This window comes from Polypterus senegalus, chromosome 4 (genome assembly GCF_016835505.1).
Source record: "Polypterus senegalus isolate Bchr_013 chromosome 4, ASM1683550v1, whole genome shotgun sequence".
Lineage (NCBI taxonomy): Eukaryota > Metazoa > Chordata > Cladistia > Polypteriformes > Polypteridae > Polypterus > Polypterus senegalus.
Window position 1 is genome coordinate 170,897,181 of NC_053157.1, and position 72,089 is coordinate 170,969,269.

Below are 72,089 nucleotides of genomic sequence, written 5' to 3' on the forward strand. Positions count from 1 at the left end.
TAGAAATGCAGGATAACAACACAGAAACCTTACTTAATGCCTCAGCAATTCCGCAAAGTCTTATACGGCCATTAAATATGGGATCAGATGGCAGCCTAGTAAGCTGCACATGTGCTATATTAGAAAAAATTGCCATCAAGCTAAGCATAAAGATATAAAGGCAAAAAGCAAAACAAAGAACAATTTCAAAACCATACATCCATCCATCCTCCAAAGCCGCTAATCCTGAGCAGGGCCGTGAGGGAGCTGGAACCAAGCCCAGCAAGCATCAGGCAGAAAACAGGAGGTGAACTCACGAACTTCAACAAAAACATTTATTTATATAGCACACTTTCATACAGAGAATGTAGCTGAAAGTACTTTACAAGACGTCAAAGAGAAAGTTACAAGAAAAGAAAAACCAAACAAATTTTACTCATACACAGCATGCTATACATCAGTTAGAAGTAGAGTATTTTTTCTAGTTCAGTAAAAAATAGTATGGGTTGTGTGAATTGGTGTCTTACAATAATGCGTATTGCAGTTCAGGTCTGCTTCTATATTCTGCTTTGGCTCCACCAACTGTAGACTGTGAGGATTGGACAATGGATAATTAGATTAAAAGTTACCAAAAATGTTGAAAAAGCTTTGAAACTGTGTCTAAATAAAATCAAATATCTTTAAAACAGCAGTATATTTATTGTTTACCTTTCACTATATATTTTCATGCACCCTGCACAGTAGAAGTCAAGTCAAACCACAATCAAAACTGTGTTCTAATAGAAGTTCAATAATAATGTAGACTTAATTAAAGATTGGTGCAGAAGCTGCATTTGATTGAAATTATTAAAATGTGTAGCAGATTACCGTAAAGGAACCTCTCCAGCTCTCTGGAGGGGTGCTGCCTGAAGGAGTTTTTCTGTGAATTTAAAGCAATATTTCCTAAGAGACAATCAAGCAGGATTGTGAATTTTAAAAACCAAATGAAGGAGAATGAAAATAGGCAATGTCTTTGAAAATTGTCTGCCACAGAGCCTACAACATAAGGCATACTTACACCGCTAGTTAACCCTAAAACCTCAAAGGGTGACATGCACACTACTTTTTTCATGTTTCTTTTGTTTTTGTCTAAATTAATAAGGTACTTGAGAGTACTTATTGTTTTTGCGTTTAATTCCTACAGACAATGCCTATAATGTTGCATTAAATTGGAGTACATTTTTTCAAAATTGCATCCTATGAAGCATCTGAATTTGTAGAGCCAAGTAAGGCAGACTAACAACAAAGACATGGAGACATAAATGACAACAGAAGTAAAACAAGCAATGTTTGCAGTATCTTTCTGTACAAATTTGATAAGAAGCTTGTTACTTCTGTTATTTAACATATTTGTTTTCAATAACTGCCATCCCTTGAACTGTTGACAATTCTGGAGAGGTCATCATTTTTAAATGTACTTAAGAGTAAGTTGAAAAGCATGAAAATGAGACTTCATATAAAGAATGATTGGCACTGGTCTGGCCATTTAGGTGCTACTCATATTTGATCTAATCCAAGGGAATTTAAACCACATTTCAATGACTGCCTCTTCACAACAACATAATTGCATAATTTGGGTTTTGAAAAGCAAAAAATCTCTTCAGATTTGAATTTGACACACTCTTGGGTAAAAATTAGTAACCCTTGCAGACATAACAAGCTATCTCTGTAATCTACAAATAGATTTTTGGGTTGAGGTCAAGTCGTGGTATGATTCTAAAAATGTGCTCCATAAAATTAATAGATCAAGAGCACAAAACACCATAACAGCCAGTGAATCAATCAAAAAGCACCCAAGAGGTAGTACATATAAGTCTGTGACTGGCACAAAAACACAAGAAGAATGGAAATCACACTTTACTTTGCAAGGTTAGCTCTCTGAATTCCTCATGGTAATTAGACTGACTCTGAAATACATTTAGGTTTCTCTGCATCAGGGCCAAAAAGGAAATTATTGAGTCCCGTTTCCAGATGAGAACAATCATCTTCACATCTGTTCATCTTAATGTTTCCCCAACATGGAAGCAGAAGTAAAGTATATGACAACTATCAGGTAGTCACAAAAACCATTATATTCATCTTTAAATTCACCTTGCTTTGTTTTTAGTTTTTTTTTTTCTGTGTCCCATCTATTGCTTTATTTAAGTCACAATTGTATCTTTGTGATTCAGACCCTTTCACTTTCTCCCCACTTTATTGTGTTGTAAATTTAATTTTAAGTTGATTAATTTGCTATTTTTGCCCATCAATCTACACTTAAAAACTCATAATGAAAAAGTGAAAACATTTTTTCAGAAAGTTTTGCAAATATGTTAAAAATCAAAAACTGAAATCTCTCATTCATATAAACATTTAGACCCTTAAGTCAGTATGTGGCACAAGAACTTTTTGCAGCAATCACAGTTTTGATTCTTCTTGGGTCAGTCTCTAAATGCTTTGCACAGCTGGATTTGGCCCGTTTATGCTATTTTTTTCTAACAAAATGGGAAGGATCTGCAAGCTGCCATCTTCAACTCTCACAACAGATGTTCAATGGGGTTTAAGCTTAAAGAGAATCAGAGACTTGTTCCAAGCCACTTTAGCATTGTCTTGGCTATATGCTTTTAATCGTTGTTGTGCTGAAAGGTGAACCACTGCCCCGTCTAAAGTTGTATGAACTCTGGACCAGTGTTTTCTTCAAGGACCTCTCTTTATTTGACTGCATTTATCCTTACCTCATTTCTGACAAGCCTCCCTGTCCCTGCCATCTAAATGTTGTTTGGCAAACTCCAAACAGGAGTTAGCTACTCTACTATAAATACCTGATTGAAGGAGTTCTGCTGAGCTGGTGGTCCTTCCAACAGGTTCTCCTATCTGAGAAGAACACTGTTGAAGCTCTGCTAGAATGGGTATAAGGTTCTTGATCACCTTCCCGACCAAGGCCTTCCTTTGCCCAATTACTCAGTTTGGCCAGATGACCAAATGTAGGGAGACTCCTGGTAGTTGCAATCTTCTTCTATTTCCCAAATATTGATGCCACTGTGATCCTGGAAATAGGCAATGCTTTAAAAATGGTTTTATACCCTTGTCCTAAGCTATGCCTCCTCACAATTTGATCACAGAGATCTATAAAGAGTTTCATGGACTTCATGGCTTTGTTTTTGTCTTGACATGCAATGTTAATTATGGGACCTTATATACAGGTCCCATATATACAGGTCCCATTTTAATACAGAGGTGTGTTTCTTTCTAAACTATGTGTAATCTACTCAGTTTGACACAGGTGGACTCCAATCAAGATCTATCTGAAGGATAATTAAAGCAAACAGAATGCATCTGACCACGGCAAAGGGTCTGAATTCTTACATAGATGAGAGATTCTAATTCTTGATTTTTGATAAGTTTGCAAACCTTTATGAAAACATGTTTTCACATTGGGTTATTGAGTTTAAATTGATGAGGAAAATTTGCAAATATATCTATTTAAAATTAAATCTACAGCAAAACAAAGTATGCAGAAATTGAAGGGATCTGAATATTTTTGAACCCACTATATAAATCTCTGGGTGTTATATATCTCTTCAGCAGCCATAACACATGTACCTCAAAACAGGTAATCCAACTAAAGCTAATCACATTTGGGCCCGGCCTGTACTTGGATAGGAGACTAGCAAGTGAAAGCTTGGGTTGCCGCTGGAAGAGGTGTTGACGCAGCTAGCAGGGGCCAATTAAGATGTGGTCTTAATGTGGATCCCAATGCCCCAGTGCAATGACAGGGACGCTGTGCTGTACAAATGACATCATCCTTCGGATGATACATAAAATTCAGGCTCCGACCCCCTGTGGACATCTTTTGTAAAGACTCGGGTGACTCCCATTGTACCTGTTAAATTGCCCAAAATGTAATCTAGTCATTCTGGCCCCTAATAATCCCATGGCTATACTTGGTTAACTATCTCTTACACCTTCACCACCTAACAGCTAATGTGTAGTGAGCGTGCTGTCATCAACAACAAAAAAAAAAAAGATTGCCATTGCATCATCTGGGTGGATGCTGCACATTGGTGATGGTTGAAAAAGTGTAAAGCACTTTGTATAGTGAGAGAAGCGCTATATAAATATAAAGAATTATTATTATTATTATTATTTGTAATGGAGAAAGCATGGTACTTGATCACTGCTGCATACTGAATAATTTCTGTTTAGGCAAAACCAAAATTGAATATGACAGTAATGACATCCTGATCTTTTGTTTTTACTTTAGACCATCACAAGTATAGGGAATCCAAATTAGCAGCACATCCTTAATGGGAAATGGGGACAAGTGACTATCAGGATGGATAAACTATCCATCCATTACCCAATCCACTATATCCTAACTAGAGAGTCACAGGGGTCTGCTGCAGCCAATTCCAGCCAACACAAGGCGCAAGGCAGGAAACAAACCCTGGGCAGGGTGCCAGCTCACCGCAGGGCGCGCACACACACCCACACTAGGGACAATTTAGAATCGCCAATGCACCTAACCTGCATGCCTTTGGGAGGGAACCGGAGCACCCTGCAGACATGGGGAGAACATACAAACTCCACACAGGGAGGACCTGGGAAGCGAACCCGCGTCTCCTAACTGCGAGGCAGCAGCGCTACCCATTATGCCACCGTGCCGCCCATGGATAAACTAGTAATGTGTAAAATAGACTATTAACAAACTCTCATCCTATTAGAATTTTCTTATTCATTTTTTATAACTCGTTATGTTGTGTAAGTTAGTTCATCCATTGTCTGCTCTAATGTAGGATCAAAAAGAGAACTGAATCTATTCCAAAGGCAATTGTTGCAAGACAGGAGCTAACTTTGAATAGGATACAATCAGGCTGCAGGCTACCAGTGCTGTGGTACACAATTACAAAAAGCCGCAGGAAGTAAAGTGACAGGAAGTCTTTGGATTGTAGAATTATTCTGAAATCCCCATGAGAAATCAACACAAAAACAGAAATCATGCAAATTCCACACAAAAGGCATATCAGTTATTTAAATCAATATAACTTGCCAACATTCAGCCTACTAGCAGAGCTTGTGAATCCACTATTCGCCATTTAGGAAAGTTATGGGGCGCATGCTCTGGCCACTGAGAGGAAGGGTCATAGAAGTATGATAACAATGTCTTCGGTATGTATGCAAAGGGGTGCCATTTGTGTTTCTGAAAGTATGTGCACGCTCCAAAAATCATGATGTCAGCTGCATATATGAAACATTACAGAAGTAACATGTATTATGTGCACATAAAATTGTTACCTCAAAAAAGCCATAACAAGGATATGTTTTTATCCAGAATATTGTTTGGCAAACAATTACATTACACCTTTAGGACATGCTCCTTCTATATTAACACAATTTTTCCTTAGTAGCCTTTTTTTTCCTGTAATGGAATCTAAGGGAAAATAACAAAAGCAGACAATGATTATACTGACAAAGTACATTGTGGTATCTTAAATAGATCATTATACATTCTGTGTTCCGATAACATCACCTTTGTTTTTAAAAGGTTTGAAAACTATTTTAATCAATCAATAAACAAAGCTCATACATTATTGTTATCTGTTCAGCTATTGTAAGATAAAAAAAGAGCATCTGCATCATCAATACACTGAAAAAAGAAATGTTAGCCCGCTTATTGTAGGTTATGGATATTGCTGATAAAATTAACAAAAAGAACAAACACATTCTGAAGGTAAACGAAGCTGTAAAGATCTAATCACCTATTTAACGTAAATCTGTTTTTTCTTTCATGTAGATCTCCGTGGATCAGTTAGTTTACAAGGAAAGAATAACTTCAAGATAACAGTTTCAGTTTTTTCTTTTAAATGGGATTTGGCCACCATACCAAGCAGGTAATTACCTTAGTGATCACAGGCTGCAGTAGCCGATCTGGCAGCTAATTCACTCTCTTAAAGAAAAATCTTTTTTCAACAGAAAGAAACCCTAATTACTTTAGAGTGAAACACAATTTTCTGTTTGCTCAAGCACCAATATTATCCAATGAGGGAAAGAGTAGAAAAAGATAACAATTGCTTAAAATCAATGCCTGTGCAGTGAGATTGTGTAATACACTAAAATAAATATAAGAATTCTTGATCCCCATAGAATACAGTTATTTAATAATGCTTAATCTTTTTTGAGCTTGCTGCAGGACAGTTTTACATGGATTTCTTGATGGATGTTGTGGGGAAAAAAGTTTTAAAATATTGCACTGAAATATTTTACTATCCTTTCAAAGAACTGAGTGATTTTTCTGCAGCAACCACCTAAGACAAGGGCATTTACAGAAACATAATTGAAAACTGGGTTTTTAAAAGTCCACTTCCTGAATTGATGTTATGCCATACATTGGAGTCAATAGATAAATGTAATGCCCACCATGAAATTTTTAGTTTATACCTTCTGAGTACACATTACAAGTTCATCCATTTTGTCTGGATCAACACTTGTCTTCCTGCTTTCAATACTGTGAAAATTGTATGTGCACCAAAGGGGTCAATCTACTTCCATAGAAGTTCAAAATGATTTTCTCACCCAGCAGATTTCTGTGCAATTTATATCATATTTCATATGTGTTGTGAATGCAATTCACAATTATCCATCCATATTTCTTCTGATCTTACATTTTTTGGTCAAGGTTAGGCAGTTTTAAAGTGGTAGTATTCTGAGAGTAGATTCCATAAAATATCTAACAAAAATAATCTCAGTTTCCAGATAGGGCAATGAACAATACAATATAATGGCTGTCCTATTCACTGTGCTAGGGGAGAGGTGGAGTCTTTCCTGTGAACCACAAGAATAATATACAGTAAAAGTGGATACAAAAAACACGGCGTATGAAAGAGATTCAAGATGGGAAATTATAGATCTCTGCTCACTGTTATACTGAAGACTGTATGGAAATTAGAATTATAGGGCTGTTTTAGGCTGATTTGCCAGCCCTGCCAAATTCTTTGCCAGCTTTTATTGATATGGCGATTGCAGAATTTACTTGCCTGTACAATTGTTTGCACTGCCAAGATGATTTTTGAATCAGACAGTTCATACAATGTTTCTAAGTCAGGTGTCAGAATTTTTTTTTTCTTTCCATAATAAGATGTTGAGATTTCATGCCATTTTTGTATATTAATTTAAGTTTAAGGAGATGTCAAAGAGTGAAAGAGCCTTTGACATTCTTGGTTATAAAATAAGAATACAGTCATTACAGGTGATTTTATATTATCCCATCTTCATTATCTTTGCTAACAGCACTCATCTGCTAATGTATTCATTTGATTTTTACATGGATACATTTTTGTGTACATTTATACACAAAATGCACACAATGCCATCTGTTAGCTGTGTAAGTTTTAAAGGGCATTTAACTGACAACTTACTTATTTAGCAAAGTATTTTAACATCCCAAGGTGTGGCTGAGGAAGGACTAACAAAAGAGTTCCAGCAGTAGTCACTAGCCCTTGGAAGGAACATTTATGAACTCTTTTATGACAGGAAACCTTGACTCACTCCTGCTTCTGGTTTCATTTGACTCCCGTTAAAGTCTTGAGCTACCTCAGAGTAACTGCCATGTTCATGAGGTCTCCACCACATTTGTGCATCTTCTCTTTCTAATTTGCCCTGCTGTGCTGTTCAGTGCAGCTCTGTCTTGGCTACCCAAGCTTGCATGCCTCTGCACCCATTCACACTTAAACCTCCATATTTCCTCACAGGTCAGAGTCACTATAGTATCACTATCAAACTTTCAGTAGAAGCACCCATTGATCAGTTCTTATTTTTTAATCCTCCCATCTATTTATTCTTTTTCCTGAGTCTGCTTTGTTCATTAACAAGTCACAGAGAGCTGGACCATATTTGGCAGCACAATGGACAAGGAAAAAAACAGTGATGAACAGGATGCTGATCTAGAGCTACCACAATGTCATCCATTATCATTCTACTTGATCTTTCCTTTGCCTTTGACAAAACTAATGATCTTCTCTTGCCTAGGCATCAATGGGACTACTCTTAGATGGTATGAATTTTATCTCTCAGACAGATCCCACTGTTTATTCTGGAAAGAAAAGATGTCTAATTTACATCAGGCAAATACAGGAATCCCACAAGGACTGGTGCCAAGTCCTCTCCTCTTCTCTTTGTGTACACCACCACATTAGGCTCTATCAAGCAGACCCATAGATTCTCATGTCAGTGATATGAAGATAATACTCAGGCATAACTGTCATTCCCTTCAGAGTATGACACAATCTCCACAAATATCTTGGTGTGTCTCGATGATATCTCAGCTTGGGCGAAGGAACACCATCTAGTTTAAAGGAACAAATCTTCAGTTCAGTTCTTGTTATCCCAGCCAGTTTGACTATTCAAGACCCCATCTTTGTAAAGCTTAGCTCATTACAACTAAAACATTTCAAGCATTGGTCCTGTCTCATTTTGGATACTGCAACTCTCTGCTGGCAGGAGTACCTGCAATTGCTACCAAGCAAAGTCAAAGCAGATGCTTCAAAATACAGCACCATTTTTTGTATTTCACCAGTCAAGACAGGTACATGGCACTTCTCTTTTCAGGTCATCATACTGACTGCCTGTAGCAGCACATATTAAGCTCAAATCTTTGATGCTTGTCTCCAGACTGGTTAAAGGATCTGCACCCATGTATATGGAAGCACTCAGCTAGTGAGCGGTGTGGCATCAAATCTCAATCTAGACTCTTTTCATGTGTAGCTCTTAGCAGCCGTAATGAGCTGTCCTCCCTAATCTGAACCACTGACTTCTTCAAAGTATGTAAGAAGCAGTTAAAAACTCAGATCTTGCAGATATTAATATCTAACTAATTGATAATGGATTGATAGGTTCTTATTACTAAGGAAAAATTAGCTAGTTTTATTTTCTGTTTGTTTTACTGCTCTTGATTTGTGGTGCTCACATTGTTCTGTGCCACTGGTTTCAAACAGTCTGTAAGAAACAGAAAACGACATTCGCAGAAAGCTCTAAGAAATGGAACAAATTTATTGACACTACAGCAGCATGGCTGAAAGATACAAATAGTCTGTTAACCCGTTCATCGACGAAAAGTTCTTGGAAGAGTAGTTGGTGGACCATACAAAGAGACAAACGTGGTAAGCTGCCCAAACATTCAATCAAACGTGTGTCAATAACAGAGATTGAAGATATGTTGCTGCAACAATATAACACAGATTTTCCAGAGCGCAACTGTGAAGAAAAAGAAGAAATGTGCAAGAGGACATCAAGTTCATGCGCTTAGCCTCAGAATCTGCGAGACAAGGTAGGTGGCCACTATTGTTTAAATTTGCCTTTGAAGGATGAAACACTTAAAATGCCAAATAACCGCTGTATTGCTGAACAGCATGCTATGGGACTGAAAAGAAAACTGAGCAAAAATTCAGGTTTCCACGAATACTATAAAGCCTTCATGAAAGACATTATAGACTAAGGGTTACACTGTCAAGGTACCCAAAAAAAGCCTGAATTGCAGTGAAGGCAGAGTGTGGTACATTTCACATCACGGTGTGTATCATCCAAAGAAAAAAAAGATTTCAGAGATCTTTGACTGCACTGCCACCTACCAGGCGATTTCACTTAAAGAACAATTATTAAAAGGCCCTGACCTAACTAAGACACTCATTGGCGTCCCTACAAGGTTCAGAAAGGAGCCAGTAGCGCTAATGGCAGAGATTAAGTCAATGTTCTACCAAGTTAAGATACCAGACAAAGACACTGATCTTTAACGTTTTTTATGATGGCTTGAAGGTAATCTAATTAAAGACCTTGAAGAATTCAAAATGACAGTACATCTTTTTGGTGCTACTTCTTCACCCAGTTGTGCTTCTTATGCTTTGCGTAGAACAGCCGAAGATGCCAGAGATACATTTCCTGAGGAAGCTGTTAACACCATTCTCAATAACTTCTATGTGGACATTTGTCTAAAGTCGGTGGCAACAGAAGAACAAGCAATAAAGCTGGCAAAGTATCTCCAAGCTCTATGCCTCAAAGGGGGATTCCATTTGACTAAGTGGGTGAGTAACAACAGAGCAGTTTTATTGTCTATTCCTGAAGGAGACAGAGCTCATGAACAAAGGGACTTAGACTTGAGCCACAATCTCCTTCCCACAGAGCGTGCCCTGGGCGTCCAGTGGTGCACAGAAACTGACAGTTTCAAATTTCAGATTAAGTTGCAAAACAAGCCCACTACAAGGCGTGGTATTCTGTCTGTTGTTAGCTCAGTTTACGATCCACTAGGTTTTTTAGCACCCACCTTACTGCCAGCAAAGCTTATTCTAAGTGATTTATGCAAAGAGATATTTGGGTGGGATGAAGAAGTAGAAGTCAAACACATTCAGAAATGGAAAAAATGGATGAATGATTTGAAGTTACTTACAGACTATAAAGTGAACAGATGCTTCAAACCTACCGGGTTTGGAACCATAAAGACAGCACATATGCACCATTTTGCAGATGCTAGTGAAGATGGATATGGCACTGTCACTTACCTTGTCTTAACCAATGGAGAGGGTAAAAAGCATTGTTCATTCCTGATGGGCAAGTCAAGAGTTCCATCATTAAAGCAGGTCACGATTCCAAGATTGGGTGCTGACAGCAGCCGTTGCGGCAGTTAAAATGGACAAAATGCTTAAAGGAGAGCTTCAAATGTCCTTACAAGAATCTATGTTTTGGACTGACAGCACCACAGTGCTAAAATACATTTCAAATGAAAGCACTCAATTTAAGACTTTTGTTGCCAACAGAATATCCATGATCAGAGATAATTCACAACCTTCACAGTGGAGGTATGTCACATCTGCCCTTAACCCGGCTGATCAAGCATCCAGAGGGCTAAGCATAGAAAACTTTCTCAAAAACACTACATGGTCACAAGGCCCAAGTTTCTTATTGAAGTCAGAACGTAAGTGGCCAAAAAGACCAGATCAACTGAACGATTCACTCTTTGAAGATGATCCAGAAGTTAAAACTTGTGCAGTTAACATGACAAGAATAGAGGAGGCAACTGAACCCATCAACAAACTAATCACTTACTTTTCAGATTGGCATTGCTTGAAGAAAGCAGTGGCCTGGTTTCTCAAGTTTAAAGACATACTGCTGCGCTTAAGAAATGAAAGAAAAACATTCCAACTAGCAATCAATCAATCTAAAAGTAATCCAGAAGAACAAATATCACTCATCACAAAGCACATGAAAAAGTATAAACGGACTTTAAAACCAAGTTCAATCTCTCTAGAAGACTTGGCTAAAGCTGAAACAGAGCTTATCCGCCTAAGTCAACAGCAAGAATTTCCAGAAGAATTAAAGGCTCTAACGAAAAACACTTGTGTTAAAAAGAACAGTCAAATCTATAAACTTGACCTGATCATACAAGATGGAATACTGAGAGTTGGAGGAAGACTCTGCAAAGCTGCAATGCCCAAAGAAGCTAAACATCCTTCAGTTCTTCACAAGCATTCACATGTTGCTTCTCTCATATTGCAGCACATTCATAAACAAATTGGACATTGTGGGCACAACCATGTGCTTGCACAGTTACGCCAGAAATACTGGATACCTCAAGCAAACTCAGCTATTAGAAAAATAATTTCAAAGTGCACAACGTGCAGAAGATACAATGTGAAAGCAGGTAAGCACAAAATGTCAGATTTGCCAGAAGATCGCCTAGCACCCAACCAACCACCATTCACTAATGTTGGAGTGGAATATTTTGGCCCCTTTTTAGTCAAAAGAGGAAGAAGTCTAGTCAAGAGGTACGGAGTAATCTTCACATGTTTAACAACCAGAGCTGCGCACATAGAGATTGCACATAGCTTAGACACTGATTCTTGTATCCAAGCCATACTCCGATTTAAGAGTAGAAGAGGACAAGTTAAAATCATGCGCTCAGACAATGGAACAAATTTTGTTGGAGCAGAAAGAGAGCTAAGAGAAGCTACTAAAAACTTGGAACATGAAAAAATCGGCAATGCTATGAGGCAGAAAGAAATCAAATGGATTTTTAATCCACCATCAGCCTCTCATCAAGGTGGAGTGTGGGAAAGACAAATCAGAAGCGTAAGAAATCTTAAATTCAACACTAAACCAACAAACACTTGATGTTGAAAATTTTCATATTATGATGTGTAAAGTGGAATCAATACTCAATAACAGACCCCTTACAAAGACATTAGATGATCCAAATGATTTAGAACCACTCACACCCAATCACTTGTTATTAATGAAGACACAACCTGAAATGCCACCTAAACTCATTTCAGAAAACCATTCCCAAGAAGATGCTGGAAACAAATTCAATACATGGCTGATTTGTTTTGGAAAAGATGGACTAAAGAGTATTTGCCAATACTTCAAGAACGTCAAAAATGGCTTGCACCAAGAAGAAATTTTGAACCAGGGGACGTTGTTTTAATTGTAGATAAAGCTACATCTCACAATTCCTGGGTAACAGGTCGAGTCATGAAAACGATGCCAGATGCCAAAGGTGCAGTCAGAAGAGTTTGTGTGCAAACCAAAACCAGCTCACTGGACAGACCATTGAATAAACTGTGCCTGCTTCAAGAAACAGCCAATGTTTGATATATGACATTTTTAAAATGTATGTTTGCAGTGTTATTGCTAGAGATTTGAAAAGAATAGTTAATATAAAAGTACTTGGCTCATATTGAAGTAAAGTATAGTACAGTGGAACCTCGGTTCACGAACGTCTCGGTACACGTACAACTCGGTTCATGACCAAAAAGTTCGCCAAACTTTTGCCTCGGTTCACGACCACACAATCGGTATACGAACAAGCCAGATTCTCTTTCAGTTTGTGTTAGCCGATGATTTCCACACGTGTTGCATTGTTCTCGGTCAGACCTGTCTGCGCATGCGTGCCTGCCTGCCCGTGCGTGCCTGGCTGCAAAAGAAACCCAAGAATTCACAATAGAGAAAACATCTGAAGGAAAACATCCCTCCATCGCAGAGCCGGACTCTCCCTCAAAACTGTAACCTCCTCTCCACCCAGTTCCTCCTCACTTCATGCCAGAACTCGACTCATGCAAGGTTAGTTTTCTTGGGGGTTTATAGTTTTTGTATTACGGATTTTCAAAAGTTAATTTTTCAGTTAATTTTTCAGTTCGTAGCGTGAATTGTTGCAATGTTACTTTTCTGTTTTTTTAAATGTTCCTTTTTTTCCCTGTGCTTAAAACTCATTTTAAAAAAAGTGTTTACTGTACAGTACAGCGATCCGGCTGTAAGGCTATTAGCGTGAACTCCTTTTTTTAAATTAAAGTTCGGATTTGTTCAAATTTTCCTCTCTGTTCTGAGAGAGAGGAGCGAGCGAGCGCGTGCTGCTGAGAGAGAGAGAGAGAGAGCGAGTAAACCTGCTCATGCAGCTGAGCAGGAAGCCTGGGTGTTTTGTGTCAGTGTTATTCAATGTTTTTACATTAGTTTACTATTACACTGTGCCTTATATGTTGTAATTAACTATATTTGTGCTTAATCTTTAAAAAAATATATATTTACATACAGTTTGTACGGTCTGGAACGTAAGAATATAAATTTCTTCCATAGTCATAGCTTATGGTATAGTCCTTTCCCCCTATAGGTTAGTAAGAGATAGAACCTTCTTACTATAACTGAGGAACAGTGTGATAATAGATTCAGTTGTGTCTAGAACAGTTCCCAGTAAGCAGGGACTTGAAAAGCCCATTTTCAACTTAGAAATGGGATAAGTATACAGTGTTCTGGCTGTTTTCAAATTGTTCAGATATGTTAAGTAAATAGTAATGATTTGAGATGTAACAAGATTCAAGCTTTGAACAGAACTTTTCTTAACAAGAATTTTTCCCTTTTTTTTTGCTATTTTAATTTCTTTTTTTTGTGTGCACTGTTTTACTTTGAAACTTAACTAAACTTTTAAAAACTAAGATATTTTGTCTGTGGAATCATTTCTGTGCATCAGGCTTTTGTTGAATCCCATTTTTTGAGTTGAAATTGCTGAACTTTGGTAATTTTGGAACAGCTACACAATGTCTGGGCTGATGTTACTCAATTATGTTTGACCTTTTTAGTAAGTCCCTTTGGATAAAAGTTTCTGCTAAGTCTACAAAGGTAAAAGTAGATGTAACTGCACACCACAGTGTATTCTACAGAAATCAACACACACACACACACATACACATACACATACACTTCCATACTGGGGCTTATTTGATTCACAAATTTATTTAAATTGTATATCTTTTGTTCGGATTCAGCGGGTTGGAAAATGGATGGATGGATCTTTGAAATTCAGGAGTGGAAATCAGATCACCTGAAGAAAACTCCATGCAGACAAGTCCTTGAAAAACTATCAGTACTACCTACTGTGCCATTATGCAACCTTGCACACATGGGGTGAAAATGAAAACTCCATACAGTGAAAGATGAAGAATTGAAACCAGATACTTGGGAGCTGTGTGTACTCAGGGCACAGTCTCTTTTAAATCAGTACAAAAACAAAGAGAATAACCAAGCAGCACACAGTGAAAGGGAAACTGAAGTCCCTGAAGCTGTTGAAAAGCAGCACTAACCACCGAGCTCTTAAACATTTATTTTTAACTAGCCGAAGCCTGCCGTAGCATACTGCGGTGTAAGAATAGGAATGGAAAACTGTGAGAAAGGAATTCAGAAATCAAGAAGAAATAAATACTTCTTGAAAGACGGAGGTGTGAATAGTGTTTTGGTGGTGACAACAGATAATGAGTCGAAAGATCTAATCCTAGAAAAAACCACGTACAACTGACCATGGCTGAAGACTGGTTGTTAGAATTATTGTGAAGGGTAAACAGCATGTGGGATATCAGGTCTGTGCTCCGGTCTTTGGGTATCTGACAGTGCATGTAGAATTTCCAGCCAAGCAGGATTACATGTGAAAGTGATAAATAAATGAGGCTGTCCGAATTTACGCACTATGGCCATGGCATTCTGCTAGTTTTGTTGCATGTATCTTGGACTTCCTAGAAGTGTGGATGGTAATATGATCATTTTGTCTACACGTACGTTTTTATTTTCAGCGTTTGCTTGTAGCGCGTCTGACAGTCTTTTGTATTGTTCCACGCACAAATCTTGTTGTTGTAATCTGAGATAGTTGAGACTCACGCCCTCTGTTTTAACATACACATCTACTACGTACTGTTGGAATAGTTCGCCGCTGGAGTGCAAAATACTAAACATATTCCTCACTGCTAATCTGTACGTGTAAAACTGGCATTGAGTAAGCCTTCTTTGCTTGGTGGTTCTTTTATCTGGAACATGTTGTAAATCTTTGTGCCAGCCAATGTCTCTGTAAGGTAAGGTGAACATCTGTCCCCGTTTTCCAGGGACAGTCCCATTTTTCGGACAACTGTCCCCACTCAGAAACATGTCCCCATCTAAGATTTTGTCCCCGAGTTTCAGCTGGTCCACTTTTTTAAATGTATCTCATCACCACGATAATTTGAACTTGGCGAGTGTGCACAGTGTTTTGATGGAGGTTATGCTTTACCACATCCTGCAACTTTGGCGAGAAATCACGTGATAAGCTTTCGCTTTGTACTCTGTAGTATTTAGAGTCCCTACTCGTGATCTGTAGATTCTACGCTCCTCTAGCCTCCCGTCCCCCCAAGTCCCCGGATTGGCCCAAAAAATTCTGGTCAACTTATGTAAGGGAATAAAAGTGGGTAAACCATATCATTGCAATTCATATTGAGCGTGGAAATCTGTCTACAGGAGTTGCCTATAGGACAGATGCAAATGTTCCTTTCGGCAGGCAGTCTGCCATCTTCTCCAATGAAAATCGCTGCAACATTGTTGTGACATGTCGGGGCATTGTAGCATCGTAAATTCTGCCGAGGGTTTTCCTCGAAAAGCATTCGTACAGCTGCTGTTGGATTGGACTGAGCAATTTCATGCATGTGTTTGTATGATTTAGCGAAGGGTTTGATGGTTCTGAGCATGGAATCTTGCTGGAGAAGTAAATTTTCGCTGCATGTAGAGTTTGCTTTATTTTGTAAGCGTACTGCAGATGCTTGGCGAGAAATGCCGTGTCGGCTCCGTGTGGGTGGGACTGGTTTTGAAGGTGGACACGGGAGGAGAGTTAGAGTTGGCGGGCAGGGCTCTGTCGTGCGTATCCCATGACACGATAGGAGGGTTAGAGTTGGTAGGCGGGGCTCTGTTGTGCATATCCCATGACGCGGTAGGAGAGTTAGAGTTGGCGGGCAGGGCTCTGTCGATCGTATCCCATGGTCTTAGAGTTGGTGGGCGGGGCTCTGTGAGTTGGCAGGCGTGGCTCTGTCTTACTTGCTCACTGTCGTGTGCCCTTAGTGAATTTTATATATAGTTCTTAGGCAAATATGGGACAAATGAGAAAACTCTAAAGAGTGGGTGGGATTTAATCAAAGCCCCTTAAACTACAAGATAAGAGTCATAACCAGGCCATTCCATGGCCCAAAATTCGAAAAAGTTTAAGAAAATGGATCTGTCTTTTACCAATATTTATAAATAGGTTCAGTTAATTCTTAGAACAGTGACTTTCATACACACATCTCAATTTTTGACCCACTGTATATAGTCAAGCATTGTGACATAGGGGCATACTGTATGTTGTGGACTTTAATTTATAACATTTCCAGTTCAGTATCTCCTCGGACTCAGTGTGCCATTCTGACAGACTCACTTAACCAGCTAGTGCTCCAGACACATAACGTACAGAGAAACAATACATGGACTCTCAAACCAGTGTAATCCAAGTCAGGGTCATGGGGGACACTAGCCCAATATATAGTAGAGCTTCCTCATGCACATGCACATGCACACACGCAAACACACACACTCACTCACTCCGTCACAATGATTCGATGAAGAATTGGGGATGTGCAAGGAAAGAAATGCACCAGGATGGGCCCAGAAAAAAAGTGAGCACTGGAGTCTTGAGGCAAGCACACTATCCCTAGTGTCACCATACTGCCATTGTGTCACAAATTTCAAATTAAAATGTATGCAAACATTTACACTCAAGCACAGTAATTGTAAAATGATTCTAAACCAAAACCAGAGACAAAGTTTTCATTATAAAAGTAGCCTGTATAAAATAAGGTTTAATCACGCTTAGTACTATTTTCAGTTTACTTGTCTGAGTCTGAACAATGTTTTCAGTGGTCCAGAGTTATTGAACATTGTAGCATTAAAAGTCTGTAATCTGCCATTCCCTAAAAATCTAATTGTAAATTTCAGCTGCTATTGCATTTGTAGTCCATGTTTTTCTTGCCTGAGGATATTCTGCGCTTGACCTGTGCAGGTGGTCATTACTGAAATAACACACTGGGATTGGAACTGTGGAAATTAATCAATTTAATTGTCTTTTTCCTGCATACTGCTACTTTTACTGTGGTTCTGTAAGCAAACATATTATTCTTGCTTTGTGTATCTGCCTTTAAATTGTTATGTGTAGGTTTATATCATAAAGGTCAGTTTCCCCTATTTCGAGAAGACAGTATAATACCTTGCTTATAAATTTGTAATTCTGAAAAAGCATGTCCATTCCAACAGATTATTTTACCATAAAATCCATGACAAGCAATCTATATAAAGGTAAAGAACATCCCAAATAACTGGGGTGCACTTTCTCATTTCAGAGGAGCAATGACAAAGTTTGACACTGAAAATTGTAATAGTTATGCTAACCTTTTCAAATTTAGCTTGCAGCCTTCAGATCTATAGTTACATTTTCTTTAATTAAATTTCAATCCTCTGTTGACTATTTTTATGTATACTTTTCTTAGTCTTCCAGATATGTTAGTCAATTATGAGGTCACCAGGGGCTACCTGATTTTAATAAACCTAGCAAAGCTCCTAAGCTTGCCAAGAAAAACAGTCTCCATTGATCTTTTTTACGATTTGATGGAAATGCCAGACACACACTGGAGGAATCTTTTGAACACAGATGATACAACTTCTCTAGCTTGGAGACCTTTCTGTAAACCTATTTACAGAAAAAAGAATTGGTGACTTATAGTGGAGGATTGTGCATGTCGCAGTTGCCACTAACTCTTTTTTAAGAACAGTTGGTTTAAGTACTGTTAATAATTGCTCTTTCCATAATCAAATCATAATTTTTTATGATTTTTAAAGTACAATAGACTAAAACCGATATTCAGTTTTCTTTTTGTGTTAGTTTGGAAACTTGGAATTGCATTTTTTAGAGATCACTTTTTTTTGGGATAGACTTCTCTAAGAAAAACAAAAACAAATCTCTTTTGCTAGGCAAACCTAAGCTGGCGATATTGAAAACAAGACATGAGATAAAGTTGAACACACTAAGCACTAATTTAATGTGTAAAATTCTAATTCGTAGCAGACAGAAAGTGGGATTTCAGTAATATAAAATGACAAATGAACTTGAAGAATTTTAAAAAATAAGAAAAATGAATGATGTTTTATGTTCTCTTGAAGGTGAGCACTTGTAACTAGTAACATCTTTCTGAGAAACTTATAATCGTTTGCACGTAAGAAAAAACAGCTTATCTATTATGTAAGTGTAAATAAAAGTCTCTTTAAATGTTAAAATTATGATTCTGTCTTTTCTGTTGCAGTATTACGTAAAAACAGAGTCTTTTGCAGGTAGGAGCCGGGATACAAGTCCATTGCAAGACCTACTCATGTGTGCACTCACATGCACACTGACAATGGGCCAACTAAAAATCACTGATCAGGGATGGTGTAAGCCTGGAGTGCTTCCGGGTGCAAGGACAGCACTTCGCCACACTGGGGAGTGCTGCCGGAAGTTCATCATCAGGCACCTGGAGCACATCCAGGGCATTATAAAAGGGGCCGCCTCACTCCATTCGGGGAGCCGGAGTCAGGTGGAAGTGGACAGAGCTTGCAAGAGAGTAGTGGAGGCTCCTGAAGGACCAAGGACTGAGCAACCACTGTAAATAGTTATTGTAAATAGGAGAATAAATGTGTGTTTGTTTGGACATTGTGGTGTCATGTCTGTCTGTGGCAGGGCTAGTTTTTACAAAGTGTAAGGCAAAACTGCTAACATCTCATCAATCCACGATTACATTAAAATAAATGATTTTTAAGTGTTGCAATTGTTAAACTAAGAAATCATAATCTGTATTATTTTAATTAAAAGTAATTTTAAGAAAATATGAATAAAATCAAAAATATGATATATAAGGAAAATATGCAATATTGGAAAATAATGTTTTGTTTTAGGTTATGAAAGAGTGGAGCTCAATCTCAGCCATCCACCCTGTTCCTCAGCATTCCTTTTTCATTCCAGGGTCATGAGGGGCCAGAACATGTCCCATCAGCATTGTCCATCATAGGACACCCTCAAGAATAAACCTATTGGACCAGTTTAGAGACACACTTTTCAGCTAATATACATAGACAAAAGAAGAAGTTGTAAAATACACATGAAAAAGACTGAGTAGGAAATTAATTCAGATTTCTCTGACCTTAAGATAGAAATACTAACTATTCTATCATAGAAATAATAGCAACATTTATGACATCTAAATCAACTTGTTGTCTTTAACAAAGAAACAACCGAAGAAAGACTTCTGGGTTGATTGAACCAGTAGGTTTATAACACCCACTCATTTTATAATATAAATGAGTGGGTAAGAATACCTTATAATATATACTTATTTCAATATAGTGTCATGGCAGGCCAGAACCTGTCTCAGTTAGAACTAGATTTAGTCAGGGTATCAGTGTATGATATGATGGTAGGTGATAGTCCATCATAAAACCACACACTCAGTCTAGTTCAATTAGGAGTCTTCAAACAAGTTCAGCTACACATCTTTGGTTTGTGGGAGGAAACTGGAGAAACCAGAGAAAAAAGTCCTACAAACACAGGGAGAATGGTTAGACTCACTGGACAGTGACTAGGGTGGAATCAGGATTTTGGAAGAATGAGGTAGCAGAGGTAACTATGACATCACCCTCAGAAAATTACTTCAATATTAAACACATTTTAAAAAATGTAATGGAAAAATCTAAAACAGCATACTCTCAATAAAGAATAACAGGAGTACTCCTTTGTGTTTAGTATGAGTGTAGATCACTTTAAATTCTATTACATTTAATTCCTTCTCCTTATTCAGGAACAGTAATGAACAAAGACATCCATAAGTGTTTTCAAGGAAAACTTGATGTTAATAAACATTCACTGAGTCTAAGGAGGATGGACATTGCAGTTGTCCTTATTTTGAAATGATTGATTAATTGAATTGAATCAGTAAATCATTCATTTAAAGTGTGAATTATTCATACAGATTGTTAAATTGCTATACTTAAAGGGTAATTTGTTTTACTGAATTTTAATAAATAGCATTTACTGTATGAATTACTTAACAACCCACAGTAGAAAACTTTTACATAAATCTTTTAATGTTTTTTGCTGTTCCTGTCAGATTTTGAATCAGTCATTCCATGTAACACAACTGTCATTCCAAATTCTTCTTGCAGATCCTAATGTTTACAGTTTAGCTACAAGAATTTTTTTTCAGAGTTTAACGTTGGAGAACATTTGCTGTCATTTCATCCTTTCAATCTGTATAAATCAGAAGTTATTGCTTGCCATTCCAAATGTCTCTAGCACATTATGATATTTAAGAAGGATAGCTGTTTATTGTGTGTAGACTCCAGTTAGGAATTATAAAAATGACAGTTTTTTGGAGCATCCATTTAATGTTTTTTAGTGTATTGCCTTCATGTTTATTTGTCACGTCTTTTCATGTTTTTTCAAAGGGTTCAGCATTTACCCAGGGATATATGGTAAAGCAAAAAGTCAAAATAAATCCCAGCTGCCTCTCTTGGTCTACCTGCATAAGAATGCACACAGCCTGCAGAAATCGCACTTATTTGCCAAGCTAACAACACCCAAAATTATTTTGCAGTTCACTTCACTAATCTTTGCAGGATTCTTTTCAGTCATTGCATATTGATAAGCCTCAAACATATTTTAAAATCTGATGTTTGCTATTGAATTTGATTTTGTTAGAATCATGACAAAAATTGCTGCTATTCATAGCCTGACCTTCCGTCAAAACATTTTAAGTCCCAAACTGGTACAGTCTAGGATTCTATGCATGACAACCACTAGAATGTAAAGATACAGCTTAACAAAAGGCACACAAATGACTGACTGCCCCATTTGAGCATAAACAAAAGATGTTTCCTCTGACTTGGAGCTTTCCCCATGTCCTGAGTTTTCTTGATATCTTGATAATTGATAGCAAGCAGTCAACTACTATATACTGTTCCTACTTTTACTAAAACTCCTGCGATTACTATCACTTGGTGACACCTTAGAAAAGTACACTGTGACTAATTTTGTATGATTAGGATTCCCTGGCCCTAACTATACCTTGTGTAATGGAGAAACAGCTTTGAGAAGCTGTTATTTCAGGGCAGAAAACAGAAACTTGGCCTGAGACATATTTGCATTTTTTCCTGGAAAAGCTACTAATCTCATTGGCTTATCTCTACTTGGTGCCTTCTTCTGTCTCTACGCTCTGGTGATCTCCTCTGGACAGCATATCCAATGATATATTTCTGAAGCTGTAAATAAGAGTGGAAATTCAATGTCTGTTTTATATTAGCACTTTTAAAACATAAGAACAATTTGGCACAGCAGAAAGTGACATATTCAATAGGACTGTTCTTTTGGACAAATATTGCAGCAAAGGGCAAGATTTTACAACATTTTTCCCTTTCAGGCTAATCAAGACAATAATCAAGGTCATTGGTAGGGTTTTCAAGCTCTGAGTCTCTTGCGAGGGTCTTTACCTTGTCTGTTCATAGTAGAGACATTTCAGTGTGTGCAGCCTTCTTTAGCAGAGCAATCATGTCAACATCCCACATCCCCATCCTCAAGGTGCCAACACCCATAGCAAACCACAGACACAAAATGATGAGGTGATTCTATCATGGTCAAAAGAGTTTAAAAAGGGAAATAAAAAAGAGTACAAAACCATAGTGAGAAAGGTAACCAATAATTGCTTCCAGACAGAACCTCCTCCTAGTCATGGTATCCATCAAGTTTCATATGACATGTTTGATGAAATTTATGATACAGTTCTGGAGTATGTATACTGCAGAATATTTTTTTAGAATGCTTTAGCATTATAAGCTCTTAAATTTACATTTATAAAATGTTGAAGAAAGTAGAAAAAAACTTCAATCAATTTAGACACTCAATAAAAAATGGAACAGCAATCGCCAATAAGATGCTGCAGATGTTCTATCAGACGGTTGTGGTGAGCACCCTCTTCTACACAGTGGTGTGCTGGGGAGGCAACATAAAGAAGATGGACGCCTCAGGCCTGGAGAGTATCATCTCCACACAGAGGAGCAGCTTCAGCGACAGACTGCTGTCACTGTCCTGCTCCACTGACAGATTGAGGAGATCATTCCTCCCCCACACTATTTGACACTTCAGTTCCACCCAGGGAGTAAATGTTAACGTTATACAATGTTACTGACTGTTATACCTGCCTTGCACTCTCCACCCTGCATTTTTAACTTGCACTGCATTTTTATCATTCTTTAATTAATATTGTTTTTATCAGTATGCTGCTGCTGGAGTATGTGGCCCAACTTCTACTCAAACCTAGTTCTAAATTGATCTTTAACTCAGTTCCCCAACTCATTGGCTAAGTGGCTTGGATTGGAGAGCTGAGAGTCACGTGTGCTTTGCAAACGCTAGAGTCTGTTGAGAGTTGTTGGTTTGTTCTGTGGTGTGAGATTTAAATAAAAAAAATACATTTTGCTCTTAAAAACTTGGGTTTTGGTTGCCGCTAAGGAACCGTGTGGGAATTTTAAAGCTTTTTTCCCTTTAGAAGGGTTTTTGCTTTTTTCACCGCACAAGAGCAAAAGTAGCTGGGTGTTTGGAAGTGCGATTGGAAAAGTTATTTGTACTTGTACTTGTTCTTTTTCTTGTTATCTGTATTTGAATTAGCATCGAGGCGGCAGGGTAGAAAGCAGCAGTAACTGATATCGGCATTTGTAAATAAATAACCGCGTCGTCGTAACAGCGATTCCTTAGTTTAAAGGAAAAGAAAAAAGGCCGCGGCTGACTTCAAAGCAGTAAAAGGTGGAAACTCAGTAGTGCGCAGGTAAGCGGCCTGCGTTAAGACACCGATCAGGCACAAGGAGCAGTAGGAGCAAATAAGGTAGTAAAGTTTTATTTATTTGTTTATTTTAGATTAAACAGTCCTTAGCGGTCCAGAGGCAGAACAGTTAAGTGGGCGACAGTGTATTGGTTCATTAATACGGGGGAATACAAACAGTGCGAGTGAAGAGCTTATAAGTAAGAAGCGCAAAGTTAGAAGAGACAGAGAAAAGTAAAGTTAACCTCATAGAAAGGCAAATAGCAGGCAGCTGAGAGGGAGAACAGTACAGGAGCTTAAGGGGAAAAGGTGTAAAATATCTGTAGCAGATCTTAGTGTTACCATTTAAGTTAAGGAGCAGCTGAAAGAAGAAGAAATTTAATTTTAAGAAAAAAAAAAATAGTTAAGGCAGCTTAGTAATCCCAAGTCAAATTTTAATAATGAGGCCAGTGCAATGCAAGTCCTGTTGGATGTTGGACTTTTTAGATGATGGTTTGGAAGAGCCAGTTGTCTATGAGGGCTACATCTGCAAGAGATGCCAGCTGATCCAGCACCTCGAGCTCAGGGTCGCTGAACTGGAGGAGGAGTTGGCTGACCTGCGTTGTAATAGAGAATTGGCGGACTTGGCCCAGGTGTCTTTTAGAGATAGTGTGCACCCCTAAGGTGGCACGGGAGGAGATTCCAGACCAGACAGGTAGGAATAGGTGGGTCACAAGGCGTAAGGTAAAGGGTGCACACTGTCCGGGGGCATCAACCCCAGAATTAGAAGTGTCTAACCGTTATCATGTCCTGGCGGAGCTGGACGGTGACTCTGATAATTCTGAGGTGGTAGGCAGGGTTGAGGAGCCCCAACGGGCCACCTCAAAACCAGTTCCCAAAAAGAGAGGGTAGTGATAGTTGGGGACTCAATCATTAGGGGGATTGAAGCGCAGGTGTGCTCCAGAGAGAGAGAGTCTTGCACGGTGTGTTGCCTTCCGGGAGCACAGGTGGGAGACCTCCTGGAAGGGTGGATAGGCTCTTGGCCAGAGCGGGTGGATCCAGTTGTCATTGTCCACGTTGGAACAAATGACATACATAAGGGTAGTCTGTCAGTTCTGCGATCCAAATTCAAAGAGTTAGGTACCAAGCTGAGGAGCAGAACTGACAAGGTAGTCTTCTCCGAAGTTCTGCCTGTGCCACGCCAGTCCAGGTAAGATTGAGGAGATTAGAAGGCTTAACGTGGCTCAAATCTTGGTGCAGGGTAGAAGGGTATAGGTTTATGGGGCATTGGGACTCCTTTTGGAACAGATGGGACCTGTTCCGCCGTGACGGGTTACATCTGAACCGGAGGGGCACCAATGTATTGGGGAGGCGTATGTGTAGGCTAGTCGAGGATTGTTTAAACTAGGGAATGGGGGGCAGGGAGTTTAGGACAGGCCAGATTTAGATCTATACATGGAAGAACAAACAATGGTGTAGAAATAAAAATGCATAGTAATGTAAATTTTAAGCAAACACGTAAATCAAGAAGGATTAACACATTAAAAATAGCTTGCCTTAATGCTAGAAGTATCAAAAATAAGGTAAGTGAGTTGGAGTTGTATGTAGCAGAGCATAATTATGATATTATAGCAATAACGGAAACCTGGCTAAATAACAAAGATGGGGATGAGTGTAACATAGAGGGATACACATTTTTTAGGAAGGATAGACAGAACAGAAAAGGAGGTGGGGTTGCTGTTTATGCCAAACAGGAATTAAATGTAAGTCATCTTCAGTTGGATGATGAGCCCCATCTTAGTGAGGACATGTGGCTTCGCCTGGAAAATATTAGGGAAAAGGTCTCATTTTAGGAGTGTGTTATAGACCACCCAATTCAGACAGTAATTTCAACACACATCTTTTTAGTAATATCAAAAAGGCAAGTTTACAGGGGATATTATAGTCATGGGGACTTTAATTATCCAAATATTAACTGGGATAACCTTACAGATGGAGGAGCACAAGAGCAGGAGTTTTAGAAGTAATCAGCGACTGTTTTTTAACACAGCATGTTAAAGCACCAACAAGGGGTGAAGCCTGTCTGGATTTAGTATTCTGTAATAATCAGGATAGAATTGAGGGTGTAGAGGTGATTGAACCACTAGGGTCAAGTGACCATAATGTAATACAATTCTCAGTATTTTGTAAGAGTACAGATGCAAAGACTAAAATTGTTAAGTTGAACTTTAGTAGGGCTAATTTTGAGCAGATGCGACAAAGTCTAAGTAGGATAGACTGGGATAAGCTTTTAAATGTGGAGACAGTCGAGGAGCAGTGGAACAGGTTTAAAATGTTTTACATGTAATGCAGGACAGATACATACCTAAATTTGGAAGTAATAGGAAACTAAAAAACTCCACGATGGATTAATAAAGATTTAAAAAGAAGTTGCAAAGGAAAAACTGCTGTATAAGGCATATAAGACTAATGACTGCAAAGAGAATAGAGCGTATGAGAACATGAGGGCAACCATTAAGAAGGATATCAGAGAGGCTAAAAGACAGTTGGAGAGGAATATAGCAGATAAGGCGAAAGAAGACCCCAAGAGATTCTTTCAGTATTTTAGTAGTAAAAGAACAGTTAAGGAGGAGGTCAAGTTCATCAGGAATAGTAAAGGGAATTAAAAGATACAGACAATGAAATAGCAGATGCCCTAAACTTACATTTTTCTGAGGTGTTTACAAGTGAGCAAGTGGATAACCTCCCAGAGGTAAACGTAACTACTAAGGAGGTACTGAGGGATTTGGAAATTGTAGAGGGAGAAGTGCTGCTCAGATTAAATAAGATGAAATCAAACAAATCACCAGAGGCCTCATTTATAAACGGTGCGTACGCACAGAAATGTTGCGTAAGAACTTTTCCACGTTCAAATCGCGAGTTCTCCGCTCAGTTTTGCAGACTGGCGGCACCCAGCGTCAAAGCAATGGTACTGTTCCTGTGTGGTTACTCATTATTTTCCTGACGCGGCTTTATAAATACAGTACACTGAAACTAACCGCATATTGTTTATTAGTGTAATGCATCTGATTGTAATTAACTTGTATCAATATAATGGTCCAGGTAACAGCCATAGTATTCCAAATACCATAACTGCTTTAGTGTTGTTACTCTCACTTCTTCTTCTTCTTCTTTTTTCAGCTTCTCCCATTAGGAGTTGCCACAGCGGATAATCTTTTTCCATATTACTCTCACTGCACCACTCGGAGTATTTATATCACTGTATCTGAGTGTGAATCACAGCAGCAGCTGATTGGAAAGTGAATTATCGGTATACAGTTTCATGGACACGCTGTCTCAGCCACTGCAAAACATTTTAAAGCCTTTCCTGTACAGACCTCGCGGTTCAGAAACACTTTCATCCCAAGAACTTTAAATGCACTCAATCAATTGCACCTTGTAGAACTGTTTGTACTTATAAGTACAATCAATCCACTGCAAACTTGCACTATAGTTATAATATCGCACAACCTGAGCCACTTTATAAAGCGCGTATTTACATATAATAACGATATCATTTTTAAGGTGAAATGCAGCAAAATATGTTTATTAAATTATACAGATAAAACTTTAACTTCATTTAAATAATCTATATTCTTCACTCTGAGTGTCGTTAAGGGTAGAATAATTAAACATGTACTACGAAAATATTTCAATGTTCCTTAAACGTTTTGAAGAATCGGCGCTAAGCTTACAGATGGCTTAACTTCTATTACAGAGCTGATTGTGTGGCAATCGGTTACTTGGGGAAAGAAACGCACTGACTGCAGTGACGGCTACGCCAATATATATTGAATATAAAACAGAAAATGAAAATAACAACACAGCTAAAAACGCAGCAACAAATTTTGGCAAAAGTTAAATGCTTGTGTCATGAGCACGAAGCGGCTATGTAGTGTCTGCAACGGACGTGGCCATCCACCGTGCATAAGCTACCTTACTGACATTGGCGGGCAAAGGAGCCACCGATTCTTCCTCTGCCCAGTGCCACCACAAGCCTAGAGCTGCCCCTGAGTACTGCTGCAATAAATTATTTCATCGAAGTGAAACACATGATTAATAACTAGCTTTAACTCCTGTCATCATGAAAATGACAACACGTATACATCTCAGTTTTTTAGTTATTCAGAGGGCTGTAATATCACAAATGTAATGGATTCTGTGTACAGTCGGAGGAAGAGAGCCGGTTTAAGAAGCAAGTAGTGATTCACACACACAGGCACATAGAAGATCAAATACAAAACAAAGCATTTAACCTGCTACTTTAATTACGATGTGATTTGAGAAGCTGGTTAATTAAACGATTTTAAGATGAAGTTTATGATGTTCTAGTTTAATACTAGAATTACCAGAGCCTCTGAAAAACTTCGTAATTCCGTCCCACCTTAAACTGCTTCTTAAATCCCTCACACCTCTCCGCCAGCGTCCTTTGTTCTCTAAATGTGCTGATAAAGAGAAGCCGGCTATTCCATCCCCCACCAATTTAGAGCGTGCACGAACTTCTCTCAGCTCATGCCTTGATTGAGTATCTGGGAGTGAAGTGGAGTTTTAGAGGAAATAATAGATCGTTGTTTGGAACACACGCATTTCATGTCTGTTCCGTTTCTACAGTAATCTGTGTCAACACATTGTTAAAACAGAAACTTTTTTATATTCTAGTAGTAGATGACAAAATGTAGGCATAAACTATATAATGTATGAAGCCTGAAGTCCAAATAGCAAAGAAACATTTTCACAAGAATAACACAATTGCACTTTTATTCAAACATATAACTGCAGAAAGAAAAAGCCGCCTTAACATGCGACATTGACACCAGTTTACTATAACTGACTCCCTGGTTCAATAGATACAGCCCCGCTTGAATCAAGGGTCACGGGTTCGATCCTGCGCCCTCCCTTTTGAGAAGTAAACTGTTCTTAGTCTTACTGTTTTAGAATAAAAACATACATTTGATTTCAGTCTGTAACAGCCGGTGCAATTTATGATCTTTGTAAAGGTTAGCTTTTTTTTTTTATTCACTTTTCACTCTCTCAGTCGCGTTCAGAATCAATCCATACAACCCCATCTGACACGGCTGTTTTCACTAAAGACGCGCTATAGCTCTGCAGTGTACCACGATGCATACTAACGCCCCCGGTTCTGACACACAATCGCTGGCGAAGCTGCCTTCTTCATATCTCACCGTCACTTGCTTTTCGTTTTATTGAGTGTTCCTGCCAGTCCCGCATGTTGCTGTATGCTTTTTCTTTTGCACCCAGGACATGCAGAAGAAAGAATGGTAAAGACCAGTAACCGGCGCTATATGCAATCATCAGACACTCCCCATCTGCCCGTGTCGTTCAAACACAGGAACATATATTGGTGTAAAAGTATAACAAAAGTGCACTTTTATTCAAGTGCACTTTTTCCATCGCTTTTCCTGTAAGAAGCAGTGTACACACTTCTCTCTATGCTGTGGTTTCTATTACACACCTGAAAGAAAGAGACAATACATATGAACATATCCAGCATACAGCAACATGCGGGACTGGCAGGAACACTCAATAAAACTGAATAAAAAGAAAATCAAGTGACGGTGAGATACGAAGAAGACAGCTTCGCCAGCGTCTGTGTGTCAGAACCGGGGGCGTTAGTATGCATCGTGGTACAGCACAGAGCTATAGCGCGTCTGTATTCTGTTTCTTTTGTACTCCAGGGCACGCAGAGGAGAGAATAGTAAAGAGCAGTAAGTTCGGCGCTATATGCAATCATCAGACACTCTCCATCTGCCCGTTGTTTTGTTATACTTTTTATACTGCTCAAACGGGCATGCTCAAAAAATACACGTGTAATGCCACGAAAAGTGCACGAGACACTTCATTTCGCAAACAAAACAAGTGCACTTTTATTCAAAACTACCTGTATAACCGAAGAAAAAGAAAGCAAGATACAGTAGGCGATTGATACGACATCTTGCATGGTGCAATGCTAAGAAGTGCAGATTTTCATTCCGTGCTATATAAAATCATCACATTCAAATATTAACAGTTCCCACACACCCAAGGACCGTCCTTCCTACATTTACGACACGTGTACTTGTTGCCGTGTACACACCTCTCTGTGCTATGGTTTCTATTACACTGAATGAGCACCTGACACTGTACTTTCTTCCCTGGGGGAAGGTCCGCATCAGAGAATTTCCAGTTCCTGCATAAATTCACACCCGATCTGACGCTGTTCGTTTTCAAATAATATTGCATTAGTGCGATTATATTTTCACATATATTGTCTTTCTTTCAGGTGTGTAATAGAAACCACAGCATAGAGAGAAGTGTGTACACTGCTTCTTACAGGAAAAGGCGATGGAAAAAGTGCACTTGAATAAAAGTGCACTTTTGTTATACTTTTACACCAATATATGTTCCTGTGTTTGAGCGACACGGGCAGATGGGGAGTGTCTGATGATTGCATATAGCGCCGAAGTTGGTCTTTACCATTCTTTCTTCTGCATGTCCTGGGGTGCAAAAGAAAAAGCATACAGCAACATGCGGGGACTGGCAGGAACACTCAATAAAACTGAAAAAAGCAAGTGGCGGTGAGATCTGAAGAAGGCAGCTTCGCCAGCGTTTGTGTGTCAGAACCGGGGCGTTAGTATGCATCGTGGTACACTGCAGAGCTATAGCGCGTCTTTAGTGAAAACAGCCGTGTCAGATGGGGTTGTATGGATTGATTCTGAACGCGACTGAGAGAGTGAAAAGTGAATAAAAAAAAAGCTAACCTTTACAAAGATCATAAATTGCACGGCTGTTACAGACTGAAATCAAATGTATGTTTTATTCTAAAACAGTAAGACTAAGAACAGTTTACTTCTCAAAAGGGAGGCGCAGGATCGAACCCGTCACCCTTGATTCAAGCGGGGCTGTATCTATTGAACCACGGAGTCAGTTATAGTAAACTGGTGTCAATGTCGCATGTTAAGGCGGCTTTTCTTTCTGCAGTTATATGTTTGAATAAAAGTGCAATTGTGTTATTCTTGTGAAAATGTTTCTTTGCTATTTGGACTTCAGGCTTCATACATTATATAGTTTATGCCTACATTTTGTCATCTACTACTAGAATATAAAAAAAGTTTCTGTTTTAACAATGTGTTGACACAGATTACTGTAGAAACGGAACAGACATGAAATGCGTGTGTTCCAAACATCAATCTATTATTTCCACTCTAAAACTCCACTTCACTCCCAGATACTCAATCAAGGCATGAGCTGAGAGAGTTCGTGCACGTTCTAAATTGGTGGGGGATGGAATAGCCGGCTGCTCCTAGCTTCTCTTTATCAGCACATTTAGAGAACAAAGGACGCTGGCGGAGAGGTGTGAAGGGATTTAAGAAGCAGTTTAAGGTGGGACGGAATTACGAGTTTTTTCGTAGGCTCTGGTAATTCTAGTGTTAATGACAAAATAAACTACGTGATTAAAGTGGAAATGTCGAGATTGAAGTTGATATTTTGTGCTGTTACCCCACCGTGTGCCTTTTTTTCTCTGTACCCTAAGAAGCTTTCATATGACACTCAGACAGTGGGCTACAACTCGGCTTTTCACGGCGACTTTGATATGTGACTTCTTTTTTATTTCCGGCACAGTGCGATTTTTGTGAACATGAGCTTTCAAGTTTCTCCAACACGCTATGTCACTCGATCAGCTTCCTTTTGTTGATTATACCACGGTTTATTTGAACAAATAGTATGTTTTTCCTTTGCCTCCACTTGATATTTGCTGAAATTCTTATATTTTCCCCCGTGCTTTTCCCAGAAGGCAGAGCTTAAGGGCGATTTATATTGATTTGCATATTCAAAGAGGCGTAATTCTGGGAGGAGTTGGGGTGTTACATAAAGCGCGTGCATGAGCGTTACTTTTCACACTAATCGGGCTTTATGTAGCAGAAGAACGTGGAAGTTGGAGTATGCACAGATTCCTGCATCTGGATTTTTCTGTGCGTAAGCACATTTCGGCTTTTGTGCTTACGTCATGTTATAGTGCGAGTTCTACGCATGGCGTTATACATGAGGCCCCTGGCCCAGATAATATTTATCCTCGTGTTCTTAAGGAGGCTAGTGAGTACATATATAAACCCTTGACACATATTTTTAGGAAGTCACTGTGCACTGGAAAGATTCCAAAGGACTGGAAAATGGCAAATATCATCCCATTATATAAAAGGGTGACAGGGCAGATCCAAGCAACTATAGGCCAGTAAGCTTAACATGTATCACAGAAAAATTAATGGAAGGAATTATTAAGGATAAGATTGAGCAACACATGGCAAGGACAGGAGTTATTCTGAACAGTCAGCATGGGTTCAGAAGAGGGAGGTCGTGTTTTACTAACATGTTGGAATTCTATGAGGTTGCAACAAAAGCATACGATCAAAGTGGAGCTTATGATATTATTTATCTGGACTTTCAGAAAGCATTTAAAAAGGTGCCACATGAGAGGTTGGGCATCAAGTTAAAAGAAGTGGGAGTTCAGGGTTATGTTTTTAGATGGGTGTAGAATTAGCTCAGACGCAGGAAGCAGAGGGTGATGGTGTGAGGAACCTCATCAGAATGGCCGATGTTAAGAGTGGTTTTCCACAGGGGTCAGTGCTAGGGCCGCTGCTATTTTTAATACTTTGTATATATAAATGATTTAGATAGGAATATAAGTAACAAGCTGGTTAAGTTTGCAGATGATACCAAGATAGGTGGATTAGCAGATAATTTGGAATCCGTTCTATCATTACAGAAGGACTTGGATAGCATACAGGCTTGGGCAGATTTGTGGCAGATGAAATTTAATGTCGGTAAATGTAAATTATTACACATAGGAATTAAAAATATTAGGTTTGAATACACAATGGGCGGTCGGAAAATCGAGAGTACACCTTATGAGAAGGATTTAGGAGTCATAGTGGACTCTAAGCTATCAACTTCCCAACAGTGTTCAGAAGCCATTAAGAAGGCTAACAATGTTAGGTTATATAGCACAATCTGTGGAGTACAAGTCCAAGGAGGTTATGCTCAACCTTTATAATGCACTGGTGAGGCCTCATCTTGAGTACTGTGTGCAGTTTTGGTCTCTAGGCTACAAAAAGGACATAGCAGCACTAGAAAAGGTCCAGAGAAGAGCGACTAGGCTGATTCCAGGTCTACAGGGGTTGAATTATGAGGAAAGATTAAAAGAGCTGAGCCTTTACAGTTTAAGCAAAAGAAGATTAAGAGGTGACATGATTGAAGTGTTTAAAATTATGAAGGGAATTAGTACAGTGGATCGAGACTTGTATTTTAAAATAAGTTCATCAAGAACACGGGGACACAGTTGGAAACTTTTTAAGGGTAAATTTCACACAAACATTAGGAAATTTTTCTTTACACAAAGAACGATAGACACTTGGAATAAGCTACCAAGTAGTGTGGTAGACTGTAAGATGTTAGGGACTTTCAAAACTCGACTTGATGTTTTCTTGGAGGAAATAAGTGGATAGGACTGGCGAGCTTTGTTGGGCTGAATGGCCTGTTCTCGTCTAGATTGTTCTAGTGTTCTAAAGCAAAAAACTCCCAATAACTGCTCAAACTATCAACCACTGTTAGTCACACTAAAGGGCAAAAAAGAAGCTGTAAAAGATCTATATTTTGAAAATGCTCTAAAGCAAACATTAAGCACTGGGCATTTTGAGCTAAATGATAATGTTGGCATACACCAGTGTAAGTGACTGTGAGTGTATGCATCAGTCTAAGGTTGGTTTATGCCTTGCGCCAACTACTGTCATAATAGGCTTCTATTTTCCATGTCATGATATGTCATGATGTAAGCAAGGTGAGAAATTGTAAGAACCAGTATATAGAAGGTGTTTCTACAGCCCTGACTTCAACGTCTAGCTCAGGGGTCGGCACCCTGCAGATCGCGAGCCAAATGCGCCTTATTGACTGTGGCTGCGTGTCTTCCCAGAATGACAGACGCATTCACATTTTCATGTCTTCAACTTTTATTTGATAATACTTTTATAAAGATAACTAATTTATTTAAGAGTTAATATTATTATTTTTCATTTAGATATTTCTTTAGCTGTATCTGAATCAGGCGGTCCGTCATGCATCTCTGTTGTGTTTAACCACTTAACTGCATATCTACATCTTCCTCAAAGTCATTCTGTTCAACAAGATTATATCTCGGTCAAATCATATGCTCTCCAGAGTTTTTAACAGCACCCGAGACTGGATGTACGCTTCATCGTTTAATGGGATTCCCAATTCTTTCATATACTTTTTGTGGTTAATCATCACCATGCCTTCCCAGGTCTTTGTAAACATTATTATATTTTCTCCTTTTTACATACTATAGCCAACTGAGTTTGGAGTGGTGAATACATTTTGCACTGCTCGCTCTGCACAGTTAAAATAGTGAAGTGGAGAGTGATGGGCAGATGACTGCAGAGCCAAACGAACTTTACTCAAGAAAGTTACTAGGGGGTTAAGGGTTAAGCCTATCACTACAGAACTGAACAATTTTGTAATGTTAGTCACACTGTTACACGTCCAAGTGATTTAAAACTGAGATGCAAAATTCTACGGCTCTTCTATCACATCTAATTAGCATGAAAAATTATTTAATAACAAAAAATCAAACCTCAAACGTCACTTTTTAACAATTTGTGATGCATTTGCAAAAAAAAAATTCTTTTAGAAAAAGAAAAAAGCACAGACAGAATTAAAGCAAAATATGCAACAATTAGCAAGTTTTGCTGTTTCTCGTTAGATTGCATATCATAGAAATCCTTTCACAGATAGAGAATATGTAAAAAAGTGCTTTTTAAATTTGACAGAACATCTCTACTCTGACTCGAAAAATAAGGTAGATATAATTAAAATATTAAAGACACTCCATTATCTGCCAAATACTGTTCACGACAGAATCATTAAGATGGGTAAGAATGTGACAGATCAACAGATTAATAATATAAAATCGGCATCTGTATTTTCTTTGGTATGTGATGAGTTGTGACATGAAGGAAATAGCACAAATTAGCCTTCTGGGATAGCATGTTCCCCATAAAGGTCTCCATGAAGAATTACTGGCTTCGATACCTCTTAAAGGACAAGCATAAGGAGAAGATATCTCTTCTGCAATTTTGGAATTTTCGATTGTTAGGGAGGTTGACATCAATAAATTGGTATCTATCACTACAGATGGAGCATCCAGTAATGATGGGTAAAAATAAAGGTTTTGTCACCTTCTTTAAACAAAATTACTTTTGTTGGCAGGAGACTTGAAAAGTTGAACTCTGTTTAATTTCGAAAATGATCTGGAAACTACTGGAAGTGTAACTGATAGCAACTGGTCTTCAAAATGTACATCCTTACAAGTGGAACTAGAAAAACTGGAAAGAGAAAAGGCGACTTTAACCATGAATTACTAATGGACAGAACTTTCCAACTGTCGAAAGGAGGACTAATTGATTTTTGAAATGTCGAACAGCCTTCCAGACTATTATTGTCAACTCAAAATAGTAGTGTTTGGAATGTTGATGATTTTTGGGTCCAGTTATTCTTGCGAGCAGATGTTTTCCAACATGAATGATATCAAATGCAAGATAAGAAGTCAGCTTAATGATGTAAGCTTGTGGAATCATGTTTCAAATTGAAGACTTTCAACTACTCACCAAACATGAAACAAGTCCATGGAAATACTGTGTCAATTGTCTCATGACATTGTTTTTTGTTATTTCCTATAAGTACTTGAAGTTTTGCTTTTGTGTTAAATGCATATATACCCATATCATGTTAAAAAATCGTATTTCAAACCTCCTTCTCTATACATTGCGGCTCTTTGTAAATCTTGGGTCAAATATTTAGGATAAAATGGCTCTTTGCTTTAAAAAGGTTGCCGACCCCTGGCTCGGCCAAATGTCTATGTAGAAATATGCGATGCGGTTCTCATTTACATTCCAAGGACATGTATGTTGTTTTCACTTGCAATTTTAAATTAGCCTGGTATGAATGAATATGGGTGGGTGCACGATCACACCTTGTGATAGACCCAAATGCCGTTCCATTGTTGCCCCTGTGAGCTTAGTGGATTCAGGAAATGGATGGTCCTCTCATGAAACTAACCAAGAAATATGTCTAAGACTTGCTCACATACACAGAAAAATATTATTTATTTGTAGGAAATAAACATTTAAATGTAATCTGTCTTGTAAGAAATACCAGACTTTTTAGATTTAATCATATTGCTCAGAATAAAATAACAGTTTTTTGGTTTTTTTTCTACAGTCTTGTTGCCATGTGGGTAGATGTGTAGATCTGTACAGTTCTGTAAATTTAGTATGCGAAACACAGATTTTGTAACAGTAAAAACTTATTAGGTGCCAACTGCTTTTTTTCCACAAGATGCCACAGTAGTACTTGACTGCAAAGGAAAATCATTGCAGCCTGAGAAGAAGCATTGACAGCCTATTAAGTGAAGCAATGAACCAGATCTGAAGCTGACTCAACAGGACCTTTATGTAGGGTTTCTGGTTAATGATAATGATGTAAACTTTGTTATAGATCCAAGGCTTGGTGTGTTGTTTAGCAAACAGCTTCTTGGTTTGTGCTGTGAAGATATTTCTGTTGTCATTTCAGTCAGCATGTTTGCATACATGTCACATTGTTCAATAGCTTGTGTTCTTCCCCTGATAACAACATGCCACAGGAACTTGTCAGAGGGAGCCAAAATGGAAAAAAAAACACAGTAACAGTCTTTTGTGTCACAACACTGATGCGGCAGAAAGCCTTTTATTTAAAAGAAGGCAGAGGATAAAGAAGAATGAGACAGAACAGATATGCAAGGCAACAGTACCCAAAATATTTCTTTAGGGGGCTGGAATTAAACATACAATATAAAATGTGAATGTTGCGAAGATTAATTTTTCAGACAGCAAAGAGTAATGAAGCTCAAAATATTTACTAGCCATTTCTTTGTTAAGGTATTTCATCAATACTTTCATTTTTTTATAAATATAATACTGATCTCACAATGTTGTTTCTAGTTATGTATAATCACAATGAGAGTTTCTGAGATATTTATTATTTTAATAAATTCCTCAGCTAAATAGTGACAGGAAAAAATCACATATGTTGTGACGAATGGCCGGGGCCCATGCCTGACTGGGATGCCCCTTCACCACATCTGCCAGGGTGACAAGGGTGGTAAGCCCAGTATCTCCCCCTGGACGCTAGATGGCAGCCTCCCTGAGTTGCAGCAGTGCCTCTGACTCCCCCAGAGCTTCTTGGGGGATGGAGTTCAGTGCATCTCTATGGGGTTCCGCAGGTGCCACCAGTGGGTGCTGCAAAAGGAGCGGCTGGCCCCTTTTGGGCACTGGTTTAGCCTTATCCGGAAGTGCAGCCAGATGTCAGCAATCAACCACCTGGAGTTCTTCCGGGCGCCTGATAAAAGGAAGCCAGCAACCGCCTGTTGGGTGAAAGGAGGGCAAAGCTGTGGAGGAGTGGTGGTGGAAGAGAAAGGAGTGTTTTGGTGTTGTTTAGTGCTTGGGAGTGTGTTGTGGCTGGAGGGATTATGGGGTAGACGTGCCCTCCAGCTGAAGAAAAATAAATAGTTTATTTATTTTACCCGTGCCGCTGTGTCAATTTGTGTCGGGTTGGGAGCTATAGCGCCTTTCTTACAATGTTTATTTCACACAGCTCTCCCTAATTTATGTGGCTGCCTGTATAAACATGGCACTTATTTGATCTCTTAGTTTTGATTTAAGTAACGTCAAATATGGACCAGAAAATATGCAATTTTGCATACTTTATTGTGTTGCTCATTATTTTCACTTTATTTTCTATTTACATTTGCATTCAACATTTTACACAACCCTTTTATTAGGTAAAAGGGAAAAAATAAGAGTAAATGAAAAGGTTTATGTAAATACTCCTGACTTGGCAAACAATACTATTGAACCTGCCTTAATTCCTAGAAGCCATTGGAAGGATGATGTTGAGGTGGAAAAAGATATTCAGGACATGCCTAAAAGATTGTTCTAGTAGAACAAGTGAGCTTTAATTAATTGGGGACTGTTTAACCACTTGAACGTTAACTGTTAGAAGCTGCCAGTAAGCACAACTAAGATTTTACATAGGCAGCTTTGCAAAACACATAGGAGCATTTACTTCCTTTACTAACGTGACATTTTATCTTTTGCTGGTCATCATAGGTTTTTATAATTCATAACATTCTGAAATATGTTGCACTAGAAGTAGTAGTAGCACTTTTCAGGTGAATCCGCTTAATCCATTTCAAGATCTCAGGGGACCAAAGTCTCTCTGGAAAGATTGGCAATGACCAGTTCTAGAAAAGACCCATTGATATACACTCACGTTTGCATAAGGGCTGTATAGAGCCACCATTTAGAGGTTGGGATCTGCCAGTGAATAAGATTAGCTGTGTAATGCCTCCACATATAATAGTGACGCTACCCATTCAGTAGTCCTCCTTTAGTTAAACTGATTTACCTGTGTATGTCATGTTCTCGTAAAAACTCAGAATGTAAGACCTGAGATTAAAAACTAAGTTGATCATAGCAGTTATAGAATTGGTCAAAGAGAGAACGACAACCCGCTGTGTAATATGACCCTTTCACTGTTCATGGCCAGCAACTCCATGTGAGGACACAAAACAAAGAGGTTGTGCCCCCTAAGTGGTTAATTGCTGGTGACAGTGGACCTTAGGACTAACCTGAATTAAGTCAACATACTGTATCTATCCATCACAGGGTTCATTCTCACAAAAACAAAACCACTTACTACATGTCACCAACTGAACCACATGGCATGCCCCTTAGATGTGGGAAACACCACAGTACTTGAACTTGCAAATTCCATGCAACAACTAGTCTTGATTCTAACAGAGTCTCCTGTAGCTGTTAAGTAACAGCATAAACCACTTTTCCAATATGGTAGTCTTAATAGTTATATGTTGTATTATACCTAATGTAAAAAAAAATAGTGGTAACAAAACTCTGATGAGTTTCAAGCATCATTCCTTCTCTTTGTTTATTCTGGCTTTATTGTAGATGTCAATGACTGGTGTAGCCATAAGTGATACCATTCTTTAAGCACTTCAATTGACACATTCACAGAAGCCTCCAATAATCTGTCTTAACCTCAATCTCTTTTGAAATTCTATTGATGAGTCTGTAACACTTTAGAATGGGAGATACTGTATCTAAGTATCAGTCACTTACTGCTATTCAACAACATCTTATGTGTTAAAAAGACTTATAAAGCACTGATGATTCTTTACAATACAGACTACATACAGTGCATCTATTAGCCACTTACTTCTAATTAAAATGAGCTTAACAGAGGCTTTGTGTTACATAACAATAAGTGACTAATAGTGCATCACAGCAAGCCATTAAAGCCACTGTTCTAAAGTACTGCCAATATCTCATCCTACCTCTGTGGTATAATTTGTGCTATTAACACAGATAAACGTCCTGCTTCATTACAGTAGGTATGTACACTATACAGTAAAAATATCAGGACTCATGCACCCATCCAATACAACAATTTATAAAGAAACAATTTACAGGCCATCATTTGGTTGCTTCCTTTAATATTAAACCCCAAACAGTAGTGAAAAGATGGTACCAGGATGATGGCTTTGGAGGCCCCTTTTTAATGCTACAGTAATCCCTCGCTATATCGCGCTTCAACTTTCGCGGCTTCACTCTATCGTGGATTTTATATGTAAACATATCTAAATATATACAGTAACACGGATTTTCGCTGGTTCGCAGATTTATGTGGACAATGGGTCTTTTTATTTCTGGTACATTGTTCCTCAGTTGGTTTGCCCAGTTGATTTTACACAAGGGACGCTATTGGTGGATGGCTGAGAAGCTACCCAATCAGAGCACACGGTTAAGTTACTGTGTGTTGATTGGCTCAGTGACAGAGCGCCGAATTCGATTCTGCTGCGTTAACCAGGAAATCTCATCTTGCTCATTCAGCATCAACGTGTTTCGCTGTGTAAAGAGTTAACTTTTGTGCTCTTTTATGTTTATCTTTCTGCATAGTCAAGCCCTTCATTAAGGCTCCAAAACGATCTGCTCCTGCTACTGCTTCAGGGGCCGTGCCTAAGTGCCAACGGAAGATTCTAACGATTGCCAAAAAGGTAAAAGTTTTGGATATGTTGAAGGAAGGGAACAGCTACACCGCTGTAGGACGCCATTACAGCATCAATGAGTCCACAGTTCTTTTTATTTAAAAAGGAGGAAAAGAACTTAAGATCTACGGCCGCAGTGTCCTTTAATCAGGGCGCAAAACGAATTGTAAGTGGATGTAATAAGGCGGTAGTCCGGATGGAATCTGCTTTAGGGATCTAGATTGAAGACTGCCGGAACAAGAACAGTGGTGCTACACAGTCGCATGAAGAGGCTCTTTTAGAAGAGCTGTAACGCTCTCCTTTGTTGTGCAGTTAAACTAAACTCATTGTTATCGGACAAGTCGTCGTGTCGTTGTTGGTGAGTAACCGTAATTAATTTTCTACATACAGTACTTAGTACATGTACATACGTTTAGTGTCAATGTACACACATTTTACTGTATACAATTTTTCTAGCATTGTATACATTTATTGCTGGTGGCCTGTAAATCGTAATGGCTGTAACATATGTGATATCGGAAACGCTCAATATCTTTAAAATAATATTTAGGTTTTACTATATATAAACAGTGTGTTTACATACATAATTTCAACGAATCTTATCTAATATCTAAGAGAATACAAAGGGTTTATGCTGTATAACTGTGAGGGAAATGTTTATAAGAGTGTGGGAGAGTTTATAAAGGCTTAAAATATATAAAAATAGCCATATAAACATATGGTTTTTACTTTGCAAATTTTCACCTTTTGCGGGGGGTACTGGAACGCAACACCCGCGATTGAGGAGGGATCACTGTACTGTATATCTGAAACAGGGAAATTAAGAAACATGAAAAATGTGGAATCACCCAGAAATCCACCATCCAATATCTATGTAATTTTTTCCCATTTTAACATTTTCTCTTGACTTTTGACAAATCAACTCCAGGCCTTTTATCTGCTTAACTGATAATGACATAATGACAGACTTGCCCACATCTGCCCATGAAATAGCCTTTGAGTCAATTATCGAATTACTTTTGAGCCCCTGAAATAAAGGCATTGTGTTAAAAAAATACTTTAGTTGTTCCACATTTTTATGCAATCGTTTTGTTCAACCCACTGAAAGCTGAAAGTCTGCACTTCAACTGCATCTGAGTTGTTTCATTTAAAATTCATTATGGTAATGTACAGAACCAAAATTAGAAAAAAAGTTGTCTCTGTCCAAATATTTATGGACCTAACTGTACCTCAACAAGTGTCGACCACCTGAGGAACACGTCTTTCTCAGGTCTGTACGCAAGGACACTACACTATTATCTTCATGATGCACCAATTAAAAAACACTTGTGTAGACTATATTTACCACGTCATTTACAGTAATGAACAATTGTGTATAGTATTTGCAAAATTTTAACACAAGTTTTAATGTATGTCCATTTAAGAGATGCATATTCTTTTAATTAAATCAATCTTCAGCAGTACATTCAAAGTCATCCGTCATTTCAATCGTTTAATTTTTACTTTGACACATCTGTGTCTCATATGCTATGCCAATCTGAGAATTAATATATTGGCCTCATTTTCTTATTACCTTCATTTCAACTTGCCTCTTAGGAAGGCATTCAAATTCAGGTTGTACTTGCTCAAGTAGTACTTTGTTAACAATTCAGATGTAAGGTCATTGTTTAAGTTTAAACTATGCCATTCATTTTTCTTTTAATTCCTGTGTTGATTTTACATTAATTTTGTGATTCAGTGTGTATTTACTTAATGATGTATGTATTAATTTTATAATTACATGTTTAAATGATGTGTTTAATCTCAAATAATTACATACATTTATGCGATTAATTATTTTTTTTTATTCAACTCCCAGCCCAAATATATATTGCTCAAACAAATTAAAGGAACACTTTTTAATCAGAGTATAGCATTAAGTCAATGAAACCTCTGGAATTTTGATTTGGTCAGTTAAGTAGCGAGGGGGTGGATCTGGCTGGGTTAATCAATTTCAGCTGCATTGGTGTTAATGAAATTAACAACAGGTGCACTAGAGGGGCAACAATGAGACGACTCCCAAAACAGGAATGGTTTAACAGGTGGATGCCACTGACATTTTTCCCTCCTCATCTTTTCGGATTGTTTAGTCACTAGTTTTGCTTTTGGCTATGGCCAGTGTCAGTGGTAGTATGAGGAGATACCTGGACTCCACAGAGGTTGCACCGGTAGTCCAACTTCTCCAGGATGGCATATCAATACGTGCCATTGCCAGAAGGTTTGCTGTGTCTCCCAGCACAGTCTCAAGGGCAAGGAGTAGATTCCAGGAGACAGGCATTTACTCTAGGAGAGCTGGACAGGGCCATAGAAGGTCCTTAACCCATCAGCAGGACCAGTATCTGCTCCTTTGGGCAAGGGGGAACAGGATGAGCACTGCCAGAGCCCAACAAAATGATCTCCAGCATTTCACTGGTGTGAATGTCTCTGACCAAACAATCAGAAACAGCCTGAGGGACCAACGTCCTTGAGTGGGCACTGTACTCATTGCCCGGCACCATGGAGCTCGATTAGCAATTGCCATAGAATACCAGAATTGGCAGGTCCACCACTGGCACCCTGTGCTTTTCACAGATGAGAGGAGGTTCATCCTGAGCACATATGACAGATATGAAAGGGTCTGGAGAAACAGTGAAGCATGTTATGCTGCCTGTAACATCGTTCAGCATGACCGGCTTGGTGGTGGGTGATGGTCTGGGGAGGCATATCCATGGAAGGACATGTAGACCTCTACAAGTTAGACAATGACACCTTGAGGTATCGGGATGAAATCCTTGGACCCATTGTCAGACCCAGTGCTGGTTCAGTGGGTCCTGGGTTCCTCCTGGTGCACGACAATGCCTGGCCTTATGTAGCAAGAGTAAGCAGGCAGATCCAGGAGGATGAATGAACTGATACCATTGACTGGCCCCCATGCTCGCCTGACCTAAATCCAATAGAACAATTCTGGGACATTATTTTTCGGTCCATCCGTTATCTCATTAGGAACATGCCCCGACGTCGTCAGGCATGCATACAAGCACATGGGGGCCATACAAACTACTGAGTACGATTTTGAGTTACTGCAATAAAATTTTGGTAAAATGGTTTATATACTGTATCTTCTTATATAATACGCTACCGTGGCTGTCCGTTTGTCTGTCTAGGATTTTAATTCACCCGTAGCTTGCAAACCGTTTGTAACTATTGACCTGAAATTTGGTACACAATGTGACGTCTACTATCCGCTTTCGGGGTGATATTCGACCTCTAAGGTTATTCTTCTTTTTATTTTTATTTTATTGTAGAATCAATTCTCAGCAGAAGCCAGCAGGGTGGCCATGCGGCGCATGTGTATGGGTGCCATTCTCATCCTTAAAACCTTCGCTGTCACTTCCACTATTTCTTCATATTTTAAACAATTTTTGAGGCAGACTGAAGACTTAAGTGCCAGTTTAAGTGAAAAATTATGGAAAACGTACTAAGTAATTGCAACAAAAACACTGACTTAATCAATTTTAACGCAAAAAGATGCCTACGAAAGAAGAGAAGAAGCAGGCCGCTAGGGCGGAGAAAAGAAGAACTGTTCAGGAAGCAGCAAGCGCATCAATCTCTGAGAAAATGAATACTAAACGTACAGATAAAGAGTATGAAAACTATAAATGCTCAACTCAAGTGTATTCACTGCACGTTATCGTGCAGTGTGCCATTACTGGTATTATAAGCTACCTCTCTGTTTGCCTGGGAAAAAAGACAATGGGCCTCGGATATAGTGGCATCATTTAGTCAGGTGTATAAAATGTGCTAAGTAACTTACCAAGAACTTTTCTGTATACAATATTTGTTACTGTTTTTTTTACTGGAGCAAATATTATTAGTTCACTGGAGCTCATTTTTTTTGATTACTCTACATACAATTTCACATAAGTAAAACATTTGTGCTGTAGACTAACTCCTACTTGCCCTACATACTGACTTTGACTTTTGTTGATGGTCATTCTTCTGAATTCAAACAGGTAATTAGTTGAATAATAGGAATTTGGGGTATTAATATAATTTTAAAATGGCAGCTTCAATCAGATTTAAATGTTACATCTTTAATCTTGTATCATTAACAAGTTTTGGAGGGTTTACATCAAAAGCAGTATACACTAAATCATGGATTACTTTAACTTAGTACTTATGGTATTGATATTTACAGGCTGCACATTGACCAAAACAATGAATTGAACGTTGTAACCATTGTACAGAAAAGATAAAGTGAAAAGAAATAATATGTTAAACTATGTGTATGTATAATGTTCACACATCTCTGTGCTCTGCCCACGGGAGATTCCTCTGCATCTATTCAAACTTACCAAGGCATGCCGTCACTTCCAGTTTGTGTATATATATATATATATATATATACCCAGTAGGGCTTGCACCTTCCCCAGACCATGTGGGGGGCGACCGCCCTGGTTGCTTTGGGGACCACGGGTAGGGAGCTTGGAAGCACAACCCTGTAGGAACCCGTAGTTGCCGCCAAGGGGGCGCCCTGCTGCCTTCGGAGCCCTGGACCTCAGCATTTCTGCCACACCTGGAAGTGCTGGGGGGAAGAAGACTGGGGACACACGGAGTGCTTCCAGGTGCACGGCCAGCACTTCCGCCACACAGGGGAGTGTCTGCAGAGGAGTGTCGGGAAGCACCTGGAGCCCATCTGGTCTTGTCATAAAAGGGGCTGCCTCCCTCCATTCGATGGCTGGAGTCGGGTGGAAGAGGACAGAGCTCAGAGGAGAGGAGTGGAGGCGGACCAGAGAAGAGAAAGGCATTATGAGAAGGCCTGGACTTGAAGGGGTGATTGGTGCTGTGGCACTGGGCTGATGCACCTATTTGTAAATAATCGTGTGTGTGGTGATCAACATTATGTCTACCTGTCTGTGTCCTGGCTATACCCCACTATATACATTTATATATATACACACACACAAATAAATAGATAGATAGATACATACGTACATACATACATACATACATATACATTGTGTTGGTGCTCCCGCTGCTCCCAGAAGGAGGTGTTTCATCTCGCAGGGCACCTTGTATATCATCGAGAAGAGTAGCAGCGCATGGCTTGATGGCAAGTCTTGTCTGTATCTGGAACACACCATTTGTGGTCTGGTGACCCATGTCATACTTACAGATGAATTGAAGCATTGCGCACATCCGAATCTGTTCCTTGAACAGTCACAATCAGGGCTGCTGATGGAATGGTCCTTATGAATGACACTGCAGTTGTGACACGCTGGTCTGGCTACTTTGAGCAGCTGTTCAAAGATGATCCTCCAGCTAGGACATAGGATATCTCTGGGTTCACCGGAAGAACTCCTGGGTGCAACATAAAGGAAGCCCACTGCAGACAGTGGTGTAGTGGTTAAGGCTTGGGACTTCAAACCCTGAGGATGTGTGTTCAAATCCTGCTACTGACACTGTGTGACCATGAGCAAGTCACTTAACCTGCCTGTGCCCCAATTGGAAAATCAAAATAAATGTAACTAATTGTATCATAAATGTTGTAAGAAGCCTTTTATAAAGGCATCAGCCAAAATAAGTAAATGCATTCATTCAGGGAGCCAGAGTTGGGATGTAGAGGACAACACATGCTGATGGGGTGGAGGAGGCAAAGAGAGGGAGAGAAAGACAAAGAAGAAAACAGACAAAAGAATTGCTGTGTACTTTGGTGACTGTAACTTGTGGCTATGAGGTTGGAAACACTTACAGAGGAAGCATTTCCCATTAATAAAAACACTTTAGTGCTTTTATACTAGTGTCTGAGTATGCCTGTGTTGGATTTTGGGAGCCGGACTGCCAGCTACAGTCCACAATAGTTACATAATCCTTTCATTCATTTATTGAATCAACCATCACAGTGTTGCAAAGGGTTATAATCTGAAATTTGGTGTTCTATCACGCTGTTCTTTAATCTAAAAGGATGCAGGTTTGTTCTGTGCATTCTTATTTACCATGAGCCCTAAATCTTTGTGCTCAAATTGTAAGAAATACTTGTCAGAGGGGGACATTTTTGTACACTGGGTCATTCCATTTCTCCCTTAGGAAAAGAAACATGCAAATATTACATTTAAAGCCCAGCAGATGAACAGGCAATAGGCACCCATTGTTTGAACTGAGGCGAGAAGTTAAAGGCAAATTTCCTGGGTTAACCTGTAACTGATTATTGTGATGGTTGTCTACAGGATATCGGTATTTACTGTCTTGCAAAAGAGTCACCCCTTTGAAGTTTTTGGCTGGTTGAAATTATAAAGAATACAAAGTTGTAATAACAGAACTGCTCCTTCCTTGGAGGATTTCTGTAATTACCTGACTTGGCAATTAACATGTTTGACAATATTGGTTTCTAAACAGCAGATCTGTACTCATTAATGGTTGGTAACAATACATTTTGTTAACTTGTGTTTTCATTATTTGTTAAACCCAGGAAATTTAGATATGCCATTGTTTAATCTGGTTGTCCAGAACTGATAATTGCAGGGACTGAAGGAGATATAATCTCTGGCAAGAAGAAGGAAAAGGGAAGGAACGGTCCACTAAGAACGCTGCCAAGACACTCAGACAGAACACAGGGGCTCGTAAGCAGACAAAGGTACCTGGCTGGCATGACGTGAGGCACAAGGAAGGCAACATTTACTTTCAGAGAGGAAGAGACAGCTCCACAAGGAGACGCCGGTTGTGGGTCCACCGAGAGAGGGAAGCCATATGAAAGGACCAAACAAAGTTGGCAGACAAGAAATAAGGCGTGCCTAGGTCACAGCAACACAAGGAGCCCAGAGTGGAAAAAAGGGAACGACGAAGAGACGCTGACAGGGATTCAACAATTTGACACAACTTCTGTTGGGAAACAAGTGTCCGGTGAAAAGATGCATCCGTGGACAGTTGAATGACTAAGTATTGGGATAACACAGTGCGCAAATGGACTCTGCACCAATTAAGGTTGTATCCTCCAATTCTTGTTTTTAACGGACTTTTAGAGTGTGGACTGTGTGCTTTCCTTTTTTTAAAAAAGGGAATTTCGAACCTGATATTGTTAGATTTTGTTTATGTTCATTTATCTTTTTAATTTACTTATTGTCTGGTGTAATATAAGTTACTGTTGGTCTTCCTGAAATTACTGTTGTGTCTTTCATTGTGCCCAATTTAAAGAAACCTTTGTGCTATTATTGGTAAATTTCAGGAGTTCCCAGTCTCTTAATAAAACTGGGTGTCATAGTCAGATATTTAAATGGTGTCTAAGATAGATTACCTGTAAGTGTGACCAGACACCTGTCACATACGGTTAAGCAGAACCTCTGTAGATTCAAAGTATGGTGTGGTGATATGGTGCTCAGTATAGAAAAGGTACTATATAAATAAAGTTTGTTTATTTTCTTCAGTAGTTTTAGGTGGAAGGCAGAAATGAGCTCTAAACTGGACACCAATTCATCACATGGGATATACTCTCATCATGGGAAAATACAGAGCCTCCAGTTTACATAAAATGCTTTTGTTTTTGGTGACATAATGGTGTCAGTTTTAATTTGTAGTTAGCACATTCTCAGTGTATCTATGTGGGTTACTCTTGGCACTCTAGTTTCCACCCAGTGCTCCAAAGATGCAAACTTTAGCCTAACTGAGTGATTGTGATTTTGTGAGTGAACACACTGCAAGGGAGTGGCACCTTCTCCTGGGCTTTTTCCCATATTATGCCAATGTTGTTGGAATAAGTTCCAGCTCTCCTTGTCCCTCCAATTGGATTATGTGAGTTTAGTAAATAGACAGTTTTACTTTTTTGAAAATCTGAGTGTTTGAGGAAAGTACAATTTCTTGATAAAATTTATAAAGATTGAACAATTACACAGAGGCAATGTAGGACAGGATCCAACCCGAGTCTCCTGGAGCTGTGAACCACTGCTGTGTGCCTCACAATATTTAGATTGTATTAAATAAACTGCTCTATTTATAGCATACTACCATCCTAAAAGTAATTTTTTGCACAAATTGCAAAAAACAAAACAGCAGCAAGTGCTAACATTTTCAAAATAATTAAAGTTGGATTTTTTTGTAGTAATGGAGCAGATAATAAACCAAGTGTACCAACATGCTTTTATGTAATGCTAGTGAAAAGATAAGAACTAAAACCATTCAAACTCTTTGCTGAAAGATTTCTCTGTGGGGAAAAAATCTAAAGTAATTCATGAAAACAGATAAATGGAAATGCCAAGGCTTAATGTCTCAGTGCTTTCCTGACCTTTTCTGAAAAAAAGTCTCTATTAGCAACAATAGCAGCTACTGAAAGAGATATTCTTCTCCCTCTAGAATGCTTTGCATTTCACCGTGATCTGATATGCAATTTTGTTTTCCACCTTAACGGTTCTGAGTTTTGAACTCTAGAGATAGGATTAGTTTAGGTCTTATACTTCAAAATCAATAAATTACATGATTATATCTATAAAAATAGGAAAAAAATAAGAAAATCTCCTGTGGAAAATAAAATGTTGTAAAAAGGGTCACAGGCAGGAAACTTGCTGTGAAGTAAAAAGGGCAGAAGCTGAAGGCACAGCAAAGCATGCAAATAATACAACAGATTTGCATCATAGATAGATGAAATAAGCAGCACACTAACAATAGAAAGTTTTATCGAGCTCATTCCCTCCTCAAGGCACAAAGGAGACGCTACTTCGAAACAAATGAAGGAGAACAAGTAATAATATAGACCTCAGTATTAACATTTGCAGTGCACCATTCAATGCATATGTCTCTGTTTTATGCCATTTGCTATGGGATTCGTAAAGGCAGTAGTAATGTTTGTGATGCGCCCCCTTTTGGAATAACAGAGACATAGCAACCAGATAGATACACAGACACTTATTCTTTTATTAAGGTGGATTAGAATTGCAAAGTAAATTTTACATTGGATGTGACAAACAAATTTAAATACAATTGAGTCTACTTTAACTATGACCAACACCACAAAAAGTAGTGTAGAAGATGAGCTGAGATGAAGCTATTATATAAGTAATAAGCACATCAACCACCTAATTGTATTTGGAAGAAAACATAACACATAGACAAAAAAGGAGGCTATCTGACTCATATAGCTGACCCAGTACTGCTGTTAATGTTACAATGTACTAACCCAGCCTGTCTGAAAGGCTGGCAATGTAGCACTAGTATGAAGTGCCTAAGAAAGATAGCAAGAATGGAAGCAAAGTACAGAAGGGTCAGTCAATGTTCATAATGATTATCATATTTTTATTTATGAACAAATGAGTAGAAGGATACTGTTGAAATGTCCACAGTTAATAAGCAGCTCTAATCAGGGTATTCTAGGATAAACTAATGAGTCTTCTGCCAGAATTTAAATGTTGAAGGAGCATCTTTATAAAATCCAGCAGATCATTTCACAACTTTAGTTGCATGCAGCTAAAGGTTCTGACTCCCACAGCAGTTTTATTTGTCATTAGTACATTTGAATATTAGACACTTAGAACAATATTGACAGGAATAGGTCATTCAAATCTCAACAAAGTTTCTCAGTCATATTCACCCAATTTCTCCAAAATAACACTGAATGGTGTGTGACAGATAGGGGGTGATATCGCTCCCTTGAACCTTTGGACAGTACGCCAGACACCAGATAAAAGTCCAAAGTAATGACTTTTTATTAATCAATAGCGCACAAAGCACCCTCCTCTCCACAATACTCATTAAATAATACAATAACTAATCAATAAACCAATCCTTCACACTCCCAGACGCGTTGCCACCCTTCCACCCAGCTCAGCTCTTCGTCTGAGGATTTCCCACAGTCCTTTATAGTCCTTGACCTGGAAGTGTTTCACTCCTTCTGTCCATGTGACTAGGAACACTTCCGGGTCAGATAAAAAGTCCTTTTTCTTCATCCTGTAAACACATCATTCCTCTTGTCCATGTGACTCAGACGTGAATCCGGGGCATAGGGCAAATATTCTTTGCTCCTCCCTGCAGCTCCATCTAGTGGCCCCTGTGGTATCCAGCAGGGCTGAGGATGAAAACTCCATTGTCCATAATTCCCTGCAGGTATTTTGGGCACCTCTATGCTACAGGGACAGCTCCATCTGGTGGCCTGGGAGTATTGGCCAGGAAGACTGGCCTGGCCATAGACCACAGTACTCCTCCCCAGTGAAAAACCATGGTTTGGAGCGTCCAGCCCCGCAAGGGACATCTTCCTACAAGAGGATCCAAAGGTTGGGCCCCGGCGATGTTGCTGTCACTCCCATGCGAACCTAGGAGGAACAGTATAACAATAAGTACTTTAATCCCCTGTCCTCTTAGGATAACTTCTCTATCTGTGGCCCGGCCTGTGGCATTCGTTTGCACAGCCGCGGTCCCCCTGTTTGTATCCCTCTGCGAGACTGGAAGTACAGTAATCCCTTGCTATATCGCGCTTCGACTTTCGCGGCTTCACTCTATCGTGGATTTTATATGTAAGCATATCTAAATATATAACGCAGATTTTTCGCTGCTTTGTGGGTTCTGCGGACAATGGGTCTTTTTACTTACTGTACATGCTTCCTCAGTTGGTTTGCCCAGTTGATTTCATACAAGGGACGCTATTGGCGGATGGCTGAGAAGCTAACCAATCAGAGCACACAGTTAAGTTCTTGTGTGCTGAATGGCTCAGCGACAGAGCACTGAATTCGATTCCACGGCATTAACCAGGAAGTCTCGTCTCGCTCATTCAGCATCAATGTGTTTCGCTGTGTAAAGAGTTAACTTTTGTGCTCTTTTATGTTTATCTTTGTGCATAGTCAAGCCCTTCATTATGGCTCCAAAACGATCTGCTCCTGCTACTGCTTCATGGGCCGTGCCTAAGCGCCAACGGAAGATGTTAGTGATTGCCGAAAAGGTAAACGTTTTGGATATTTTGAAGGAAAGGAAAAGCTACACTGCTGTAGGACGCCATTACGGCATCAATGAGGCTACGATTCTTTTTATTTAAAAAGTAGGAAAGGAATATAAGATCTACAGCCGCAGTGTCCTTTTAACCAGGGTGGAAAACAAGTTGTAAGTGGATGTAATAAGGCAGTAGTCTGGATGGAATCTGCTTTAGGGATTTGGATTGAAGTCTGCTGGAAGAAGAACAACGGCGGTGCTATACAGTTGCCTGAAGAGACTCTTTTAGAAGAGCTGTAACGCTCTCCTTTGTTGTGCAGTAAAACTAAACTCCTCGTTATCGGACAAGTCATCGTGTCATTGTTGGTAATTATAATTAATTTTATACTTACAGTACTTAGTACATGTACGTACGTCTAGTGTCACTGTACACACATTTACTGTATACTATTTTTCTTGCATTGTACGTATTTATTGCTGGTGGCCTGTCTATCGTAATGGCTGTAACATATGTGATATCGGAGACACTTGATATCTTTAAAATAATATTTAGGTTTTACTGTATATAAACAGTGTGTTTACATACATAATTTCAATGAATCTTACCTAATATCTAAGAGAATACAAAGGGTTTATGCTTTTTTAACTGTGCCGGGAATATTTATAAACCGTGTGGGAGAGTTTATAAGGGCTTAAAATATATAAAAATAACCTTACAAACATATGGTTTCTACTTCACGGATTTTCACATATCGTGGGGGGGTCTGGAAGGAAACCCCCGCGATCGAGGAGGGATTACTGTACCGCGGTACTTCTGGCTCCACCCTTTTCTCCGCTGAGGAAGATTCATCGGCCGCCCTTGAGCTTTCCATTCCCTTATCTATTTTGTCAGGAGACCCCGGTTTTATTTTAGTGATCTCCCGTTTAATCTGGGGTTTGTACACAGTTTGGGTTTCTCTATTAGTTGAAGAGAGCCCTTTTACTATTTGAACCCCTTTAGATTTAACAACGACCGGTGGCGGTGTCTTTAGATCTGCATCTCTTCGGAAGACAGCACTATCCAGCTGCTCCGGTACGATCGAGTCTTCCCTGCCCACTTAGTCATTGTTTGTGACTCTCTTGTAGGGCTCACTGAGGATTGTCACCCGCTACTAATCATTCGCGGGCCCGGTTCACTCTGCGTCCCTCTATTATGTACGGTACGGGTCTCGCTTACCTGTACCATCGAATTAATTAATATGGGAGGCTCCCGGCCTAATCGCCGCAGGTACTCATCTACTGTACTTTCCAGATGAGCGCTTCGGCCGTCTCTCCCAGTTCCCTGACGATCTTCTTTATCGCCGCCAGCATCTGTAAAACACTCCGTACGGGCTCGATTCGTTTTTTGAGATCTCACACATCAAAACAGTTAATTAATTCGGCTGGAGGCAGGTACACTTCCTCATTCTCCTTACCTACTGGCCGGTAGCCAATGAGCACCTCCGCTGTCGGCATGTGCACTGACGAGCTTCGCGGAGGCTTCTGGGATTTGGAGTTTTCTTTGGAGGACCGGGCCGCCATCTTTGGTTGACAGTGATCCGCTTATGTCAATTTGTTGGCGGATCGATCAGCCATTTCCTGGCCCTCCTTACCTTTTTGTGGGGTTAGCGGTGCTTCGTTCGCCTACCCCTTCCCCTTTGGAAAGTCTGAGTCCATCTCCTTGAGGGCAAAGTTAGAAGCAATGGGACGCAGACCTTCTCCTTCCCACAATGCACCGGGTTGGATCATGTGTCCCTTGCCAGCACCCGACATGTGGAAGTCCATTGTTTTCCCCACCAGCTCGACTGGGAGCGCACTGCCGTCTTCGGAAGAATTGTCTTCTTCCCGCACAGCCTCCAGATGATCTCCTCCGAGGTACAAGCACGGGAAAAAGTTAGTTACTTTAAATGGATTTTCGTTTAAATTCCCGGCGTGTACCTCAGAGCAATCTTTTGTCTCCAGCAGGCTTTTCCCGTGCTGCGCAGCTGCTCTGCAATCCCTCCCGGGTGTCTGCCATGGTGAGTGGAACTCCTCTGCTGGTGCTGCTACTTTGCTTCAGCTTCTTCTTTCCCATGACAGACTTGAAGAATGGGGTCTCCAGTGCTGTTGCTGCATGTCTGAACATCGCCTTCTTAGGGTTTTCTGCCCACAGAAAATTTGTAAACAGGTCCTCTGCCAAAACGAGGGCCAGAGAATCCTGCCGGCTATGCCACTGTGACAGATAGGGGGCGCTATCGCTCCCTTGAACCCTCGGACAGTACACCAGACACCAGATAAAAGTCCAAAGTAATGACTTTTTATTAATCAACAGTGCACAAAGCACCCTCCTCTCCACAATACTCATTAAATAATACAATAAGTAATCAATAAACCAATCCTCCACACTCCCAGACACGTTGCCACCCTTCCACCCAGCTCAGCTTGTCGTCTGAGGATTTCCCACAGTTCTTTATAGTCCTTGACCCGAAGTGTTTCACTCCTTCTGTCCATGTGACTAGAAACACTTCCGGGTCAGATAAAAAGTCCCTTTTCTTCACCCCGGAAGCACATCATTCCTCTTCTCCATGTGACTCAGAAGTACTTCTGGGGCTTAGGGCAAATATTCTTTGCTCCTCCCTGCAGCTCCATCTAGTGGCACCTGTGGTATCCAGCAGGGCTGAGGATGAAAACTTCATTGTCCATAATTCCCTGCTGGTATTCGAGGCACCTCTATGCTGCAGGGAGAGCTCCATCTGGCGGCCTGGGGGTATTGGCCGGAATGACTGGCCGGCCATAGACCACAGGTACTTTGTCTAAAATTTTGCTGTCGACCACACTAATTGGTAACTTATTCCATGTGTCTATAGTTCTCAATGTAAAGAAAAATGTTCTCGCTTTTGTACAAAATTTACCTTTAAACACTGTGTTACAGTATTTTTGTTGAAGAATGATTTTAAAATAACCACTTGGATCATCTGTACTATTTCTATTTCTATATCTGAATGATTCAATTCAGAATCACCACTTAATTTCTGTTTGTTTAAACTGAAGAGGTTCAGCTCCTTTATTCACAGGTCATATTCTGAAAGTCTGGAGTCAGCCTTATAATTTTTCTATGTACTTTCTCTAGTGCTACTATGTCTTTTTTGTAATATGGAGAATAAAACTATCTTCAGTACTCCAGGTGAGGCCTCATTAGTGTGTTATAAAGTTTAAGCATAATCTCCTTTGACTAGTTCTCCCCACATTGTATTGTATAACCAAACATCCTGTTAGCTTTCTTATTGGCCTCTGTACCTGGTCTACATACACAATGTGAGTTCATTACGACTCTAGGACCTTCTTATAAGGTGTACTGGCAAGTTTCACATCTCTTATTGTTCATTCAAATCTGTCATTTTGGCTACTTCAAATCTGTCATTTTGGCTACTTCTGTGTAATCCTTTATATATATTTACTTTATTACCCAAGTTTGAATTCTATCCATGCCAATGTATCTTTATTGGGCTAATTTCATACCATGAAAGCTTCATCTTCTAGTTATTTACATTTTTATGAAGATGATTTATGTATTTCAAAAAGAGAAGTGGCCCCAGGACTGATGTCTGAGGGACACTACTTTAACTCATAATTCAAAACAAGTTCCCCACACCATAACTCTGTGTTCCCTGTGTTTGAGCCAATTTTGCTCAAATCTACACACTACATGTTAAGCTCTCACTTCACCTAGTTTGATCAATAATCTCTCAAAAACCTTATCAAAAGGTTTCCTCTTAGAATTACAGCATATTTGCCAATTTGAAACCCTAAGCAAGATACCTATATTACAGTTGAAATGCAGAAAGACCATTTTCAATGTGCAGGTTAAGAGTCCCAAGAAGTTGCAGGGCCCTCTGCACTCCATTGTTCTTAACACGTGTTTCTCAATTTTTTCTTTAATATTGCTTTAGTTAGTTTATTCATCATACTTTAGATTAAATTACATAAACTTTATTAATCCCATGGGGAAATTCAAATGCATACAGCAGCATAAATATAAAAAACAAAGATTTAAACTCACAGGAAAAATAATATAACCAATCAATGAAAAAAAATAAGTACATTGGGTTGAATCATTGAACTGCCAGATAGCAGCAGGCAGAAAAGACCCCCAAAGACACTTCTTAGCACAACATGGTAGAATGAGCCTGTAGCTAAAAGTGCCTCCTGGATGGGATGGTGGGGATTTTTTATGATGGAATCCAAAGTTGCTATCATCCGCTTTTCCACAACTTTACATGTTAAGCTTACTGGATTATAGTTGCTCGGATCGGTTCAATCACCTTTGTTGCATAATGTGACAACATTTGCAAAGCTTCCCCTCTGTAAGGATTTGCTCTGAGTGCAGTGATTTTGCAAAAACACACATCAGGGGTTTATGTACAATATGTACTCAGGTCTAGCACCACCATTAAGGAGATCATAAGTGGGGGGAGTGGACTCAGCCACAAGGGTTAACTAACAAACAGTTCGTTGGCACACTAATAAGCTTGGTCTAGGGCACAAAACAAAGTAGCACCGGCACTGTATTCTCATTGAACTCCATAAGCACTGCAGAACCCCGAGGGCTCATTTATACTTCATGCTCAGAACGCGTACGCGCCTGCACCATGGCTTGCACGGGTTCCCAGCATTCATTTGATGCGTCCTCTGAGCAGGTCCTCAGAAATTAACGTGAGTTGCAGTACCAGCAAAAAGTCGGGAGGCACAGTGTGCTAAAAGTCAGAATGTGATGTCAGAGTCTCTGTTTACTATCTACATGTAACTGAAAGCCACTATGCGGATCCTATGAGATCGATGTGCGCTTCAATGTTTGATGAATGGTTCGATGTGGTAAAGCAAAATAACACGATACATTTTAAAAGTCTCACATACCATCTTTTGTGCCATCTTTTTTTTTTTTGCAACTTCACAACAGCAACATAATGTACAGCGCTGTATTTGAGCCACAGAGAAAAAAAATTAAGGACATGATCAAAACGTGTATTTTGTGATTAAAGTGGAAATTTCAGCTTTAATTTCAAAATGTTCACTTTAACCTCATTAAAGCAAACCATCGAAAACATCATCCCAGTTTTTAATCGCTATGAGCTTCTTGGGCCTGACAACAGCGGCAAGCAGCAATAGATCACCACACAGAACACATTAAATGTATGATATTCCAACTCTCTGCAAATTTAGAATCTTTAGATTTATAAAAGATATCACTTTCATGATGAAATGCATTAAAGTAGGTATGTTACATTTTACAGATAAATTGTTAATAATTACACACATGGGGCTGACAAGGTGGCAGAGCGGTAGCACTGCTGACTCACAGGGAGTCACGTCGCTGGTGTTCCCTGCTTGAAGTTTACATGTTTTCCTGCTGGGTTTCCACACTGTACTCTGGTTTCCTTCAAAAGATATGCAGATTTGAGGATTCGGTGCCGCTAAAATGACACCAGTGTATGCGAGTGCTTGTATTCACCTTGCGATGAGCTGCCATCCAGAGATTGTTTCTGCCACATGCCCAAAGCTTGCTGGAATGGACAGATCCCTGGATTTTACAAAAGAATATAAGTTGATAAATGAGAGGGGACCATTCAGTACATTTAGCTAGGTCGTATAGCTAATATCTAAGCTGTCCCAATATCTCATCCAGATTCTTCTTAAAGGTTGTCAGGGTTTCTGCTTCAACTACATGTCTCGATAGTTTGTTCCAGAGTCCCATAACTCTTTGTGTAAAGAAGTGCTTCTTGGCTTCAGTTTTAAATGTACTTCCCCTAAATTCCACTGATGTCCTTGAGTATGTGATTCACCCTTAAGCTGAAAGAATGTTGCTGGAGCAACATTATCAGTGCCTTTGAGGATTTTAAATACCTGGATTAGGTCCCCATGCAGTCTCCTCTGCTTGAGACTAAACACATTTAATTCTCTGAGTCTGTCAGAGTAGGACAGGCCCTTAAGTCCTGGGATGCACTTGGTTGCACTCCTTTGCACAGCTTCAAATGCTTTTTTGTTTAGCTTGGAGTCACATTTGCAACTTTCCAGTCCTCAGGGACTTCTTTCCTTTCTGAAATTACTGCTGAAATATGCCTAATAAGTGTTTATAGCTGACATTTTTCAGTTCTTTCAAAACAATTGATAAGATCCCATCAGTTCCAGGGATTTTATTAGTCTTCAATGTATTGAGGGCTTAAAGAACATTTGACTCTTCTGTTTTAAAATCTATGAACAAAGTTTCCTTTTACTTCTGCATGAGTTCCACTAGTTTCTTCCTTTATAAATACTTGAGTGAAATATTTGTTCATTTCTGTTGTTGTTTCCTTTTCATTTTCAATGATTTCTGCATTTGTGTCCCTTTCGATTTCTTTTTACTAGTGTAGTACTAAAAAAATTGCTTGCTGTTTGTTTTGACTTCCTAGCAAATTTTATTTTGGTTTTTCTTTTAATGTTTCAAATGCTTTTTTTAAAATCTCTTGCTGTAGTTTCCGATATTCCTCTCAGAATTCCTCTCAGAATTATCTGGCTTTAAAAAAATATTCTTGTACAGTGATCTTTTCAGTTTTACTTTTTTAATAATACTCTTATTTATTCGTTTTGGCTGATTTTCTTAGTCCTATTTGTTATATTGCTTTTTGGAATAATCTTATTTTGAGCCTGGATCAGATCACTGAAGTGACACCAACTTTATAGTTCCTGAGTTTTTGCTTTCCCATTTGAATTTTTGTAGATACTATGTCATCCACATAAAGTGTGCTTTCCTCAAGTTACAAGTCTTCATTTTGGTATACATTTTTGTGTTATCTCACATTTTACCATGTTGTGATCACTGTTTCTTAAAGCATCAGTAATTTCTGTTTTTCTTACTCTGTCTTTATTGTTTGAAAAAAAGAGATCTAGAAGCAGAGTTACTACATGTTGGGTTTGAGACAAACTGGGTGAAAGCCAATCATTTGCACCATTTCAGTTTCCTCTTTAGTATTCCTGATAGGGGAAAATTAAAATCACCCATGACCACTATGTCCTCTTTGCAGCACATATATCTTACTTGATTATATAATATGTTAATATCGAACATATCAGAATTTGGAGGCCTGTAGAAAACTCCAATAACCAGGGGCCTCATGCATAACTCTGTGCGTAAAATTCACACTATAACATGGCGAAGCACAAAAGTGGAAATGTGCTTACGCACAAAAATGAATAAATCTGTGCGAACGGCATCTTCCAAGTTCTTCCATTACATAAATCCCGGTCAGCGTGAAAAGTAACGGAAGTGCAGGCACCTGCTGTCCCGCCCCATCTCCTCCCAGAATTACACCTCTTTGAATATGCAAATCAATATAAATAGCCCTTAAGCTCAGCGTTCCGTGAAAAGGCAATGACAAAAGCACGAGGGAAAAATAGAAGAATTTCTGCGAATACCAAGTGCAGGCAAGGAAAAACATACTATTTGTTGGTTTAAACAGTGGTATAAACAACAAAAGGAAGTTCATCAAGTGACATAGAGTGTCTGAAAAACTCGAAAGCTCAAGTTCACAAAGTCACACAGTGCCTGAAATAAAAATGAAGCTGTCAGATATCAAACTTGCCATGAAAAGCTGAGTCGTAGCCCATCGTCTGAGTATCATATGAAAGCTTATTAGGGTACAGAGATAACAAAATAGGCACACAGTGGGAAAAAGCATGAAATGTCAACTTTAATCTCTAAATTTCCACTTTAATCATGTAGTTTATTTTGTCATTATAGAACATCATAAACTTCATCTTAAAATCGTTTAATTTACTAGATTCTCAAATCCCATCATAACTAAGGTAGCACGTTAAATTCTTTGTTTTGTATTTGATCTTCTATGTGCTTTATGTGTCACTACACGCTTTCTCTTCCTCCGACAGGACACAGAATCCATTACATTTGTGATATTACAGCTCTCTGAATAATTAAAATACTGAGATGTACTGTATACTTGATATCATTTTCATGATGATAGGAGTTAAATCATGTTATTAAACATGGGAACACAGTACTGCAGTGATTGTTCATGCCTCACATAAGTTGCTTTCTGCGCTGTGCTCGACCTTCGATGGAATAATTTATTGCAGCAGTACTGTCTCTTTCAAATGTACTAACCCCCAATTCCTGTCCTTACTTTTCTTTCTCCAAATACCCAATCGCCACACAATCAGCTCTGTAATAAATGTTAAGCCATCTATAAGCTTAGAACGCCGATTCTTCAAAACTTTTAAGGAACACTGAAATATCTTCATAGTACATGCTAAATTATTCTGTCCATCCAGTGTCAAGCTAGTCCCAGCAAGAATACAGCAAAGCAGGAACAATCCATGAACGGAGCGCCAGATCCTCGCTAGAGCTGCGACAATGTGTCTTCACGCGTTTATTTATTAACAATATGGATTATTTTAATTAAGTTAAAGTTTTATCTGTATAATATAATAAACATATTTTGGTGAATTTCATCTTAAAAATTATATCGTCATCATATGTAAATACGCACTTTATAAATTGGCTCAGGTTGCGCAATATTATATTGCAAGTTTACAGTGAGGTAATTGTACTTATAAGTACAACCAGTTCTACAAGGAGCACTTGATGGACTGATTGAGTGTGTTTATAGTTCTTGGGATGAAACTGTTTCTGAACGACGAGGAAAGGCTCTGAAGTGTTTACCATATGAGAGCAGTTCAATAGACAGCATGGCTGAGGCAGCATGTGCTTGATGCTGTATACCAATAATTCTCTTTATGATCAGCAGATAGAGTGATATACTGTAAATACTCTGAGTAGTACAGTGAGAGTAATATGGAGAAAGATGATCCTCTGTAACAATACCTAACGAGATCAGCTGAAAGAAGAAGAAAAGGTGCAGTGAGAGTAACAACACTAAAGCAGCTATTGTATTTAGAATAGTTTGACAATTCTGTGGACAATTATATTGTTACAGGTTAATTACAATCAGATGCATTAAACTAATAAACAATATGCAGTTAATTTCAGTGTATTTATAAAGCCGTATCAGGGATGTGGGTCTGAAAAACAAGGAAACTACACTGGAACAGTAGCACTGCTTTGACGCTGGGTGCCGCCAGTCTGGAAAACAGAGTGGAGAACTTGCATACGTCAGGGTCTGAGCTACAATGGAAATGTGCGTGGCTTTACACCAAGTTTAGGTTTTATACGGAGCGTACGCACCGTTTATACATGAGGCCCCAGATCTCTGCATTTCTTCCTTACTAGCTTAACCTACAGTGATTCTGACAAGTTTCCTACTTCCATATTGAAGATATGGACCTGAATATTATTTTTCACATACTGGGCCATACCCCCTCCTTTTCTTTCTTATCTCTCTCTTCTGAAGCATGTGTAGCCACTAATATTGTACTCCTCTCTGTTACTCTCATTTATCCATGACTCTGTAATTCCTATGTTATCACAATCCCAAGTCAATACCGTTGCCTCATGCATTTTATTTCTAATGCTTTTTGCATTAAGGAGTAAACATTTTAAATGATGAAAATTACTTTTTGTGTTTTCAGTTGAGTTTTCTTTAGGTCTGATTGATTGTTTTTGCCTCTTCCTCAGTCCCTGACCCCCTCTCCCACCACACACACACATAATTTAGTTTAAATGTCTTCACACTTCCCTGAAGATTCCTGCTCCCAGAATGTTTGTCCCTTTCTTTTGTAGATGTAATTCCTCTCGTCGGTAAAGGAAATGTTTATCATAAAAGGCATTTCAGTGGCTGAGAAAAGTACAGCTTTGTTGTTCACACCATGCTTTCATCCATACATTAGGGCCAAATATTAAATTTGGAGAATATTACTGATTTTGATATAGTCATTAGCTTGTTTCCAAGTTCTCTAAATATGTCCTGCAGAGAATATGCACTTATCTTTCCAATATCATTTGTTCTAATATGAACTTTAATCCAGGGATCTTCACCTGCCTTCTGCAGGAACTAGTGAACTCTTTGGGTTATGTAGGAAACTCTTGTTCCTGGTAAGCAGCATGTCATGGCTGATTCTCGATCTTTGCTGCATATCGAGCTGGTGGTATTTTGGAGGATTGAATCTCCAACAGCGAGTACTTCCCTCTTCTGCTCCTCATTCCCTTTAAGTTGCTTTGAAGGCAGAATTTTCTCAGACTTTTGAAGCTATGTATACCTGTTTATTAGTTCAATCCCATTTTCTGCTTAGATGCTGTGGTGCTGTATTCCTCTTTTGACTTCCCAAGTCCACATTTGAGCTGTTGTAGTTTGTAACTGCTTGCTACTCTGCTTAATTTGGACTGAAGTATCCAAAACTTTTGTTTTACACTGGTGTAGATTGGTGAGTCTCTGGAGCTGTTTTTCAAGAGAAGAAATCTTTGCGTTGAAGTTTGCTATTTTCATGCAGTTATCACATATATAGTCTAACATGGTGGGATCTTGAATAACAGTCCACATATATGCATTGCAGGTGATGAGCTTGAGAACCATTTTTTTACTTTTTCTCATTACAGATTCTTCTCTTTTACATTGGTAATTAATTTTTCAAGAGTGTAAGTGTGTTGGTATTGCTCTTTTTTGGATTCAGTGCCACTGTAGCAAATTCACTCTTTTTTTCTATGGACCCTTAAAAAGTTTGCTAGATCTACAATGCTGACTACCTCCAATTAACAGGTCGATAGTCCACAAACAAAGAACCTTCGATCTGCCCCTGAATTGACCTGCAACTGACCTTAATTAAGCAGCAGTACTTGCAAAAAAGCAAACTGAAACTCCACTAGTAACAATTGAAAACAAATTTAAACAATCCTATCCCAACTCACTCTGTATTGCTACTTCCCGGCATATCTTATTACAAACTTAGTTGTGTGTTTGTGTAGGTTTTACTAATTTGCTCAGATCTGGACCGTTACAGTTTGATAGGACTGAGCTGTAACTTCTTCACAGTGAGAACTGGATTAATGTTATATAACTGCTAGGTAATATATTGCTGGGTGGTACAACAATGAACTTTTATAGTGGGAAGTTACTCTAAGGTAAAGTACTGTACTCCAAAAAGCAATTTAGCCTTTACATTTGTTGCTATGTGATTGAAACACAATGTATTGTATATTTTTAGAGGTTTCTAAGCCTATAGAACTCCAATTTGTTTATGATCAATCAGGCTATCTAAGAAAAAAAACAACATGTACTATAAATTAACAAATTAGACTTAGGTACACAGAACAGACAACCTACTATACAAAATAGCCGTTCTTTTTTACATTATTATCTGATAAGAATGTGCACAGATGAAAAATAACAATCATCAATAAGCTATTACTATCATCTATGCTTGTGAGCAAAACTAAATGAAAAATACTTCAGGAAAAAATGTAAAAGATCAAAAAACACAATTATAAATAGTGTGCTAAATCTCTTATCTATGTGGCTCTCCACTCCTTACTCATGTCACTTATAAAATGATTTCCTTTTCAATTAGGAATTGCACCTTACTTTCTGTCTGATTCAGAGCATTTTTAAGATATAATACATTGTTCTTATTAAGGCGATGGAAAGGGGTGACATGTTGCATGATTAGATATGCAAGTAAGACTTTCACTGTATTCTGCACAGTACATGTGACAATACTGCTTTTGCTACTACTATTGATACATATTCAACTTTAATTTGATAACAGTAATATGGTACAGATATGCAATATAGCTGTTAATGTAAAAATTACCAAATGAAAGCAATATTTATTATTAGTAGTAAACTCCATAAACAACACATAATGTAATTCTTAATGTCAGTCTTCTGCAGAGATTCACATGGTAAAAGTACACAAGTGTTGACAAATAATTTATGTTGTCTGCAAATTAAATGCGGTGCAGAAATATTGAAGAAGTTTTTTTCATTCCTTGTTCAGCTAGAGCAGTCTACAGATTTTCTACTGCCTTATGCCAGCTTTGCAGAAAGCCAATTTCCACTTCCCTGTATCTCCTTGTGGTCAATAAGGATAAAATAAGGGAAAGATGGAGATTTTTATAAACTAGCTGTGTAAGCCTGTGCTGTAAAAAGCCAGGGGTCCTAGAAACTATTGAAATTGTCAGAGAAAAAATCGAAATGTAGAGAGTTCAGGTAATTTAAAGGAACTACTGTGGGCATCTCTCTCCTAGGAGGATTCGTTTTGCCGATGTGCTTGCATTGCTTGTGCATTAGCAGCGGGAGGAAAAGTAAAAGGGATACCGTTTTGCCGATATTAACGGCTAAGTGACTTTGTCTTTCTTCTGAGGTTTTGTTTTGCTGATGGGCTGGCCTCGCTTCTGTTATTAAAAGCTAAGCGAGTTTTATGTATTCTCTGAGCTGGAGCCCATACCCCAACTCCACCTCTTATTTCCAGGCCAGACAGACACACACACTTTCACAGGTAGACGTTTATATATATGATAGTTATACGATTATAGAGATGGGTGGATTGTTTTAGCCAAACAGATTCAAAGAATCTTTCATTCTTTCATTTTGCAGTCATCTGCATTTGGCAATTGCCCAGATAAATGATACTTTATTTTTATTATTTGTATGTTTTACACATTTTTGTCACTGAGACATATAGCTTGCACTCTGCAAATAGGCAGTCATACAGTCATATTCATATTCAGCTTACTTCTCACCTGCATTGCTCTTTGTGGTGTGAAAATTGTACAGACAACAGGAGAGTTTTCATTGAGCAGTATTTTTTTCCTTGCAGTTTTTTTTAAAGCAAATTCAGGAGGTGATCAACCAGCAATGCACTCTTCCCTCACTTCATCCACTTTGATTTTTATTGTAATCTGCTCTGCAGCTTATGCATGTCTAAGCCCTGCATATTGACAGTACCAACTGAAGCAAGCAATGAACTAAGCCAAAATAATATCAAGCCTAGCCATGCCTGTCCAAAAGGTATTGACATGACCCAGCTTAAAGGCTGAAACACACCTTCAACAGTATAGAAAACACACCTTCAACTGTTTAAAAAGCTAAAAATAATATTAGTAAGTCTGCCAAAGCTAAAGGCTAAAAATATAATCAGGTTCAGCAAATCCATATGGTGCTCTCAGAAAAAAAAAACACTTCATAAGTATGTGAAAAATTAAAATGTTTATCACTCAGAGTCAAGCACAGGGCTAGAAAACTCACAAACTGGCTATTATATTAAATAAACAGTTCATCCAAAAAGTCTTTAGTAGACACTTTCCTGTTATACTTCACTACAACCAAATGGTAATTTGAGCATGGGAAAGGCACTATATAAATAAAATGTATTATTATTATTATTATTATTATTATTATTATTATTATTATTTCATAATATTTTAGTAATTATGAAGTACAGATAATTACCTAAATAAGTATTGAATCAAAGGCTGCAGCAATTAAAACTGAAAAAAGATGTAAAGAAAATGAGGTTAATACCAAAAATTATCCTTGTTTCAGTATTGCAGGAAGTAAAAGTTTAAAAGTAAAGAAAATATTTCATTTCGTTTTTCTTTCTAACCTTTTGTTACATATGCAAATCTTTTTTTCTCCATTATTTTCTAAAGTGCTCTATCCTCTTAAAGTTTCAAAGAAATAAACAATTAAAGCCTCTTGAAAGGAAACCTAACACTTTCTTAAGACAATCTTTTCTATATAAAACTCTGAAGTTATTCATTAGAACATCATGGCTTGAGACATTTTAATTATTGTAGACCTCTTTGTTTTATTGAAATGGCTGATGCTGAAATAAAAGAATTCCATTAAGGCATAGTGTATGGGGAGTCATCTTGAATACAATGTGTATAAAATGAGACCTTAAAGACATTTAGCTCTTCATTAACAGCTTAACTATGCCCCATCACTAAAATTAATTGCAAAAACGTAATGCTTTAGAAACACTGATTATCTGAGTGTCTGTTGTGAATCAATATCATTTGATTGATGCCTTAAAATACATACCATTCAGCTTTATTTTTCCATTTGTAATGTGGAACCAATTACTCTAGCAAGGAAATATAAAGATTTGCATTGCTGCTTTAAAATTAAAAATCTCCTATTTGAAATATAAGTACATACATAGATGAATAAGTGAATAAAAATTGTATGACTTCAATTTTGTTACTATAATGAACTAACTAAAAGATCATTAGTGAGCACTTTTTTACACTTAGAGAAGCAGAAAAAAACACTAACAGCATCCATGATAATCAAGATGGAATGTGGTATAGGAATAATCTATTGCGATACTAATGTTTTTTAAATAGATAGCAAATGACTTAAAGAAAACATTTTCAGTGCAATGTGATGACCTTATACGTAACATGCCTAATAAAACATAAGTATTTAAATGTTAAGTGTTCATGGTTTCTTTTTACAAATTAAAATTCCTTTGCAAAGGATTGTAAAAGGAAGGAATGATAATAAAAAGTGAGGTTTACTAAGAATCTTAATGATATACAGTATAAATTTGAGTCTCTGTGTTAACAGCTTTCAAGAAGGCAGAGTGATTCCATGCTTTTTTATTATTATTTTGTATTAGGAATTTGTTATTTTTTGCATAGCCCTTGGGGTCAGAACGCAGGGTCAACAATTGTACAGCACCCCTAGAGCAATTGCAGGTTAAGGGCCTTGCTCAAGGGCCCAACAGAGTAGGATCATTTTCGGCAGTAAAATAATTTGAACCGGCAGCCTTCTGGATAATAGAGCAGATCCTTGGGGCTCATTTATACTTTACGCTCAGAATGCTGCCACACATTCATTTGGCACGTCCTTTGAGCACGTCCTCAGAAATTAATGCGATGCGTGCGTGAGTGAGTTGAAGTACCAGCAAAAAGTGGTGCAGTGTGGTAAAAGTTGGAATATGACATCAGAGTCTCTGTTTACTATCTACATGTGATAGAAAGCCGCTATGCAGATTCTCTGGGATTGTTGTGCATGCTACAATGTTCGAAAAAATGGTTCAATGTGGTGAAACACAATGCCAGCATACAAAGGCATTCTTGGTGCTTTTATATTCAAGCATTGCATATTCCCCAACAAAATTACACAGTACTTTTTAAAAATCTTACATACCATCTTCTGTGCCGGGACCAATTTTGGAATGAAACATGGCCTACCATCTTCCCCTGTAGAAATGGGGAATTTGTTCAAAATTTGTCTGAGATTGAAATGTGTGGATCAGCCTACCAGAAATACACACAAATACAGTACACCTTCACCTCACAGAGAAGCCAATTAAGAACCTTGGCAAAGTGTTTGATAGTACCCAGAAGGATGCATTATCTGTCCAATCTATCTGTGGGTACTTGGAGGGCTGGCTGAGTGCAGTGGATAGATCGGGGTTACCAGGGATGTTTAAAGTATGTCTTATTCTACCTAGGATCCTATGGCCAGTCCTGGTTTATGAGGTTTCTGTATCAACTGTGGAAACCTTGGTGAAAAAGGTCAGTATGCACCTTTTAAAATGGCTCAGGCAGCCCAGGAACCTGAGCGACATCAAAATATATGGCCATAACAACAAGCTACAACTGCTGCACGAGAACACAGGTAGTGCTGCTGTAAAGGGAGTCAAATGACCTATACTCAAAACATGAAGTAAGGTAAGGGCTGAAATGCAATGGTGAGCAAATGGAAGCAGTTCAGAAGAGAGAGACTAGGCTAGGTGTTGGGAGTGGCCACTTGATGCAGAGTTGGGCTAACTTGCTAACTTCCCATATAGACACCACAATAGGGATGGAGAGGTGTGGCTTGGTCCAGCGTGAAGTGAGAGTTGTAATGGAGAAAAAAACGTCCTGCAGAATGGTTGCTATGAGGCAACAGGGTGCCTGAACAAGATGGGACAATGTACTAAAGAGGATGTTGACATGAACTGAGTTGTGGAAAGCCAAGCCCTCATGAATCCAGTTTCTTGTTCAGACTGTGTATGATGTGCTTCCCAGACCATAATATCTTCTCACATGAGACAAAGCAAAGACACCAGCATGCCTGTTACGTTCAATATGAAGACCTTTGAGCATATCCTAAGTTGTTGCTTCAAAACTCATGGAGAGAGTAGATAGTGCTGGTGGCATGATCAAGTCCTGAAAGTGGCTACAAAACTATCAATTATGGAATCAATTGGAGGAAGCAGTATCGACCCATGAAACAACTGATCACCTTTGTCAGAACCAGGGAAGAATCTAAACCCACAGGAAAAACATCTACTGGAATTTTAGCCTTTGCATGGAACAGACAACTACTGTTAGACTTGGAAATAAGACTCAAGTTCCCGTGGCACATCAAGGTCACTACCTTGAGACCAAACATCCTCTTTATGGCTGAAGTGACCAAACAAGGTATCTTACTGGAGTTAACAGTCCCCTGGGATGAGCACTTGGATAAAGCCTTTTAAAGAAACCTTGCCAAGAATGAGGGGCGAATAAATAAGTGCGGTGAAAGTAGGCGGTACCCAATAGATGTTACTTGCTGGAGCTTCACAGCATAATGTTTGGACAGAGCTTTCAGGGCATTGAGCATCAAAGAGCAAAGGATGGAAGAGCCATCCGTGATACCAGTGAAGCAGCAGAGAAAGCCTGTAGATGGCTGTGCTTCAAAAGAAGAGAATCATGGGGCAATGTAACTGGCTATCTGGACACAAGCGTAGGTTTGATCAGCCTCAAATGGGTCACCTGAAGGAGGGTGTGTGATGTTAAAAGAGACAAATTATCCAATCATTCCATAAACATCACTGAGGATGTGTTCTGAAGCATCAACAGATATATTTGCTTTGCTTAAGGAACACGTCATGTGTATATCATGTGGCAAATAACGTATCTATTTGCAAGTAATATGTAGAATAACTACACAATGTATTTGATTAAAATATATCTGCACTGGTGATCTCACACTTGGCCAGTTTAGAACTGCCATTGAAGCAAAACAAATACTGTTACAGTAGGCTAACTTCATGTCTAAAAGATACTTTATATGTAATTCTCTTTTCTGAAATCTCTATTCAGTATAAAGATTTACCAGTTCATCCATTTTCTATCCCAGCTATCCAGTTCTCAATTGTAGAGAACCAATTCCTGTTCTGTCAGAAGGTGAGAGCCAGCCACAAACAAGACTCCAATCTAACACAAGCTGCACTCATGTACACATCCACACTCCCTCACACCAGGGGCCTCAAGTATAAACGGTGCATATGCACAGAAATGTTGCGTAAGCATGTTTCCACGTTCAAATCGCGATGTATAAAACCTACACTTGGTGTAAAGCCACACACTTTTCCACGGTACCTCATACCCTGTCGTACGCAAGTTCTCCACTCGGTTTTGCGGACTGGCGGCACCCAGCGTCAAAAGCAGTGCTAATGTTGCTGTGTGGTTATCCATTATTTTCCTGACGCAGCTTTATAAATACACTGAAATTAATCGCATATTGTTTATTAGTGTAATGCATCTGATTGTAAATTACCTGTAACAATATAATGGTCCAGGGAATAGCCATAGTATTCCAAATACCATAACTGCTTTAGTGTTGTTACTCTCACTGCACCATCTTTTTCTTCTTCTTTTTCTTTTCAGCTGCTCCCGTTAGGGGTTACCACAGCGGATCATCTTTTTCCATATTCATCACTCGGAGTATTTTTCTCACTGTATCTGAGTGGGAAATCACAGCAGCAGCTGATCGGAAAGAGAATTATCATTATACAGCATCAAGCACACGCTGCCTCAGCCACGGCAAAACGTTTCAAAGCCTTTCCTGTACGGACCGCGTGGTTCAGAAACAGTTTCATCCCAAGAACTATAAATGCACTCAATCAATTGCTCCTTGTAGAACTGTTTGTACTTATAAGTACAATCACCTCACTGTACACTTGCACTACAGTTAATATTGCACAACCTGTGCCACTTTATAAAGCGCGTATTTACATATGATGGCAATATCATTTTTAAGATGAAATGCAGCAAAATATGTTGATTATATTATACAAATAAAACTTTAACTTCATTTAAATAATCTGTATTGTTAAACATGTGAGGACACGGTGCCGCAGCGCTAGTAAGTTCATGTATTGTCCCTGCCTTGCGCTGTATATTTACTGAGGCTGGCGCAACACTGGAAGGTTAGACGAATAGAATAATTAAACACGTACTATGAAGACATTTCAATGTTCCTTAAAAGTTTTGAAGAATCGTCGTTGTAAGCATACTGATTGCTTAACGTCTATTACAGAACTGATTGTGTTGTGATTGGGTATTTGGGGAAAGAAAAGTAAGGACAGGAATTGGAGGTTAGTATGTTTGAAAGAGACAGTACTGCTGCAATAAATTATTTCATCGAAGGTCGTGCATGGTGCAGCAGCATCTTGTGTGAGACATGAACAATCACTGCGCCATCGTATTCTCATGTTTAATAACATGCTTTCATTCCAATCATCATGAAAATGATATCACATATACATCTCTGTATTTTAATTATTCAGAGAGCTGTAATATCATGGATGTAATGGATTCGGTGTCCCGTCGGCGAAAGAGAAAGAACGGAAGCACATAGTGATTCACACATATAGAGCACATTGAAGATCAAATGCAAAACAAAGCATTTAACTTGCTACTTTAGTTACGATTGGATTTGAGAAACTAGTAAACTAAATGATTTTAAGATGAAGTTTATGATGTTCTACTTTAATGACAAAATAAACTACGTGATTAAAGTGGAAATTTCGAGATTAAAGTTGACATTGCATGCTTTTTTCCCACTGTGTGCCTATTTTTTTTGTGTGTACCCTAATAAGCTCAAACTATGGGTTATGACTCCCTTTTCATGGCGACTTTGATTTCTGACAACTTCTTTTTTTTATTTGGGCACTGTGCGACTTTGTGAACTTGAGCTGTCGAGTTTCTCTGACACGCTATATCACTCGATCAACTTCCTTTTGTTGATCATACCAGAGTTTAAATCAACAAATAGTATGTTTTTCCTTTGCCTCCACTTGGTATTCACTGAAATTCTTATATTTCCCCCCAAGCTTTCCCATTGTCTTTTCACAGAAGGCTGAGCTTAAGGGCTATTTATATTGATTTGGATATTCAAAGAGGCGTAATTCTGGGAGGAGTTGGGGCGGGACAGCACGCGCATTACTTTTCACGCTGACCGGGATTTATGTAGCGGAAGAACGTGGAAGTTGGCGATTCCTGCATCTGGATTTTTCTGTGCGTAAGCATATTTCGGGTTTTGTGCTTACGTCATGTTATAGTGCGAATTCTACGCATGCCGTTATGCATGAGGCCCCAGGTCAGTTTAACTAGTGTACATGTCTTTGAAATGTAAGAAAACTAAAGTATCTGAAGAACAACACATGCATTCATGGAAAAAGAATGTCTGCTTCACACAGACAGTGACCAAGGCAGGATTCAAACTCAGTGTTGTTTTCCTGGGAGGCAACACTGTGCCACTGTTCCACTCCACCATGCTAGTAATACTATCAAATAAAATGTTCTACATGAGCAGACAGTGTGAAACAGTTTGCAGGAATGTCCAGACCATGCCCCCATATAGTGTTTTTGTTAACTGCTGCAAATTGCATATGCAACTGTGATTTAAATCCACTAGCTGTACATATTCCGCGTCCCAAAAGCCAGCTTCTGTAGCCAAGGATCGGACTGCCAAAGGACAACAGAGCTCCTAGGATCATTGGGACATGCAAACCCCTTCACCACGATAAGGTGGCGGTTCGAGGAGGGGTAAAGACAGGGGAGAGCGTGAACGCAGTCCCCCATTACCACAAATTATGCAATTGAGTTTCCCGCATTTTGGGAAGTCGCAGGGGTCAGCACACCCAGAGTGCAATGGATGAGCCGAGCCCTGGGAGAACCACCTTAGTGATCATGGTATCTCCCCTGCCAAGTAAAGATAGGGTGAGAAGCTCAGTCATCTGGGAGGGGCTTAGCGTAGAGCCACTGCTCCTCCACATTGAGAGGAGTCACATGAGGTGGCTCGGGCATCTGATCAGGATTCCCCCTGGACGCCGGGAAGACCCAGGACACACTGAAGGGACTATGCCTCCCGGCTGGCCTGGGAACACCTTGGGATTCACCCGGAAGAGCTAGAAGAAGTGGCCGGGAAGAGGGAAGTCTGGGCCTCTCTGCTCAAGCTGCAGCCACCGCAACCCGACCTCGGATAAGCGGAAGAAGATGGATGGATGGATGGATAGCTGTACATATATTAATGTGTAAGGTTGCATGTTAGTTTTATTAATATGATGTGAAATTTTTTTAATCTTAGTATACTATTAAATGTACACCCATCCACATTGATATTTGTAATAGTTTCAGGTGTCTTCCCCACAGTCTTTATTCTTATAATTACAAAAAATAAACCAATCCAATTTATGCACATCATTTCTTTTGTTTCTTTGTTCTTAATAAAAATTCTAGGTATTAAAGCTTAAAAGCTGTCTCCTTATTTGCAGCTGGAAATCAAAACATATATTTCAGTTTTGAGCAATTACACTGATTTTAAAAACAGGATGCCAAAAAATAAATGTCTTTAGCCTGATGTTGCTAATACGTAATAGTTGCCTTCTCTATGTGCATGACAAATTTTGTATTTGCATTCAAACCAAGCTTGAGATATAAGCCCTGCTTTCCACTGTGAAATTGTATGTTAGCACAACCAGAACTAGGGTAGATGCATAATGCTGTGTCAAAATTTGATTGCTGCTTCCCTCTTGCGCACAGCAAAAGAGAATGACAGAGATAATAGCAAGAGAAAGGAAGACCCCCTCCCATTACCCATCTGTACAGATACAGATAAAGGTAGGGACTAAAACCACTACTGCTGTACAGTGAACAGCAGATATGTGGAGGCAATGTGTATGACAGTTTACCTTTTTAAATATGGATAATCAGAACTTTGCCCTTTGCTTATTCTGATGTTGTTTTATTGCATGTCAGTTCTGATGATAAAAAGATAACTGTCATAAATATTGGTATCAATTGAAAAGATTGTGCTAAAAGACAAAAAATGGAAATGCAACAAGATGAAAATATACAGTACTTTTTTATTCACTGTTTATTACATAGAAGAGATATCCATGAACAAATTCATTCATAGAGAGACACCAACTCCTTAATTTATTTTTCCATATTTTAGTGGGTTCTGTCAGTAGATTGCTAATATAATTACATACATATTTATATGCACATATAATCACCAGAATTACTTTCTAAATGTTACTGAATTAATGAAAGGTTAAAAATTCAGTAAAAAGGATGCCCCAAAGCATGTGAACATGCTGGAGTGTATTTATAACTGTGCAACAAATGGTATTATGGTAACTAATTTGCTAAAAGATGAGTGAAAAGTAATCAATATTGTCATGTAGCTTGCCTGACCAAACTAATCTTTCTGGCCATTTGAATAACAGCCAAAAATGTACTTTTCATTTTACTACAGTCCAGGAGCCTCATGTATAAACGGTGTGTATGCACAGAAATGTTGCGTAAGAACTTTTCCACGTTCAAATCGCGATGTATAAAACCTACACTTGGCGTAAAGCCACGCACTTTTCCACGGTACCTCATACCTTGTCGTACGCAAGTTCTCTGCTCGGTTTTGCAGACTGGTGGCACCCAGCGTCAAAGCAGTGCTACTGTTCCTGTGTGGTTACTCCTTTATTTTCCTGATGCAGCTTTATAAATACACTGAAACTAACCGCATATTGTTTATTAGTGTAATGCATCTGATTGTAATTAACTCGTAACAATATAATGGTCCAGGGAACAG

The 72,089-nt window shown here is 38.9% G+C and overlaps 1 non-coding gene and 1 pseudogene across 1 annotated transcript; one reads left to right on the forward strand and one right to left on the reverse strand.

Annotated features, from left to right (window-relative positions):
- The first annotated feature begins 10,232 nt into the window (after positions 1 to 10,232).
- On the forward strand, positions 10,233 to 49,582 carry LOC120528768 (annotated as a pseudogene).
- A 20,470-nt stretch (positions 49,583 to 70,052) lies between these two features.
- On the reverse strand, positions 70,053 to 70,216 carry LOC120529156. Its single transcript, XR_005633673.1, has one exon. It is a non-coding gene; the product is annotated as a U1 spliceosomal RNA (small nuclear RNA).
- Between the last annotated feature and the right edge of the window lie 1,873 nt (positions 70,217 to 72,089).